The following is a 53,218-nucleotide window of genomic DNA, read 5'->3' as shown; positions in this document are numbered from 1 at the left end:
GCAGTCTATCTAACGAATCGTCGATACGTGGCAGTGGGTACGCGTCCTTTTTAGTTACGTTGTTGAGCTTGTAGTAGTCCACGTAGAAGCGTAGCATTCCATCTTTCTTTTTGACAAGAAGGACCAGAGACGACCATGAGCTCTTAGAAGGTTCAATAACGCCGTGATCAAACATCCCTTTTACTTGCTTACGAATGAATTCGTGTTCTGTCGCCGACACACGGTACGGCTGCTGGCGTATCGGACGTGCGTCGTCACATGTGATGATCCTGTGCCTTGCGATTGAAGTCTGGCGCACCTTAGATGAACTTGCGAAACACGCCCTGAATTCAAGCAAGAGTTCGAGCAGTGCTGCCTGGTTGTCTTTCGATAGCTCTGAATGAATGTCGATGTTACCCAGTGATCTGTCAACCATCCCCACTGCTTCAGAGGCAAAACATTCAGCCACATTTTTTATTGCATAGGCAAACGCACTCGAAGTACCACAGAAAGGTGTCGATGATTCTTACTGAAGTTGGTGACAAGCAGCTGAGAACGGCCATGACTAAGGTGTACCACACTCATAGCCCCACAAACACCATGCGTCAGTACATGTCATAGGATGTGATTGCCACCAACTACTGTAGGTGGCAATATCAATAGCAGATTCCTTCATCGTCTCGTAATATCTCTCTCCCCTTTCCGTTCACCCAGCGCAGAGTAGCCAATCAGGCTCAGTCCTGTTTAGCCTCCCTGCCTTTCATTCACTTTTTTCGTCTCTCTAATTAACTCCAGCTGACTGTGGCGTTTGACTAAAGATTGTGCGCTACACGTATTCCCGGACAACTCACGTGATTTATGAAGCATGCGCATAGTAGCAGGCGATATAAACGCGCCGAAATAGTCTGGAGGGGATCATTCGGTAGTAGTTATAGGGCAGTTGCATTTCACAACTGCTCTCCGGTATTAGACGACGTGACACTTATGCCCAGAGCAAGTGGATATATGAAGGAGATATTCACCAGAAGAATTGACAAAATAGAAACCGATAGGTGCACGTGTTACTTTGCTGTCCCGCAGACCGATAATATGCGCTACCATGCAAAGATACTAAACGGTGGACACGTCGTAATCCGAAAGTAAAAAAAAAAAAACTTGCACATCTCACATGCCATGTGCTGTGTTTGAATTTCCGGTTCTCAAAAAGTAAGCAAGGTTGGTTTACATGGACAGACATCAAGGATGTGTTTTGCCCTTCCTCGAACTTTACCACGCGTATATATATCGCACATAAAACGACGCCAATTAGCAATCATGAAACCTGGGTAGCATTTAGAGATGACTTAATTTGACTTCAACGTTCTCTACCAAGTCTGGGTCTAGCATCTCCACCATTACCGTGCGATCATGAGACAGATGGCTGCACGAGTTTCTTCTTACGGCGCTCGCATGTGATGACCGCAGCGATTGCAGGAATGGAGCGTAGAGTTAGTGTATTCGTTAATTAACTGCAATAGCACGGGAAGATGAAACTATGTCTTTTTGCTCGACCCGACAAAGCAACCCGCAATTCCGCTGCTTGAGCCATTACAAGAGGGCTCACTGTTCAGTGAGCCACTCAAATGTAAAAGCTAAACCTTTTTTTTACGGGGGACAATCCGTGTTTATTAGATAAGTTGTGGACCTTATGCGCAACAGGTAAGGAGTATATGCAGTGACTTTATGAACTAGTCCAACATGTCCCTTAAAATATTTAGACGCACCGCCCCATTTATATCTGCTGTGCATCGAAGCAGATTTAGGGTGCCATTCATGTGTTCCTCAATGCGCGCCATGTGAACCTTCATTGAAAGTGGTCTTGACAATGGCCATTCCCCAAAAACTATGATTTATAGCAGGATTAGTGATCTGGTAGAGGGTTAACTGAATACTGTCAACATGCTCTCTTGTAAAGGACAAAACAGCAGATTTCTCAGGCCAAGAGATCCATGCCACCCTCCACCAGGAAACGTGTCACGTTATCAATTCGTTCTTGAACTATCGTTTGTACTTCAGCAACGTTTCTACCTGATGGACCCATACAAATATTATTTGCGTAAGTAGATGATGCGAAGCAGCGACACACTATAGCTGACCAAATACTATGCGCAGTAAGTCTTGCACTGTTTCGTGTGGCATAGGCTGAGCAAACATACGCAAATGCGCATGAGCAATATTCTTTAGAGTAGAAGAAAAGTTTGTTTAGTGATGACTCAGTTCGAGTCGCCTTCGTTTGACGATGTGGCGCTCGCAGATGGAGGATAAGTGGGCGGACATTCCGAACATGGGCCTAATAAATTATATGTAATTAATTATTTGCAATCGAATACACTTCCTAATAGTTTTGTAATTATTCGATTACTTTTTCTACTCGGTAACGATTACTTTATTCAACTGCTTCTTTTATTAGCTAATTACATGTAACCAGTTCCGGAGTTTAATCAAATAACTGGCTACATGTGGCTTTTTTAACTAAATGCGCATCGTATTTATTTGTATAAGATATAATTATCTGCTTAAACCTTCCTTGATACACACATGCATAATATATACCAGCATGTGCTTTGGTTTAACATTTCTTTCTGCTCGCCTGTGTTACCACGACGTCAACAAAAAACGATGTACCGTCTGCGGCTAGGCGTTGCTTTTTCGAACTCATACGCCATCCGTACTGGAATGGGCAACAGTCCTACGTGCAACCCATGCCGCCATGATGAGACGCTCACACGCATTATCTGTGTCTGCCAACGATATAGGGACCAGAGACAAGTGATGTGCAGAGTGCTGGACCAATTGGACAATCGTCCACTATCAGAACTAAAAGCTTTAGGTTAGTACTCCCAAAGAACATACGCGCTGAAGGCCTTATCCGCGTTACTAAGGTTCCTGCGGTCTACGGGCCTCCACGATTGACTTTAATTTAAGAACGCTGCCCCTTCCGCTCTATAGTTTACGTGGTTTGTTTGTATTCGTCTCTCTTCCTCTCTCCTCTTTCCACTCTCTCTTTTTATCCCTCTATTCCTTACTCCTGTGCAGAGTAGCCAACCAGAACTACCTCTGGTTAAGCTTCCTTCCTTTCTATGCATCCTTTTTCTCTCTCTCTTTCTTTCTCCTCCCTCATTTCCTGCATTTCGCATCTTATGCTTGTTTCGTTAAGCTTCGTCGTTATCATCGTCACATTCTCCCATTTTGTTACACCTTCTTTCCCTCTTCCGCTTTTCCAAGCACAAAGTAGCTGGATGGGGCAGCGTACCTTACACTGATGTCTCTGCTGTTCCTTCTAAATAAACATTTCTCTCTCTTTCTTCTCCCCGGCGCTGGTTAATGGTTAGACTTCAGAGTGTGACGTCAGCCTTTCATAAGGCGTCCGCGAATCATAGCAGCTGACGGCGCGAGCTCACTCTCCGGGAGCAGTGTGCTTCGCTTTTGTATAGCATCTATCTTGTTCATATAGAGAGATAAATAGGATGAGAAAGGCAGGGAGGTTAACCTGATAAGATTCTGGTTTGCTACCCTGCACTGGAGGAAGGGTAAGGGGAAATGAAAGACAGAAAAAACAGCGGAGAGAAATAGCAAAGAAACGAAAAAAAAAGGTAGGGAAGGTTGCGAACGTCCATGAGAATTAATCTCTCCAACAAGCCACTTGAACGTAAAAATTTCAAGAATGCTTTCACTGTCTTGTGGTGTGACGACTGTATATGTCGGCATTCCTGGACTGTCTACTCCAAAAACGGCCGGTTGTGAAGACGTGCCCGCGCGGTCGTGAATGACTGCCTGTGTGCGCTTTATCGGGCACAAGGACAAAGAACGTGTTCAATAGTTTCTTTGCCGCCGCAGTGGTCACACGTAGCACTATCCTCCCATCCGATGACGATAGCAAACGAGATCGTAAATGCGACGCCAAGCACAGAGTAAACTGTTTAACGACAAAACAAGATAGGTTCATTGTGTCGTACTGCTATGCTCCTACGTTGTGTACGTCGCTTGCTGTACAGGACGCGGACGAAGTATCTGCCACTCAAGGCCCACTTGGCTGCGCCATCCTTCCTACACCGACCGCTGCCATGCAGCACTTACACGATACCTACTTGACAAGACGTGCATGCAGTTAACGGTTGTGGTAGGCGCGTTCTTATTATAAATATTGCTTCCGATCCAATTCAACACTGTCAGCATACATTTTCAGCGCTTTCGTGCGTAAATTTTTTTGCCTATCGACGTGTCAAAGCTGCTGTGAATAAATTGTTTTCACCTGAGACTAGAATAGAAAGTTGCAGTCATATGGTTGAGGGGCTCTGGAGTGTATGACAGTGTGCACATCCCATTATGATAAATTTATACAAAATATTACACAAGAAAATTGTATGTACTGCTTGGTGCCTGCTACAAAGCACTTAGAATGAGTATATAAAATACTTACTGCGTGCTATTATGATCGAATAAAGAGGGCGAAGATAAAGCCAATGTTACCATCTGCACATTCTTACCACAGATAACGTTGTCAAGAAGTTTACTTGTACTTGAATGCACAGGCATGCAAGAACGTGTGATCATACAATCGTACAACATACGGTTCAATAAACGTCCTTTTTTTATGCGTGTGAACTTACTTTTGTGACAATACGGGCCACTCCGCCGACGCAAGTGGAATTTTCCTTTGTTTCGTTAAAGCATTTGCCGCCATATTTGTTGCTTTCTTCCAAGTGAGCGTGAATGTCGTTGGTGTGTAGAATTGTCAAATTGAATTCTCCCTTGTAGGCTGTGCAATGACGCCACTGGGAATTGTATGACATAAATATGGCTAAGAATATGTCATTCCCTGCATATATCTGATGGTGCACCATCGCTGCGGACAAGAGAGTTCAAGTTGTTCCAACGGTATGGTTCTGAAATTATTAAGGGGACGAAAAAACACGATAAGAACACAGCGACTGCAATCAGAAATGCACTTATATCGCGTAGAACATTCCATAGTGCTGCACACGTCCATATATCAACAGAGATGTTTCAAAGACCAATCTCTTAAACTATATACATAGCGTACGCAACTTTTAGCGTATAGCGTACGCAACTTATAGCGTATGCTATACGCTATAGTATAGCGTACGCTAAGCAGCACACGTTTTTTACAGTTTTAGTTAGCCGGCGAGATCTTCGGATCTCAGAGGCCATATGCCATTGTTGCGGCTATTTCCCGACTGTAGAGATACGTGGCACTGACATCTCGAATGTTTCTTTCGTTAGGCTTTGACTCGTTCGAAACGAGAAGCGAGCTCATAAACACCACAATGTTATCCATAATACTCTGTCGTCGAAGCGGCCTGAGACTAAGCGAAAGCAGTTTACACATTTATTTGCTACGAACGAAGTGCATTTTACAAAAGCAACGCCAAATTCGGGCAGCCGGGACCACCACCATGTTTCACGCAAACTCCGCATACCACGCAAAGGCGCTAACGCTAAATCTGAGAAATAGCGTGCGTACGCTATACGCTACTGGGCCTATAGCGTTCTGCGCATGCGCAGTGACGACCCGCTATTTTATAGCGTACGCTATGGTATCGCGTACGCAATACTAAAATTGTCTATTATGCAAACTCTCAATGCAGACCATTTTTAAAGCATACAGATCTTTTTATAATGTACGTGGCGGGAGGGACAATTCTTCTCCTGCATGCTCTATTAAATTGGGCCGGTTTCACCCGAAGGGTGAATCACTCAAACTGATAGCGGGATTTAGCGTTGTGCTGCATCTCCTCAGACGGTGTTCTAAGGAAACGCGAGAGCGACTTGTTGGCGCGACGGCAGTGGACAACGAAACTGCTGCTGCAAGGCGCAAACAACAGCCTGCGTAATCTACTAGGCGTCTCACAATGCTCGCCTAATGAGAAGTGCCGCTACCGGCGTTGCAGCCTGCGCCCCACGTCGGTGCAATCACCCTGGCTCTGCTATTCCAGTAGGACCGGTCAGTCTACTACCACCTAATTTACAAGAACTTCCTCCATCGAGTTGCACAAGTTTTATTGCGATAAGGTCAAAATACCTCAATTTATAAGTGTTTTGAGCCCCGCTGTGCTAGCCTTGATTACGAGAAAGCATTCGATTCTGTCGAAACCTCAGCAGTCATGGATGCATTACGGAATCAGGGTGTGGACGAGCCGTATGTAAAAATACTGAAAGATATCTATAGCGGCTCCACAGCCACCGTAGTCCTTCATAAAGAAAGTAACAGAATCCCAATAAAGAAAGGCGTCAGGCAAGGAGATACGATCTCTCCAATGCCATTCACAGCGTGTTTACAGGAGGTATTCAGAGACCTGGATTGGGAAGGATTGGGGATAAAAGTTAATGGAGAATACTTTAGTAACTTGCGATTCGCTGATGATATTGCCTTGCTTAGTAACTCAGGGGACCAACTGCAATGCATGCTCACTGACCTGGAGAGGCAAAGCAGAAGAGTGGGTCTAAAAATTAATCTGCAGAAAACTAAAGTAATGTTTAACAGTCTCGGAAGAGAAGAGCAATTTACAATAGGCAGCGAGGCACTGGAAGTCGTAAGGGAATACATCTACTTAGGGCAGTTAGTGCCTGCGGATCCGGATCATGAGACGCAAATAATCAGAAGAATAAGAATGGGCTGGGGGGCGTTTGGCAGGCATTCTCAGATCATGAACAGTATGTTGCCATTATCCCTCAAGAGAAAAGTGTATAATAGCTGTGTCTTACCAGTACTCACCTACGGAGCAGAAACCTGGAGGCTTACGAAAAGGGTTCTACTTAAATTAAGGACGACGCAACGAGCTATGTAAAGAAGAATGATAGGTGTAACGTTAAGGGATAAGAAAAGAGCAGATTGGGTGAGGGAACAAACGCGAGTTAATGATATCTTAGTTGAAATCAAGAAAAAGAAATGGGCATGGGCAGGACACGTAATGAGGAGGGAAGATAACCGATGGTCATTAAGAGTTACAGAATGGATTCCAAGGGAAGGGAAGCGTAGCAGAGGGCGGCAGAAAGTTAGGTGGGCGGATGAGATTAAGAAGTTTGCAGGGACGGCATGGCCACGATTAGTACATGACCGGGGTGTTGGAGAAATATGGGAGAGGCCTTTGCCTTACAGTGGGCGTAACCAGGCTGATGATGATGATGATGATGATGATGTGCTAGCCATAACGAATAAATTTTGCTCGGATGCGGCCACGGACGCGGAAACTTGCGTGACGAGCTTGGGCAGGAGCCGACGCGTCACTTATGCTATTAGCTTTACTTATTATGTGCTCACTGTGAATGTTCCAGGTTAGTTTTGCGGTTATATGGACTCCTAAGTATTTGTATGAGTTAACGGGTTCTAGAGGAATTTTATTTAGATAGTAAGTAGGAAGAGTACTGGTGTTCCTCTGCACGCGCAAAACTTTACATTTATTAATATTAAGTTCCATAAGCCAAGTGTTACACCAATCAATCACATAGTCCAAGTAAGACTGAAGAGCATTAGTGTCGTCGTTAGTAATTATTTTACGATATATCGCGCAATCGTCAGCAAACAAGTGAATTTGAATTGTCAGTTAAGAAGGTAGGTCATTAATATAAATCAGGAAAAGTAGGGGCCCTAGTACTGATCCCTGAGGCACACCAGAACGAACCTCAGTCAATGATGAATCATAATTATTTGCAGTAACAAATTGATGACAGTTAATAAGAAAACACTCAATCCATTTCAGCAGGTTACTGTCAAGGTTTAAAAGACTCAGCTTGAATAGCAGCAGTTTGTGGCAAACCTTGTCGAATGCTTTGCTAAAGTCTAAAAATACAAAGTCGGCACAGGAGGCGCGGTCTAAAATACAGTGTAATCCATGAGTGAAAGATATTAGTTGGGTTACACATCAGAATGTTTTGCAAAAACCATGTTGAACAGAGGTGAAAAATGAGTTCCAGTCAAGAAAGTTAACGAGATTAGGAAATATAACATGCTTAAGAAGTTTGGAACAGGTGCTGGTAAGCGAAACCGGGCGGCAATTCAGCGATGAGCTTTCGTTACCAGACTTATGCAACGGAACCACCTGCCCTATTTTCCATTGAGCAGGCAGAGTACAAGTGTTTATTGATTGCTGGAAAATATTAGCAAGTATTACAGAACAGTATGTGTTAGTGTTTTTCAAAAATTTACTGTTAATGGTATCATAACCTGGAGCTGAGTTTAAAGGCAGATCATCAATCAGCCTAGCAATACCTTCAAAGTCAAGAGTTATGGGTTGCATAATGAGATAGTTGTAGTGTTCTGTGTGTGGTGGATCAATGTTCGATGAAGTGGAAAATTTATTTCCAAATGATTCACTGAGAATGTTTACGCAAGCTTCACTTAGAATAACTTCACCTGACTCATCTTTCAAGGTGATCGAGCTATCAGAAGGCGGGTTAATGACGCGCCAAAACTTTCGCATATCTGTCGTAAGCATGTCAGGTAATGTCTGGGATAAGTAATTGTCTTTAGCATTGTTTAGTGCAGTTAAGTACAGATGATTGGCAACGTTATAGGTTTTCCAAGTTGTTTTACTTGCAGATGATTTAGCTAAGCGATAAAGACGTTTTTTTTTTCTGTTAGATAGGCGCTTTATATAAGAGTTGTACCAAGGGGATTGAGGATTAAAAGCGATGATGCGATTAGGAATGAACTTTTCAGTTAATAGGCATACTTGATCTAGAAAAATATTCCAATTTGACTGGACTGTACGGTTCTCAAAATCAACAAAAAATGTTTGAATAAATGACGATAGTTCATTGTTAATGGCTTCAAAGTTGGCTTTCTTGTAATCGCGTATTACTTTCTTACCTTTTGTCCTTTTGGGATAGCAGACTTTTAAACCGAATGTCAGTAAGAAATGGTCGCTAACACCAGGTAGGTATGTTATAGAGGAAGCAAGTTCTGGTCGATTAGTTAGGATTAAATCAATCGTATTAGTTGTTCTGATTGATGATCTGGTAGGCTGAGTCACAAGTTGGAAAAATGAAAACAGGGAACACAGTTCACAGAAATCTTTAGCCTGAACAGAAAAAGGCTTTATGGTGGGTGGATGCGTATTCCATATTAAATTTGGAAAATTATAATCGCCGAGTAAGAATAACGATGTTGTAGGAAAACGGGAAAAAATTAGATTAATAGCATCGTGTAGCTGTTCAGTGAACGTGGCAGATGACGAGGGTGAGTGGTAGCAAACGCCGAAGATTATCTTTGTGTGACCGAGAGTTAGGCAAGCCCACGTGGTTTCAAGTTCAGTGTTACTGTCTATATGAAATGATGGAATATCTTTAGAAATTGCGAGAAGGACGCCTCCTCCTCGCCATGCAGGTCGGTCACAGCGGTAGACAGCGAAATTGCTGGCGCCACAGAAAGCATCATAATCGCGCACATGTGCAGGAAGCCAAGTTTCTGTCAAGGCAATAAATTTTGCATCGCACGTGTCGATTGCCGAAGATAAAGAATGAAATTTATTCACAAGACTTCTTATATTTGTAAACAGAATAGGCAAGTAAGGTAAAGCTTTTTGTTTAGAGACTTTCTCGCCAACTTCATGCACCAGAATAATTTTTTTGTTACGAAATGTTTGTGGTCTTTGAAAGTCTTTACATGTCTACGCAAGTACAAGGTGTAAAACTATACCTGTTCATTGCTGGTCAAAAACAGAAAATATTTAACTTCTGCGAAGGGAAAGTTTCTGGTACCTGAATGACTGAATGTAAATTTTAAATACGCAATGAAACCACAACGCAACGACGCCCGATAAATAGAGCTGAAGTAAGTGGACTTACTTATTTAGTAGAGTGTTCGACAGGCGAGCTCCAGAATATGGTGGACTAACACTTAAATATCATCTATGGCGCTTCCCGCAGCTGAGCTCACAGAGAAAGTGAGGACTTTGTCATGAAGAAGCTGCGAGTAGGAAGAAATAGTGTCCGCCGTAGGTGATTTGTGAAAGACTCGTTGAGGACGACAAGTGCGGAGAGCTGTATATTATTCCAAGCTGCCCTTTTCAAGCTTGAAAGCTCAAACATCAAACCAGGACAACGACAGCGCACAAAATGCTACAAGAAGGCAGCACCGACGGAAGCCCATCGCATATGCTAACCTTCTTGAGCTCCTCGGTGTGTTTTTCTATTGATTACTAGTTGGTTAGTACTACATTCATAATTTACGAACGAGAAGAAAGGGGGTTAACCGAGGGGCCGAGGGATGGGAAAACGACGCCGCGGTAGCTCAATTGGTAGAGCATCGCACGTGAAATGCGAAGGTTGTGGGTTCGGTTCCCACCTGCGGCAAGTTGTTTTTTCATCCACTTTAATTTCCATTACTTTATCGTTTCTTTATTTCATTTATTAAGCACAAGTAATTTTCCCTATGCTGTCCTTGGTGTCAGTGTTGGCTTCTTATGATATTCATAATGTATGACGCAGTAGTTCTGCGGAAAACCGCAAGGTGGAGAGAAGTAATTAAAAAGAGAAAATGAGTCATCCACCCATTCCGTAGCAATTGCTACAAAGGAAACCCACACGGGTTCCTCGAAAGAAAAGCTTCAGAGTTGAAGAAAACTTCGTCCTGGTCCGGGACTCGAACCCGGGACCGGCAGCCGCTCTACCATCTGAGCTAACCAGGTGGCTAGCACATAGCAGGGCGAAAATTACTTCTCTCCACCTTGCGGGTTTCCGCAGAACTACTACGTCAAACACATGCCTTTGCTTCGTGTTGTTGACAAATTTGACTTCGCCCTGCCGTGTGCCACCTGGTTAGCTCAGATGTTAGAGTGGCTGCCCCGGAAGGGTGATGGTCCCGGGTTCGAGTCCCGGACCAGAACGAATTTTTCTTCAACTCTGAGACTTTTCTTTCGAGCAACCCGTATGGGTTTCCTTTGTAGCAATTGCTACGGAACGGGTGGATGTCTCATTTTCCCTTAATTCATCATGTATGCACGTCGTTAACTTCGATTAAGCAAAAGATTACTCTCATGTGCAGACAGGAAATTTGCAAGTGCGCACGGAGTTTTTCATTACGTTAGGTACATAGGAAGATATTGGCTACGTTGGGGCTAAACGTTCTTACATGGAAAATTTTTGTAATCGTTTATCGAAGAAATTCTCGTTCGGATTGTAAAACGTTTACAATCCATCTCTCAGTCACCGTGCTCGATCATCGATATAAGAGCAATTTACGGAAATTAAGCGGCACCATGCATAATTCCAACGTGCGACACAATATTGTCGCTGTGCGGAAGCGCAAAGCAGCCCCTTCTTTAGGGGACGTCAACCAATGTTATTTCGCTACCTGGTCTCGAAAAGTTCCATTCGTATTTGATTACTTCATCTTCAATACTACGTCTTCCTTTGCATAAATTAGACAACATTGCATTTCCTCACTGTTAGCTGTTACGCACATAATACAACGTAATGAAATACAAGCTCAATCTCACCATGTTTCACTTTCTACTCGGAAGAACAGTTAATGCAATTTTTATGACAGTCATGGGAGCGAGCACTTGAAGGAGCCATCCTCGATGGCCTGCCCAGTTCGCGCGATAAATCGAGTGAGTTGGTGGGCTTGTATGGCGCCGCGTTTACTGCGCGATAGAAAGCGATGAACAAGAAATACAGTACAGAACAATTGCATACTATCAACCGCGATTTATTCAACGAAACATGTTTCTAAAGATCCCTTCTTATGTCGCGCAGAACAGGTGAAAATGAAAAAGTGAAATAGCAGAAAAATAACCACGAACAAAATGGCTGACATGGCGAAAAAGAAAAAAAAAAACCGCAGTGGCCTTCCACTCTGAGAAGACGGATGTTCAGGGAAGCTGTATCTGTGGGACCCTTAATGGCAAACTGCACTTCCGGCGTGAGTCGGCCCGGCATTGTACTATCTTCGGGGTCGCTGCACCTTTGGGGAGTGCATAACACCTGCTTTACCTACGCCGCGGGTCGGGCCGGTATTGCACTATCTTCGGAATCGGCGCACGTATCTGGAGTGCTTAACGCCTACTGCACTTCCGCCGCGGGTGAGCCCGGCATTGCACTATCTTCGGGATTTTGTGTCTACACACGGACACGATCCTGGGGGAACTAGCCCTTAACAGCATCGCTTTAGAAAAAGAAAGTGCGAGAAAATAGGGCATCAACGAAGACAGTCTAAATGGTTGCACATAAACTATGTATTTCGTAAAGCGAGATAACCTTGATTGTTTATTGAGGGACCTGGTTTTATTACATCTTGTGCTTCGCAAACTGCGGTTACCTGCGCAGCCGGGCCAGTCCACAAACGAGCGGCTAACGGTCCGCCCGCCGAGCCTCGGACGGCTGTCCGAGGCTCATCGGGACTAGGGAACGACTCCGGTGGCTGACTGTTCGCACTAGGGGCCGTGCGTGTGGTCTCGCCTGAGATCCACCGCCGAAACGGAACAGCGCTGCAGTTCGCGTGGGCGCCAGCAGTACTGCCGACCCTGCTAGGCTGGCAGGAGCCAGGAGAGCTCACGGCCAACGGGCCTGTCACACTCCTCGAGCCTAGAGGGGTGAGCGTCTTCTTCCACCTGGCGTGTCAGCTCTACCAGAGGTCACCGGCGCGGACATTCGGAGTACCGTGAGGGCATTGCCAGGGTACTGCGCTTGGGTCATTCGCCTGTCGGGTGAGAGTGGGCGCTTCATGAGAGCGAATTTTACCGCGTAGACACGGAGGACTAGAATAAAACCGCGAAGCCTTCTCTAGACTTGTTTAAGCGTGGTATGTATTTTGTACTTTGGGCGTATGCAAATATCATACGCGCCCTGACATACAAGGGATAAAGATAATCTCAGTTCTCTGTGTCTTTCTCACTGTGTACTGAGCCCCTAGGCGCACAAAAATCAATCACAATGATAAGGTGCTCCTGATAACAATGCGAGGCAAGCAGCACTCCCTGCGTACGTTTCCCGGTAAGGATTACTGTTGTGCTAGTTGCCGCGGTCACGGCAGTTTGCGGCGTATAGGGAGCATGCGACGCTAATGAACTAACCAAAATTGACGAAGTGTCGTTTTTTTGAAATTGCGATGAATACTTTCCTTGAGACATAACGTTGCAGTGGCCTTTCAGTACGTCAGTGTGGAAGTCATGTCTATTTAAGGAATACTGAGCACATTATAAGTTGTGAGGTACCTTTGTGTATGGTGTCGCAGACTACGGGACAGAAGGACACAATGCGCTTTCAGGTAATTTTTTTTTTTGTGGTGTATGAAGAAGGCATTCGGAGATATCTTAAGGGTGAAGGTACAGTGTATATAAGCGATGTATAAAGCTAGAGGGCCTGGACTCTGGCAGCCTTGATACATTCACGCAGCACACGAGAGTTCATTATCCAGTTGCCCGTTTCTAAGTTCACGTACTACGTGACACCAGCGTTTAAAACGATGTCCCACTTGCGCCGCCATGGACACAAATGTGGCTAGCTAACACCACTAGGGACAGATCTTCTACACGTGCGCAAATATTCAGAATAGTGGTCGCAATGACAGCTGCCGCCGCAGTTCAATTTGTAGAACAATGCAGGTGTAATTATGTAGAATGTAGGTTCGACTTCCACAGGCGGCAAGGTGTTTAATTGTACATGCTCATTTTCTATTTCCTTAGTGTTTTAACATTTCAGTTAAAACCGCAGTTAACTTTTCCTTTGCTTTTCTTGGCTTCATTGTGTAACGACTTCATGTTTTTGTGACAAAATCAGTCAAACCCCTTGGTTACTCTTTTTCTTGTTCAAAGAATACAGTACGGTTTGAATTCAACAGTCGTGGTCATTACATTGCAGCAACCATGACTTGACGATCGCGGTGATTCATGTAGTCCCTTCAATCCGATCATGAGAGAGAGAGAGAGAGAGAGAGAGAAAGAAGGGAAGTAAGGACAGGGAGGTTAGCCACTGTAAGTGCTGGTTGGCTACCCTATGCAGGGGAAAGGGGTAAAGGCAATAAAAGGTGATAGAAGACACAAATAAAAAATAAGTGAGAAAAATTCACGCAATAACGCGATGTTATGCGTTACGACATTCTAATTCGGTCGCACAACTTAAAAGCCTTAAGAACTTGAGCACCGCACGTAATGCCTTGAGTGCCGAAACACGTCCTAACCAGTGTCCCAGAACTTTTCGTTTACTGTTCAATCGGAACTTCGAAGAGAATAACTTCACCGTCTGGCTGATGTGCGAAAATAAAAATGTCGGATTTAGACTATACAAAAGACAGCGCTTCGCAGGTCAATCTAGGCAAACACTTCACGACAATGTTAATTACAGTTTACATTTCATATATTTAATGACGCTATAACTACAGATATGCCAGGTTAAAAGTAAAGTATTTCATAAATGCACATCAGGACAGGGAAGCGACGGGTGCAACGTAATTCCGCGACCTTAAGTCTTCCGCATGTGTACCCTACGTACCTGTGGCATTTTAATCTTCTATCCTGTAAATCTTATTAAACCGTCTGAGATAAGAAAATCCTTCTAATGGCATCGCTTTCACGAAAAAATCCCTTTCCAAATCAAAAGGGAGGAAGTGCTGCTTGTGACCACAGCGGTAGCGAGAAAACGATTGAACTCGTTTTTTTTGTCGTCCCCGACGCGGCGCACACAGGCAGCCACTCGCGACCGCTACTCGCGCCACTCGCGCTAGCCCGTTTTGACGACCGCTCGCTATCGTAGGAGACAGTCCTGTAGACGCGACCTATACAGCCGACCCACCAGGAGTAGCTTTCAAGGTTTTAACTTTTGGAGCGACCTATTCATTGGCCTATGAGTGCATAGTTCTCAGAGGCGTTCACCACCTGCACTATAATACTCTCTCACCTTTAATCTATCTCCCGGATATTGTTTCTACCGATAAAATGACATAATACATAGTTATCACATCACACATCGTTTAAATTTCTCACGTGAGGAGTTTTGTTGAAACTGCCACGCATACTTTGTCGACCTCACTGGACCGGCGACTAAGGTCAAGTCAAACGTATTCACTTACGTCATAAACAACCTTTCAAAAGTATTGGAAATGTCAGTGTCTAAGCCGTCTAACACCGTCGCCTGTGTGATAGAAACAAGTGTCCCTGACACACGATTTCTAAGAGACGCTTTGGTAGATTAGAGGAGTAGTTAAGCCTCGAAGTGGGTTTAATCCTTTTTTTTGTAGAATATATTTATTCCTTATTCGTTGTTGATAATAGACATCTGTACTTCTGCGATGCAAACATACGTTATGACATCATCATCATCATCATCATCATCATCATCATCATCACCACCATCATCATCATCATACCATCATCATCATCATCATCAGCAGCAGCATCAGCAGCATCATCATCATCAGTAGATGCAGCACTAGCAGCAGCAGCAGCTGCTGCTGCTGCTATATCTTCGAGATTGCAGATCTTTCAGTGCATACATCTTGGTTTGACCTATGCCAAGTTTCCGCTCGCTAATTTCAGGCTACGTCAATTTTTTCTGGCCTTTTCAATCTTTCTCACGTTATACTTTCGAGTATCACGTTTTTCCGCCTTGTTGATCAGTTTTGACAGTTCCGCGAATTTTATCTTATCTCTTGAGTTGGACACTTTCATTCTTTGTCGTTTCGTTATTGGATCCTTTGTTACATGGGAGAGCCTGCCTACTGGTTGCCATGGTGCGTTGCCTCCCTCTTCTATTGCTGCCTCTGAAGCCAACATAGTAACGGTTTCATTTAGTATCTCTATGTCTTCATCTCTCTCTTCTAAGGCTGCGTATTTGTTTGCGAGTGCCAGCTTGAATTTGTCTGCTTTTTACCCTTACTGTCTCTAGGTTGATCTGGGTGCGATCGGAGATGGTTGTTCGGCGCGTTCGTTCGGTTACCGGCGCGCGCGATTGGCCTACTCCGCGCCGACGTCTCCTGCCGCGGGGCGCCGCCCCGTTTTTGGTGACGTCAAAATGACGACACGCTTCTGTCAATCATCCGCCCACCGAGCATTTCGTCCGAACGCGACGGGAGTTGAGAAGTTTGGAACGATCATACGGCTTCGCATGGCGCGTCTGGTGGATTGGATTGGATCCAACAGGCGGCCTTTTTCGGCTGCGGAATGGCACGAATGGCACGTTTGAATCCGATCCATAGTTTAATTCCAGAAAATGGCGCTTCCGTTGGAAACTTCGGTTGTTTCGCTGGCGTTTCTAGAGGAAGGAGGAGAGTGGGTGGGGGTGCGAAACGCGTTTGAAGAAATGGCAGAAAGTGAATTCCGGCGTCGTTTTTGTTTCTCGAAACAAATAATTCGTTGGTTGTACAGAGAAATCGACAACATCATCGGTGCCAGCGAGCCACTGGGATTATAGTGTACTAGAATATTCTAGCTCACTATACTGGGATGTTGTGGCTGCCTCTTGAAAAGTGTGCCACTCGTCCCGTCGTTTTTTTTTTCTTTTTCCTTCTCGCTGTGCGCGACACCACCTAGGGACGACGCAAAGAACCTAATAGTTATAAATTGCAGTAGTCACACGTACTGCTATTTCAAAACGTGTTTGGCCTTGAGAAGAAAAAATACGTTTTTTTAGACAAAGATTTCATTCAATTGGAAGACGAGAAACATTTGGCTTTGTAGTATACTGTTTGCAAGCAGACGACAAACGACGGAGGTAAACTTCCGGGGAGGTGACCGCTTCCTGATTGGCTGCTCTCTCCACCCCACTGTCAGAAATTTTGCATACTGCAACTTTGTGACGTTGCAGCAACTGAACAGAACGCGTATCGAACAAAATATCTCCGATCGCGCCCCTGTTTCTTCTTGAGCAATTTTACCCTTTCTCTCTTCAAATTGAGATGAATCCTAGCCCTCACTAACCTATGATCACTGCACTTTACCCTACCTATCACTTCTACGTTCTGCACTATGCTGGCATTGGCAGAGAGTATGAAATCAATTTCATTTCTTGTTTCACCATCAGGACTTTTCCACGTCCACTTTCTGTTGTTACGCTTCCTGAAAACCGTGTTCCTTATTCGCAGCTTATTCCTTTCTGCGAATTACTCCAGCATGTCTCCTCTAGCGTTCCTAGAGTCGACGCTGTGGTTGTCATTTGCTTGTTCACTAGCCTGCCTTCTCCCCACTTTTGAAAATGCCCATCACTACAGTATACTGAGTTTGCACCGTGCCCTGTTTGCGTACAAGTCGCAGCGCAAGCAAACGGAAAGTATTTAGCGTTGCAGCCTCGCTGTTGTCATTGCTTGCGAGATAGCTTGAGATATAAAGGGGCCCTGAACCCCCCCCTCGGGCATGGCGAAATAACATAGTCCGCAGGTAGCATACGCTGCTGTGAACATCTCAGCCAAGTTTTGCTGCCGTACGCCATGCTTGAAGCTCGCAAGTGGATCGCGAAGTCTCGTTTCTCTCAAACGCCCTCTTTCCAACAGAAGGCCCTGCCCTCACTCTCTTCTGACCGCTTCATTTCGTCATCGAACAGTTTGTCTCGTCATTCTCTTAGACGGCTGCTATTGGCCGATAGCTGACATCATGTTGCGGTCGGCTACATGGCATAGATACTTCGGCAGCCGCAGCGTGCCAGCACAAGTCCACTGACTAAGGGCACTGCAGCGCGCTGAAGACAACAGCTTTTGGCTTATATTTAGCGCGTCGTAGGTACCAAAGACGGAAGCCGTGGCGTCTATTTTAACATCCAAGGTGAAATTTGCACTGCGCGTCACGGTGACATTTAAAAGGCGGTGCGTTGTGGCCACGCCCCACTGCGCTGTTGCCCTCGCAATGCAAGGCACTGAACAAGGAACAGTAGCGCAGCGGAAGCCGTGTTTGATTGCCAATAACTCTGCTTCTGCTGAACGCATTGAAGTACTTCTTGCGGCAAAGAATTTTCGAAATAGCTTATTTTCACTTCAAATGCCTTTCTCCACTTCGATAAAAAGTGGTTCAGGGCCCCTTTAGAGCGTGGCTGCGTGAGTCAAAGGAGGTGGTGCTCGCTTCGGAAGGATGAAGTCCTCGCCTTGAGCTGTTTGGATCAGTCATTCGAAGCTGCTGCTTGTACTAGCCACAACAAGCATTCAATCATGATGATCTACGCCAAAGAGATCTCCTGCTGCATGCTCCCTCACAGGAGACATGGGATTCCGCACTAAAATTTGCTAGCCTGCAAGTACAAGCCGGGCTGGTGGAGGTAGCGACCCCCTGGGCACCAGCCTAGCCCCCTCCGCATGATCTCGGCTACCACCTCCTCCTCCCCTTGTCTTAAACGAAGTTTATTAATACTCAGGCACGTACCCCTTTTCCCTAATTCTACAGCAATTTTCGGACAAAATTGGTAACTGGAAACAAAAATCGCAAGGAGTTGAGAAATTAAGCGGTCAACTAAGGGAGAGAGCCAAGGCAACAACCAAACTGCAAGGAAAAGCGAATAATAAGAAATTTAACCGTGGTTTATGAAAATATTTATGAATCAACATCTTTTTATTTAAAAAGGAAGTAGAGAAAACGCCGCCGGAAGTGGAGAACAATTACGTGTTTTGAATGACGCTTCTACAGTTATCGGTCGAACCGCCTCACGCAGCCACTTCTCTGCTCTGCTTATGTGGGTGTTTTTCTAACCTTTCACGGTGGGCGCAGTACGTCTAGAATCGCAGTGTCCTGAGCTCTACGTGGTTGTATGGGACTGGCGGCCACACAGCGTTACGCAACTTCCCAAATAACAATACGAGTCGGTTTTCGCACTTGGTAGAGCAGTAAATGAGGAATCCAAAGAAATTGTGATTGTTCCGCAAATACATATTTCGCTTTAATTCTTCAAGAGCTAATACAAAAAACGCTACTTTAGTCGGATAAAACTTAAGTCTGCTGTGAAGCCTTGCCCACGCCCTCATTACAACCAGCCACTGTTCCTCCATGAGGCTGCAAATAATCCGTACTTCAAACTTTTCCTGTTACCTAAATAAGGCGATAACCAAAAAAGTAAAATGGTGGTGCTCAGGTGCTAGCAGGAGGCCACGGAACCGACTCCCGAACGCAGTGACGAGGCGGAAAAAGAAACAAAATCGTGAAACGCTTATGTGCTGCACTTTGAATGTACGCTAAACAAGACCACGGAGGCAAAATCAATACGGGGCAACGGGTGTAATGGTGGGTGTAGCGAGCGTGGGTGGGTGTAGCGAGCGTTTGTTAGTGTTGTGGGCATTATTATGAAATAATGACAAAAGGGCTATGTCACGACGATGACTTAGCAGCGGAAGTGAAAGGTGAAGCTTTATTTGAGGTTTGAGGCTGTTTTACAGTCACAAGTGTGAGATTGAAACTTAATTGCTGAGGTGAGAAAGGTCGCTATATTGATACCTTTAGACGTAATTAACTTTACCCGGTCATGGCTTTAATAGTAGGTATTCCGCGTAGTAGGCTGCATTTTGATTAATCTGGCTTTATCCTCTCTTGATTATAATGCACTTCAAAATCTGCTGCTAGGGGCAAGAAACGTTTATGCCATTTTAATAAAGGTAGTTTAGTTACATATGTATTTTTTCACGACATCTTGGCTTGGCGACAGTGACCTTCTGTTGCTTACCCTACGGATGAAGGGAGATTTCACAGAATGCGCCTGCTTCCCAATGCATCCTCCGCGGTATGGAAACATGGCCTCCTGACATGCGGTTAGGAAGTCGCCCAAGAAAATTAAGGTTTCCGAATTTGGCTATTACTCTCCAACATAGCTATGTAAATCTTGAGTGTGCGTAATTAAGCTCTCTATCAATAGAAATAAAGAAAACGTATATTAAAAAAATAATGAAAACCACCTCATTCAGTACATCAGTACGACCGCTTCGGCAGTGCAGAGTTCCCGCGTTTCTGCATACGATTAGCATTTAAAAGCTCCTACCAGCGATAGCTACTGAAGCGTGCGCGTGTTTTTGTTTGTGTGGATGCGCATTTGCACATTTTTGTTAATATGCGAGTACCTTTTCGGTAGATTAATAATTACAAACGAAGGGCAACCGTATTTGCTGATGCTATGTTAAATGTGACCCGTGAGAGCTATTCCGGGAACGAATAGACTAAAGTTATAACGCCTTGTTTTGCTTTTTTTTGGCGACATCGTGTGCTTGAAGAGTATTAGTGAAGTTGGTGTAATACAACAGCAGTGCGTGTGTGCGTGCATGCAAGTCTCCGTGTATGTGTATGCCTATATACGCGCGCGCACGCGCGTGTGTGTGTGTGTGTGTGTATGTGTGCGTGTATGTGTGCGTGCGCGTGTGCATGTTTGTACCCGGATTTGTACTTTCTTGGGATAACAGGTAATCCAACCATTCATACAGCACTTTGAAAGCTTGTTTTATATTTATATGCCTTCTTATCCACACACTAAGAAAAATATTAAGAAAAAACATTAAGAAAAATGTGTGGGCCTAATAAGCATCGTCTTGAATGTTGGAGTAAAACGTGCTGGTGTGTTTTTCTTATAGCGACAAATATCTAGACATTTCCCTAGTCAATTAGAAAGGTTGCCTTTAGACATCATACTTACTGAATTATTTGTTCGCAAGGAGTGCTTGTTAAAAGGAGGACGCATTATGCTTCTCTTGCGATTTTTTTTCAAGTCGCTTTCATTGTTAGGCTATCTGAAAGGCTAAACTGTCAGAAAATAAGGAGTTGTGTTTTTTTCGGTACGATATATTTATTCGTTATTACAAACAGTTCCGCCACAAATTTTACTTTCACGCGTTGCTTTTGTGTAGTTTCGTACTCGTTCTTCGTCTGTAGAATTCCAGGTGATCTTGATACGATCCTCGTTTGGTGTTTTTATTGGTGACATCTTGGTGACGTACTCCTCCAGTGCTTCGTGTTCGATGGGGCCTGTATTTTGAGTAAAGAAACAGAGCGCACAGAACAAGCGAACATGCATGGTGTTGTAGCAGCAACAAACACGCCGAGTAATTTTCAGTATTCAACACTCGATTAGATTCTTGTCACTCCTGGCACTACTCGATTCATATTCGATTCGGTCTCAGAAAACACTATTCGCGCACGCCTAGTGAGTCACTGACTCTTAGTGATAAGGAGCGGCACCAGCGGCGTTGCAGGCATCTTACTTCGATGGTGCACGACATGACACCGACGGAAAACTATTGGCGTTCGTGAACGTCCGACGAAAGGATTGGACAGCTTTAGGTTGCGGTTTACTGTCCGGTCCACTCGGGCCAGTGTATGCACTACGGTGTTGTGTGCACACAAATGATCTGCAGCAGCGCTAGCGTTTGGGCGCACCACAATCACGTCAGCAGTGGAAGGCAGAACGCTTCCTTGTCTCCCCATCAGAGCCACTGAGGAGAGTGGGACAGTGAGTATGACAGCTTGACTATATATGATCATTTTTACAGCCAAAGGCACTGCGCGTTTTTCGCACAGAATTCTCGATGCAGTGCTGATAGCACGGCAGTGAAGCTGGCGACGACCAAGATACGTTTAGAGCGTCCGTGTAATTGGCAAAAAAAAAAAAGAAAACATATGAAGCCAACAGGCAGTGGGTTCAGTGAAAACATAGAGAAAATTGGCAGTGGGACCCGAAGGGCGATGCACTGGCAGCGATAACAAGCTTTAGCGTTGCGCTCGAGTTCCTCATATGGTGTTCTACCTATACGTGGATGCGGCTATATGTGGACGCGGTGTACGCGGGTGCGCCCAAATTTCTGGCATCTTCAAAAGCTTTAATACGTCGTGTAGGGCCTGTAATTACATCGCAGAGGCGCCACTGCGCTGCCCGTAAGAAGCATCGCCAGTTAAATCACATCGCTTTCTGATGGTACGCAATAATATACTATTACACTTTTTAATAGTCTCGAAATATTTAAGATAAAAGGCATGCGCGGTGAATAATTTTGTTATTAATTTTATTTGCGCAGTGCAATAAGAAATTGTTCGGACTAGTTTAGTTAAAGACGTAACACTTGGCTTGAGCTACTTTGGCATTTGATCTGCCTTGCATACATGGCAGACATAAAGATGTACTACACATATATGTATACAGAATTATAAACGGAATGCCATGGCCACGCCAACACTGATGAAGAAAATGTGTCTGTAGTGTGCATATAAGTGCTATCGAAATAAAACGGCTGTTCTTCGTAGAAATAATTATTATTGCGGGTTAAATGCATGTAAGGCTTGATATATCTCATATTATAGAAGGGATGTGAAAATTGCAAAAAAAAAGAGAAGAAAGGACAACCTGGTGCAGGTGCTCGACGAACCAATAGCTTCTTTATGATGCATGTGATGGTCTACCTATTGAGCTACGGCAGCGGACGCCTCCGCGTCTACTTTCTCGGGCATTCGGGTGCTTGTACTAAGCCTAGCCGGGAGTGTTTGTTAGCATTACTCACATCTACTGTGGCAGATGCGGAACATGTTTTCAACCACCGGGGTCTCGTATGGTATTTCGCATATTTATGGCTCAAGGAAAGAAGCATATAATCTGAGATCTCTGAGATTACAAATGCACAAGATTAGAAAGGTTTACGCGATGGGAGTGCATCGAGCACGAGTAAAGCATCTCTTCAACCAAGAACAATGGGTGAGAGAAATTCGTTAAACAGAACAGTCGTAGCCTTATTCGAGCATAGACTTTCATGTAAAAATATTTCTTACCACCGTCGCTGACATTCACCGATTTCTCGAACTTGAAGCCGTCACCACCTCTTGTAAGAAAGTCTGCAGTAACTATGCCGTAGGTCGCCGAGCAGTTAAGTGGCTCGTAATGCGGCACACTGCAATTTGCGCAAAGGACGCTGATCGAAGTGACACGACTGTAGTTGGGTTTTGTCAAGTTGTATGTCACCCGGAAGCCTATGGAACAAAAAAGGGGGAGGGGGCAGTGATGAGGAGAAGGCGGGACTTGCTTGAAGGTATCGAAGTCACTGACATCATTGTTTCATAGGAATGTCCAGCTCGGGCAATCACGGTTTAAATAAACATGGAATTTAGAAATACTCTCTTAAGGCAACCAGTGAACTGAGTTGAGTAAAATGTGTTTTAACTTAAGGAAGCCTCTGAGCTTAAGTAACTATTAGCGAACCTTTTATTCGCATCACCAGGTGTATATCAGAGAAATCAGAAGCATTTCAGGAAAGTTGAAGTCTGAAGGTATAATAACACTTTAGCTCCTTAATCAAAAACTACTACTGTAAGTCCGTAAGTTGGAGTGTTTAAACCTGACAGTCAAGGTGCTTTCGCTTTGAGCAAAATTCCTATTTCTGTCACAAGAGGTCTTCGAATATCATGTTCATGGCACAGTGGTTTATACAGAATCTTGAATAATATGCTGGACGTTACCTTCATTGTCTGTAGACGTTAAGCGAGTTTACCCTTGCAAAATTGGTGGCGATACCTTTGTGTCGGTAGGTCACAATCAATCAATCAATCAATCAATCAATCAATCAATCAATCAATCAATCAATCAATCAATCAATCAATCAATCAATCAATCAATCAATCAATCAATCAATCAATCAATCAATCAATCAATCAGTGAAATAAACAAACAAATATTCAAAGCTTTCTCGTTCGTAATGGTTGAAATGCCAGTGAGCAAGCATAGCCGCTTCAGGAATTAAATGAGTGTTCTAAGCACGTCTTTGCAGTTACGTTGAATTTGCGCCACTGCAACGTCCGTTAGGTGCTTTCCGCCCCTTGTGCCACCACTCTTAACGACACGCTGTGCAACCACATCGGGCACGGGTTAGCGTAATTTGCGCATCATCTCGCCGATACAGAAAGAAATAAAATCTATCCTAGCGACATCAGCGTCAAAATAAAATGCACAAATTATAACTCTAGTGCCACCTAAATATTATGTTTAACCCATCTGTTCTCGCTATACCACCGAATTTAAGCAGCATCGGCCTCGGTTCACATCGTGGGAAGAACACCCTGGGAACGTCGAGTGCTGTTATCACCTCTACAACACCACGCATAGTTCGGGTTTCCGAAGCGCGTGAAACTGCTGAGGAGTCCGCAGCATACGAACGCCCTTTGTCTACCATTCACAACCATTTAATTAGCGCAGTAACTTCTACAGATCAATTCACGACCCGCTAGAGCGTACGTGTGTGGTTGTGGACATTGCCATAAATGAGGGACCTTGTAATCCCACATCTACGTCAATCTGAGCCTCCTCCTCGACTCCACAAAACTAGAGAAAGCCTTCCAGTGATGGAAGCAGTCGTATTTAGATAACAACCATTATTTCGGTGACGAGCTGATGGAAAGATTTCTCCTTGAAATTTGCTTCTTTTGAAAGTGGGAGTGCTTGATCACGTGAGTGCAACTCTGGAATAACCCAACGTATTGGAGCGCAATTCTTGCTCTAATCTGGGAGCCGTTATGTAGTCACTGGGTAGCCAGTGATTACTAAATGCTAAATTTCAATGATACTTTTTTATTTCATTGCACACTTATTATTGAATTCAGCTGGAGCGGGGACTACCCGCCGTGGTTGCTTAATGGCTATGGTGTTGGGCTGCTAGGCACGAGGTCGCGGGATTGAATGCCGGCAATGGCGGCCGCATTTCGGTGGGGGCGAAATGCGAAAACATCAATGTACGTAGATTTAGATGCACGTTAAAGAACCTCAGGTGGTTTAAATTTCTTGAGTCCCCCGCTACGGCGTGCCTCATAATCAGGTCGTGGTATTTAGAACCGTATAATTATTTTTTTTATCAGGAGAACTTTATATACCGCACCTCTTGTGGGATTTTCCCGGACTGCGCTCATCAAAGCGCCGCTATCTGTCAAATGTGGGGTTACACCCAAGTCTCCCACCTGAATACAATCTGCGGCTCTATGGTTTGCAACATGGATCCCTGTTAGACTTTATAGCTCATAACCAATTATACAGGTACATACAAGGGAAAGATTAGGAGTGAGTATTAACGGCGAATATCTCAACCTTCAGTCTGCAGATCACATTGTCCTGTTCAGCAACTGCGGACGAATTGCAACAGATGATTAAGGACCTTATCGGAGAACGTATAAGAGCAGGGTTGAAGATTAATATGCAGAAGATGTTCAATAAACTGGCAGGGTAACAATAATTCATGATATCCAGTCAGGCTCTAGAGTCTGTACAGGAGTACGTTTATCTGGGTTAGTTACTCACAGGTCACTCTGATCATGAGAACGAAATGCACAGAAGAATAAAAGTGGGTTGGAGTGCATACGGCTGATATTACCAAGTCCTCACTTGGAGCTTACCACTGTCGTCGAAAACAAAATTGTACCATCATTGCATTCTACCGGTGCTAATATATGGACCAGAAACTTGAATGCGAACGTAGAAGCTAGAGAACAAGGAGGACCGCGCAAAGAGCGATGGAACGAAGAATGTTAAACAAAACATTAAGAGACTGGAAGAAGAGAGATGTGTGGACGAGAAGAATAAACGGGGGTAGCCGATATACTAGTCGTTATTAAAAGGAACCTTGAAATTGGGCCCAACTCCGAGGCCGCCTATTCAAATACATGTAAAACGCAGAAACAAATGCCTGAGATAACTACTCGGACGATTTTAGGGAAAGTATACGCATTTGAGAGAGAGAAAGTTAGGTTATAGTGTCTGTTGGAAGCAGAATATTGATTTAGGGTACAACATTTCTAAAAAGAAATTCTAAATAACGGCAACATTAAAAAAATATACATGCACGACGTGTACAAATTTGTAGTTCTGCACTAAGAACATATATCACAGTTCTGTAAAGTACATCCGTTAAGGCATCCAAAACGTACAAATTTGGTATATCAATTTATATCTTACGCTAATAGGTTACATTGTTTAAATGAGTGCTGCAAAAGTCGCAATCACATATTAGCCGTCTGTTAGAGAGTCTTGTACAATATATCAATTCTGGCAGCTTTAGGTGTACTGTTAGATGCAATTCACAGAATTGTGATACTGTTTTTCATTGCTGAGTTACAGACATGTAAACTTGAGAGCATCGCGATCTGAAAGATTGCTATTTTGAGAAGGGGTTTGTTAAAAAATTGAAATCCTTAATAAAAATTTGCTACAAGGAATTACTAGATTTTAACGTTTTCCTGTATATGCAACAAAATGCATCAAATTTCGTGCAGTGGCTGTTGAGAAAAATGAGTTCTCCTTTACCACTTATTTAGATAGGAACCCCGAGCTAAAGCTTCCTTTGAAGAGAAAAAGTCACAGTTTCGCCCGAAAGGCGAAGCACCGATTGCGATAGCAAATTAGTATATAGCTGTACGAAGTAAGGATAGTAGTTTTATAGGCCGTGTAAACTTGTAAGCATTTTCTCACTAACTAGAATAACAATGATAGAATATGTAAGCGTCACTGAACGAGGACGTAGAAGGAAACAGACACACACAGAGAGCGCTGTCTTTGTGTGTCTGCTTCTTTCTACGTCCTTGTTCAGTCGCGCTTACACATTCTATCATAGATTCAAACCAACTAGCCCGTCAGCGTGTAAACACGAATACATAAACATGAATACATGAAGGTAAACATGAATACAACGCGCTCGATGTGCGCGGAAACTCACTGTGAAAATTCTGGATTGGGGAATCGCGGCAGCAGCAAATGAATTGACCTTCATGCATCACTCGCTTCAACACGTAAGAAGCGTCGAAAGCACAGCGCATACGAAGCTACCGGCACTACGGGCACTCTGCAAATATCGCAGATCGCTTTGAAGATGAGGCCCGCGAGGGCGCGCACTTTAGCCACGCGTCCCAGACCGCTTTCAAGACTACACGAGTACCGGCAACGCGTCCCTACGGTGACCGCCAAAGGCGTCTACTACGGTGTCCGCCATTTGCGTGCCCAGTGCCCTAGAAGACGCCGCGGATGTCTCCACTCTGTACGGAGTGGCAGGCGAGGAGGAAATTCAGGCACCCTAGCAGCCACCGGAGAAGAACAACCCCCCTTCACTCGCCTGACTCCCCTGCCTCGCGCGCGACAGGAGGGGCATGCTTTCAGTCCGCGTTCATCGCTCGCGCACGCGAGATCGAACCGCATTCGCCGGTGCGTACCCTCGCAAGCTTTCACTCTCAGGTGCAGGATACTGCGCGCAGCGACGGTTTTATCACCCTTGGACTTCATACAGAACCTCACGGCGACGGCAGAAATGCGCCTGGAGTGTCCTTATAATTGCTATCGTAATAAAGATTAGTGACGTTTCACTTTGTGAAAGCGGGCCACGCGCAAGCGTATCTGTGCCATTCCTATATTATTGCGATATGAATGATACGGACACTCCACGCCCATTTATGCCATCGTGGTTGCTGCCATGTTCCATATAAAGTCCAAGGGCAATAACATCGTGCCCGCACGCCGTATGCTCTATGTACGAGCGAAATCGTGCGACGGAAAGCCGAATCGAGCACAAGGGAGGAAAGCGGGAAGGCAGCGCGGGAGGGAGGTGAGGCGACTTGCACTCTGGCAGGAACTGCGTAATTGCTGCCAGAGTACAAGTCGTCGCATCTGCGATCTGCAGATGCGACGACTTCGGGGTCGGTCGACTCGCAGTAGGCCTGCAGATGCTGGCGTTGCTGCCTCGTCCTTCTCGCACGGCGCTCGGTAACTCAATCGCGACATGAACCCGGTAACCTCCATAGCGCGCGCACAACCCGTAGCAACTGCCAGAGGAGGTCAACACAACGCGCTTCGCCTACCGTCCTCCTCTGCGAAGCTTCGCCTGTTTTCTCCTTCCCCGATTCGCTCAACGCTACCTAGACTTTCCTCTAGGTGACGTTGGTTTGTTGCGCGCTTCTCCGTACTATCTCAGGGCTTCACACGTCGCGAGTTCACGCTACACTTTGGCAGCCGTCGGTGCACCTAGCCATTTACGCTTGCGTGTAAAAAATGGAGATGGGCGGGCCTTGTAATGCGTAGGACAGATAACCGGAGGATCACTATAGCCCCAGAATTGGTGCCAAGGGAAGGGAAGCGCAGTCGAGGATGGTAGAAAATAAGGTGGTCTGATAAAATTAGGAAATTTGCAGCTGCAAGCTGGAATGATCTAGCGCAAGACAGGGGTAAGATCGCTGGTAGAGGCATTCATCCTAAAGTGGACATAAAAAATTGTGATGCTTCTGCTGCTACTGATGATACAAAATGCATGCTTCACACGTTTTGTGGGTCAGGGCGAGCTTTCATGTGTAAGAAAAGTGTCGGTCCTGCATATCCTCATCCACTCGCCACTAACAGCATTATGGCTTCACCGACAAACGGAAACTATACAGTAGCCTGTGCGTTAACGGATTGGTGACATGTACATGCACTTCAGCACTCATATATTTCCAGAAAGGTTGTGCATCTCCATCATCATTACAAGCTGTTTATAGTAAAATGATAACAAAGCAAAGTTTTTTCTTAACGTGAGGCTTCTTTTACAACGAGCAGGACACAATACCGTGAAATAAATGCCAGAAACAGCCGATGAACAATGACTTGTTTTACCAACAGTATGGCTTAGGTAAGAAAATCAAAAATACCGATCTCCCTGAATCTTCGGAAAGCTTACCTGATACCTGAAGGAAGCGTCCTTTTTGTTGATTTTTCTCTGTCGTGTAATCCGTGACAGAATGCTCGAACATGTTCCATATGTCAGTGCCGGTGAGTGTGACCGTGACTAGCGAATTCCCATATGGTAAAGTTGTCACAACGTCTCCCCTTGTGACATTATCTGTAGAGATAAATAAAAGCGAACAGAAAAAAAATATTAGCTTTCTTTTTTCGTGTGCTTCGCTGAAAATAACTCCCAGAGTCCACCGGCTGTTGCACAGCAGTAGCGAGCAATGCAAACTTTAAGCGCTGCCTATATGATGGCACTCGACGATGGCACCAAGTGCTATGTGCGCTAATGTCACACGAGATACTACCCCGCACGATCTTTTGTTTGATATTGATATCGTTTTTTAGAGCTCACGGTTTTTTCAAAGTGAGAGAGAGAGAGAGAGAGAGAGAGAAAAGGGAGGCTTTTTTAATGAATCGTGGCGAAGTAAACTTGCCTGGCGGCATGCCTAGCATGCTATTCTATATGGGTATAATAAAAAATGAAATAATACGCATGGTGCACGTCACACAACACGCACGCACACACGCACAACATAAATAAAACACATCACAAAACTCAACAAATGACGAAATCTTATTAAGACCATTGTCTCCGAGGAAGTTTAAAAGTGCTTTCCTGCACGAGATGCAGAGGCAGCATTAGTTCATGGGCCAAGGACGTGTCTTTGCTAACAAGAGACTTTGTTGAATGTCCAGTGCGGACACAGTAGGGCTCCTGAAACGCTTTTCAAACTAATCATAGAATGATATCACTATTAAAGGGCGTCATCTCACGAATCTCATGCCAGTATGGGATATATATTTTCTTCGAATCCTTCAACTATAAGCAGAGTTATCGTACCGATACCCGACTTTCTTTCTCTCTTCGTCTCCGCTAGCGCGGTGGAAGCTGCACAGCGAAGAAGCCAAGAGAGTATTCCTACCTCCATACAAGAGATACAAGGCCACAAGTTGATTGACGGGGTGGTACATGGGGTGGCAAAATAAAGCCCCTTAAACTTCGTAAAGTCCCGACACTCTCCTCCTCCGCCTTCAATCCTCCTCGTTTCTCCTCTCTTTCATGCTCCCTTCTCGATCGTGGCGCCGCCTGCACTGCTCGAGCATAGAAACGGCGCCAACATGCGCTCCTCGCCACTCCGCAGACGCTTCTCGAGAAAAAGGTTTGATTTATTTAACCGATAAATAGCAATGATTGATTACTGAGAATGATATCGCGATCACGAAATCAGCCAATAGGGGCCCGAACCTCAAGTTGGCCGACAGACGCCAGCGCCATTCATTCCCCTGGCGGAGATCTGCGTCGCCACATATCATGTCGGCGGCCCCGTGAGGCCATGTGAGGCGCTCAGGGGCCTCAAGATACCCGCGATATTTGCGAAATTGCTCCTCACGGTGGTGTTGCATTGCGATTGTTGAGTGATCGGGTAACCAAGGAGCCCGATCATGCTGCGGGGTAAACTGCCACGACAGGGACCAAAACACCTGGGGCGCCTGCAGCCACCTGCAAAATTCTAGTTTCCCGGTCAAATGATACGAAAAGAAACGCAGACAGACATGGATAACCGTGCTCTGCAGAATCGAGTAAGTCGGAATTCAAAAGTTTCCCGTTGCTTGCCATTATTCGCGGTGGTGTTGTTGGTTCGCTTTGTAGCTCAGTCATGATAGATGATAGTTTGCACGTGACCACGAGAATATCGCTGCAGCTCCAGTTCGACGTGCTTTGAGTGACGCATGGAGCGTCGGCTAATTTACGGGTGCGACGCAAATTGTACATTCTCGCACTTGATGGGTAACATTTCTGTAGTAGCAAGTTGCAAGCAGTTGAGTGCTTTGGCAAAGCTGGGTGATTAGTTAGCCCACTCCTAAAAATAATGCGGACTGTACTATGTGGCACGAATTAACCATGCAATAAAACTTCTTTTGGACCTGCAACCCCTAAGGTGCGATTTCATGGCGTGATTTTTGCAGCCCGAAGCACTGAAGTGCGGAAAGAAAAGAAAAAGACCGATATGTTAGCGAAAGAAGGACGAACACGAGCGTCGACTACCAACTGGATGTAGTGACTAGGAACACAAATATGCACAAGGCGACAGGGTAATCGAACACTGTATCAGAGACACTAGTAACACTAGTAGGTCAATTCACCAGCCATAAATACTTGTAAAAGCTTATGTATTAAAAAAGAAAATGTTTGATAGATCATAAACTAAAAAAAAATAAATAAATTATGGGGTTTTACGTGCCAAAACCACTTTCTGATTATTAGGCATGCCGTAGTGGAGGACTCCGGAAATTTTGACCACCTGGGGTTCTTTAACGTGCACCTAAATCTAAGTACACAGGTGTACTTAGATTTAGAAAAAAACAATACAAAGAAAACTACAAGGTGCCTTATACATGCGTAACCACAAACTTTCCCAGTAAAAAAGAAATAATAACGCGCTAGAAATATGGTACCAAGGATGTAGACTTAACTTTCCGAATACAAGTTCAGTCGCTACATGACTGATGTTGAAAATGTCCTTTCCAAGGAAATATAAAGTTGTGTGCAAAGTTACTTTTGAGGAGAATGGAGTTAAAAATTTTAGCACCAATGGGTTGAATTAAGCTTTTGCCATATGCGTTACTGCACGTAAGGAGATTAAAGTTGTCGTTGGATGCGTGCCTGTGTTACGGGTTGGTAAACAATGCGAACTCAAGGGTAGAGGAAAATTGATGTTGATTATAGCTTCACCAAAACTGTAGTTTTATAATTTCGTTGTCACATGAACAGTAGTATTCAAGTATTCGCGAATAGTTGTGTGCTTGCGCAATGAGAAGACGAAAATATTATAATTTTGAAAGCGCGTTTTTTGCAACCGTGCAACCAGTGCTATGTACAGTCAACCGCAAAAGTTTACGGGACGCAGGATCTGCCAAGAAGCCGAATTCTTGCGAAGCGTGGTCACACAGCCTCGAGTTAAATGTTCCAGCATGTAGTAGCCTTCGCCACCTACACAGTGATTCATTGAATACGAAGTGTCATGACTTAACAGTGCAGTAATTCCCATTTCAAGAAAAAACCGCATCCCGTAAACTTTTGCTGTTGACTGTACGTTATGCAAGCGAAGCCCCCATGTTTCGCTACAATAACACAGTTGTGAGGGAAATAGGGAGAAAAGCACGTTATATTGAAAGAAACATCTGGCTTTAATGAGCCTAAAACGTGCAAAAGCGAGATTTTCAAATATAATAATAACCTGTTCTTTCCAATGCAAGTTTTCATCTATTCCTACACCCAAGTACGTAAACGTGGACACGCGCTTAATGTGTTTGTTGTTAACGTGAAAGTTCACAAGACTTGCATGGTAATATGCAGTGAACCAGTGAACCATCAGTGGCTTTGCAGGATAAGGAGTTCGAGCTTTCGTGCCTATGCCAATGCTAAACTTATCTAGTTTTTAATCTATCGAAAATTCTTGCCATGCATTAGTTTCTTAGAAGGTTTTTTACTGCTGGTTCTCTGACATACCGATGTCACTAGTGTCTCTGATACAGTCCTTGAAAGGCGGTATCACCTTGTCCATATATTTGTGTGTTCTTGATCAGTAAATCCAGCTGATAGGCAGCATTCGTGTCGCTCTTCTTTCGCTAACCCTTCGTTTTTTTTCTTTTCTTTCCGCACTTCAAAGCTTCGCGCAGCAAGAATCACGCCATGAACTTGGACCAACTCGCTCGAATTGTTCTTCTTATCCCTGGCGTCTCCTAAAAATCAATACTGCCTTCTTGTCACAGTTGCAGTGATGCAATATGATGGCGTATTTCACCAAAATAATTTCTTGAATTTACCGAGCGAGAAATCTCGCCCTGCTGTAGGAATACCAGTCATGGGAATTTTAGAAAATGGAGACTGCCTTCGGTTAGGCATCTTTCCCTAAGAGAGCACGTCTTCGAACTAGTATTGCGAATGTTATGATAGTTCAGCTACTGTACTGAAAGAGCGTGTACAATGCTGTCTTTTTATGCTGGTACAGGCCGTTATTATCGCAGAGTAAGTATAACCATGCTAGCGCACACAGTTATGTGAATGTGAAACACTAAAAGAGGGCAATTTCAAGTCACTCATTCTGGGGGAAACAACGATGTCTTCGCCCACTGTGAGCCAGTAACAGATGCACTTTTCATGTTCGACATTCGCTTGTAATACTATTCGTGAAAAAGAAATTATTAACCTAATACCTTTATGGCGCTTTATATGCGCAGCTAGGACCATGTTTCCACGTCCACAGCGAATCGAGCCTTCTGCATCACGGTATTTCCCTTTGGTCTCACTGCTGTTCAAGAAACTCGCATAGAGGCTGGCACCAGGTTTTCCTTTCGGAAGTGTTGTAAAGAACAGTATGTTTACATCCCTCCGAAGGAAGAAATGTGGCGTTAAGGTGGCCAAAATAGAAGCGTATACGAAAAACCACGGGAGGTAGCGTTGTTGTTTCTAAAATACACGGTGTTGTCTTGATTAAAAGGCTCGTTCTTCGGATGCTTGTGGCTCTGAGTGAGGCATAACGCCATCATAGCGCGTGTGTAATCGGAACGTACGTTCGATTGTGAGGTGAGCACGTTACGTTTGATGAGACTCGCCTTAGTGTTCAATTATGTGCACAAAAAGAACGTCCACTTGTACTTACAGAAGCTCGGGAGAGCTGTTCTAATGCTCCCAGCATTAACGACGGCACCGTTGAGTGCCGACCATGCCGGAGGCTTTGTTGTTTCTCGGTTAACGTAGTAGTCGTAGTAGGCGTCGGCAACCAGGTTACCGATATTGCACTCTTTCATTCTGCAGATGTCGTCTCTGTGCTCCATGAGGACCTTAGTCCTGCCAATCACCTGCCCCATCTCTCTTGTGAGGTTTTTCTTATATGGCTCTAGGACTTCAGTCATACAAGGGTCTGAAAAACAAATTAATCGACTTACAATCTCGAAATGAAAAAGCTCGCCAAGGTATTAGTGGTTTGGGCGAATTGGTGATACATGATCTCCTACCTACGGTGCACAGAATGACGAGACACAAAGAAAGAATGGCACAGGTACGCAGTGCTGTGCGGGTGTGCCAGCATGTGTGAATACCTAAAGAGGAGTCATATTAAAGAAGAAGAGCTGTACCAGCGCTGAACAAAAACTATGTGTTCAAGTTACACTAACCTCAAGGAAACGCGAAAGAGCACGGAAATGTTTTCCATACACATATTCCACTCCGATCCTTCATAGAAAATTTCACAGAACATGAGGCACAAATTTTAGGTTTGTATTGATATGTCAAAGTGACTCTTCTGCATTCTCGTTCAATCTCGGCTAATTTTGTATCTGCAACGACAGATCTCACAGATCCCCCCCCCCCCCCCCCCCAGTATCAGGTCCCCAGTTGCAAAAGCAAATTTTAAAAACCTCCCCCCCCCCCAACTCCTATCTCCACACTCCCGCCATAAAACGTAGGAAACGCTGTACCGACATACTATTGTACTTTGCAGCACACGACTACAATTCAAATTTTTCTTCACGAGCTCGATCATAGTCTTTGAATGTTTACTCTTTTTTGTAAGTACAAGCTTGCCATTTGCATGTACTTGAAAATATTTAATCTGCGTGAATTTGTGTGAGAAATTTCTGCTTCAAAATAATAACTTTAGAGCTATCATTTGATGCATTTGACAGTTTTTCTATGACAGCATATGTTAGAATGACCTGAGTTGCGGCCTAACGAGATAATATCCATTCAACGTCAGCTTGAATGCGAAAATAGGGGTTGGCTCCATGTTAGGTTGTCTTTCTATTCGTATTGCTGCGCTGCGGTGCAACACTCTACCTTAGTTTCTACCACAACGCTGAACTTACCTTGAAGTGCCATGCAATGAAACATACATGGGTGTTTTAGCTAACTTGTGGCAAGCCTTAAAGAATCCCCGTGGGCGCTACGAGAATGAAACCAATGTGGTATTGGTCACTCTCCTCCTGAGCAACTAGGAATATTTTATTGCGGACTTTGGATCATTAATTACCAATATTCAGTTAACTAATAATTTAGGTATTGCCTTAAGAAGTTGTATGGTACGTATTGAGGAATGTTCAAACAACATCTCTTCGTAAAGTAACTGCTGCCATTAAAATTTTTTCCTGGCCGCAAAGAAAGCGCGCGAGATTCGAAAAAAGTACGACGTGACGAGGCGCTTGTCTGCAGCGACACCGGTGGTCTCAGACATGCCTCAAACGAATGATCGATGCCGCTTGCAGACCGATAGGCCTGCAGCGACGGAGAAAGACAGTGGTCTTTGGCTTCCTCTTTTGCCGAGATATCTTGTCTGCTAAAGCAATAAAGCAGATTGAGCCATGGGATATGCGAAAAACAGTGCATCACAGTGCTGTTTGCTGTAGGACTGCTTAACAGGCGAGGAGATTTCGGCGGCGGATGGCGATACGTCGAAGACGATAGATGTTTCCTTGCCTCTCAGTTTTGCTTTCGTCATATTCATGACTTCAGTCCATACAGCAGTGCTCATTCAATTGTAACATGTCATGGGGCACTAATTCGCTGTCCGCAAGTGCCTAACCGCGTGGTACTTTGTCAAATCTCGATCACATTTTTATCATGTATTTTTCAGCCCGGAAAAATGAAAACCACAGCAGCTAACTTCAAGGAAAGAAATTATTTGGATGTTCCTTATTTCGGGGTACTAGAACTTCTTCATTTGAGATTTGGCATTTAGGGCATTAGGTAAAAAGTTGGTTAACTTGTTATTCCTTGTAATAATCTGTAGCGCACACGTGAATTTTGAAACGTTTGGCACAAATCAGCAGAACTACGGGCGCTATAACGTAAAGCTATTCCAAACTTTTCTATTCCAGTTCTGCAATCAGCCCTCCATGACTGGTCAAAAAATTTCCGGGCCACCCCCACTTCGCCTGTCTCTCACGTGACGCCACGAAAACCGCCAACTGACTATGCATGATTAGACCTAACTAAAGAAAAATAATTTTTTCTCATTCGGTGCCATTTTCGCCATAATACTCTGCCATAGATCAAATGTTTTCGGTCTGCGCCTACTTTGCCTGTTTGTCGTGCGACGTCACAAAACCGCGAATACTGATAGCGCCAAAGTGATGTGTATACTTTAAAGACGCATTAATCTACCTCCCGAACCTGAATTTTTTTTCCGAATAGCAGGAGGCTGCCCCATTCTTAAAGGAATAGAAGATGGCTGCCCACCGACGGCTCTGGCACTTACTACTGGGAACGGCCACGGAGCATGGATTAATTTTCGTATAACAAACATTTTTCCATGGCACTATAACACTACGAGCCGTTTCAGCACGTATGTGAAATCACTTTGCCGACTATTCTTTGCCGAGGATCCGTTCTGGCGGCATTTTGAGCATTGCGTTGCACGCCGCCGCGATTTTCGACCATCCACCGCAAGCTAAGTAAGGAGAAGCGGATGAATCACAGACGCCGGCACCGCCCTCTTCAGCGGGTTATCTACTTTCACTATTCTGGCTCGGCCACATTGAATCTCTCTTCACTTAAGCGTGCGTCGCGCCTCTTGTCAGCCCAATTGCAAAGAAATCTGCTAAATGTAGGCAATGCTATTCGCTTCGAAAGCAAAAAAAAAAAATGTGACATTGAACTCTTCAAACAACGCTGCGGGTTGCCGCCTGTTCTTGCGTCAGTGGTTACGTAAATGCGATGCCAGGAGCTTGGAATAAAAACAGATTAGAATGGATTTACATTATAGATCCCACATGTTCTAACAGCTAAGAGCCTGACCTTCACTGACAGCAGCGTTGAGTAGAATAGGGTTTCCTCCCCACTCCACAATGTGACCCGTGCTGTTAAATGTCACGTCAAGCCGGCCAAGGAATTTCCCAAACCAGAAGTCCTGCACCACGAGGGCTCTGCTGCCGTCAGTTCTGTTAACAACGTATGGGTATAGGCCATCGGGCTTATTCTCCTTCGGATGGTCATCACCTATTGACAGAAAAAAGAAAAAAAATGCAGTTATATGAAGTGACTGCGAGCACACACACACACACACACACACACACACACACACACACACACACACACACACACACACACACACACACACACACACACACACACACACACACACACACACACGCACGCACACGCACGCACACACACGCACACACACACACACACACACACACACACACACACACACACACACACACGCATGCATGCATGCATGCATGCAGGCATACTATTGTCCTCGAAGCATTCTTACCCGTGTAAAGGAAAGTGTTAGTGTGTCCGCCAACGAGGACATCTATTTCTGGCACTTTATCAACAATCTCAATTTCTCGCTGGAAGCCGCTATGTGTAATTGCGATAATTATGTTCACGCCTTCGCTGACAAGTTTACTAGTTACCGTTTTAAAACTATCGGCTTCATTGTAAAATTCCACGTTTGGTCCTGCAAAAGGAAAAAAAAAATGTTAGAAGGTTTAGAAATGTACACTGAAAATACACTGCAAATGCTACATAGAAGTAGAAGTTTATTTCCTGTGCAATACAGATCACGAGGAGTGAGAGAAGTTGCTTTTAAGCAGCTAGACGAAACCCTGACTCCCTGCACCTGCAACGTGCAACAGATCCCTAAGCGAAAAGACCAACTGCTATAGCTTACTTCGGAGTTTATTTTAGGCTCTGTGGGTTAGAGGAAGCTTAAGCTCGGAAGGTCCTATATAAATATACGTGGGGAAAGGAGAAATTGTTTTTCTCAACAGTCTGTGCACAGATTTTCATGAAGTTTGTTGCATTTCGATGAAAAGATTAATATCTAGTGACTGCAAGCAGCAACTTTTTAGTGAAATTGTGATATTTTTCACCCATAGGTGACAAATTCAAATAAAAAGAAGACGTGTACCATGTTTTCAACCTTATAACTCAGCAATAAATAAAGATATTACAATTCTGTACACTGCAAGTATGAAAACATCCAAAGCAAACAAAACTTATCTATAATACAGAACCCTGAAATATACCACCAATTTGTGAGTATGACTCTTGTAAGATTCTTAAAAATGTCCTAACAATCTCACGTAAGCGATAAATGCACATATCAAGTTGGTCTCGTTTAGATGCTATGACAGGTTGAGTGCACATAATTGTGATAGCGCGTTTTGAGGGAGAGTTACACATTTGTAAACTTGCTGCTTCAGGTTTTCTTGAAATTTACCACATTTTTAGAGTTTTCGTAAAACCATTTAGACATTAAATCTAAATTCTGTTTTCAAAGTCACAAGAATTTAGCTTTATCTCTCAAGTACAAAAATTTCATTCAAATAAGGTGAATGGCTGTTTGACGAGAGTACATGTGCGTTTTGTATGCGCTTAAATATATAAGTTGGAGTTGGCCCCTGAGATAACGCTCGCCCTTAAGAAACGTTCCTTGGCTTAAAATTAGAATTGTACTACAAAAAGTCGCAGTTTCGCCCGAAAATCGAAGCCTCGATTGCGATAGCAAATTAGGCTGCTATACAAAGTAAGGATAGCATTTTTGTAGGTTATACAAAATTGTAAACATTCGCTTACTAGCTAACTTAAGCATGTTGCCACGCACGCACAAGCAAGCATAAACACGTCTCACTCGATGAGCGCTGTAATTTCCTGTCAAAACACCTAAGTGAGGAAGCGTGGCAGCAGCAGTGAGCGAATTGACCTTTGTGCTGCCTCTCGCTTCAACGTTAACTAAGCGACGAAAACAAAGCGCACAGGAAGCTATCAGCCCTCGGCGCACCCTGTCCCCATTGCCGATCGCTTTCAAGATAAGGCCTGTGCGGCCGCGCCATATGAAGCAGCTTGTGCGGTTGTGCAAAACTTTCGCATTTGTGTTGCACAGAATTATTCGTGCTTTAAGATTTGTGTTCTCGTTGTGTCCATCGCAAAGAGAAGGTCATTCTGAAAAAAGATTACTGTGCAAGCTGTACAATTCCGCGACTGTCGCAGTAAACGAGCTCAGAGCCGAAGAAATCGCTGATCTCTGCTGATTTGTTCCGATGATTATTTGCGTGCTTGAAATGTTGATTGTTATTTCTTCTTTAGTATACTCACTTGTGGCTTGCATAAAGTAGCTATATGGTATTCGACTTGTGTCAAAGGTAAAAACGTTTAAAACATTTGCTTCCTGCTTTTCTATTTCATTTCTACCTGGGCTATATTGTTATGAATAACGAACATTTGTAGAAAAAATGTGATGACGGACGACGAGAAAATAAAACAAGAACTAGCAGCGGACGAACTGCCACCCTTAAGCTGGGAGTTGAAAAACAAAGCTGAAGTTAAAACGCATGCATGCATACTGTCAGCACTTCGAGGGTGCGTCGCACGTAAACAGGAAATTCCGCAGGCCACATAGTGCCATCCTTGCAATGTCTGGAAAAGTCAACGATCTGATAGTAGTTCATAAAGAAGTTATTTCTTGATCAGCGATGTGTGTACGTGTTTAGAGGGTTATTCTGAAAAAGATGACTGTGCAAGCTGTAAAACTCCGCGGCTGTCGCAGTAAACTAGTTCAGAGCCGAATAAATCGCTGACCTCTGCTGATTTTTTCGATTATTAGTTGCGTGAGTGAAGTATTCGTTTCTATTTCTTTAGTATACCCACTTGTGGCTTACATAATGTCGCTAGATGATATCCGACTAGTGTGACAGGTAAAAATGTTTAAAACATTTGCTTCCTGCTTTTCTATTTCACTTCTACCTGCGCTATCGTTTTATGAATAGTGAAAATTTGTAGAAGAATTATGATGACGAACGACGAGAAAATAAATTAAGAACTAGTAGGGGACAATATGCCACACAAAGCTTAAGTTCAAACGCATGCATGCACACTGTCAGCACTTCGAGGGTGCGTCACCGGTAACCAGGAAATTCCGCACACCACATAGTGCGCTCCTTGAAATGTCTGAAAAAGGCTACGATCCGATAATAGCTTCTAAAGAAGTTATTTCTTGATTAGCGATGTCTGTACGTGTTTGTAGTCGGTATCTGCAATGAGCCCTGTCCATCGTAAAAATCAGTACGCAGAAAACTGCCACCTCTCTCGCATAAGTAAGGATACCCGTCCACACCAAGAAAACTTTTTAGAGCGCGAGCGTCGGCGTGCACATGACGTCATACCTCGGCGTCATACCTCGGCGTCGTACCTCGGCGTAACCGAGCGAACGAGCACAGCGAAAGATGAAAGTGAACGCGGAGCGTAGCGGAGGATAAAAGACGTCAGACGAAAAGCGGAGAGGAGGATGTAGCTGAACCATGAAGCGTAAATCAGTTTAGGTAATGTCAGAAGCGTGAGAAGAAAATCGTAGTGCGGCGACGATGTCTACGAGATGGCGCCACACTAGCGCGTGTCGTCTGGGAGGTCTGTCGGCGGCGGCTGCTGTGAATCGCGCCCACGCGTCACTCACGCACTAACGCTCGCGATCTCCAGATTAGCGAGACCGTCAAGCCACACTTCGCTCCATTTGCAACGTGCCGCACGAGGCATATTGTCCGCGCCAGCCAGTATATCACAAAATGAAAACACGCATAGAGCTGCGCTCAAATTTTGTATTAGGTAGTATCGTAACCGTCGCTGAATTTTTTTTTCGTGAGAAATGGTTGTCGTTGTCTGGTCGCTTTCGCTATCAATATGTTCGCCATCGACATTGCGCAGCATCTTTTTTGAGACCCACCTAGCGTACTGGTGGTTTTTCTAAATATCAGCCCGAATATTTTTGCATTATTTTGAATCCCATCTTACTAATGCCGGTAAGCAGGAACCTTTACAGTACAATAAATTTATAGACAACACCTGAGCAGCCATCGGCTGCACGTATATTCAGCGTCTTTTGAAAGCTCAGTCATGGCTTTTTACTGAAAAAGGTGGTCATGAAGGCTTCATTGCTGGTCCTGCAGCAACATAAATCAAGAAATATAAAGCTAGAATAGCAAGGGGCAACTGCACATATTGAAAACTGCTGCCTGGTAACTGTTTTTTTTATCGCAGCGTTATTTTCTGTCACACACTTCACTTTATTTCTCAACGCTACTTCCAGTTCAGACGGAATGAGCCCACGCATGCACAGACACAAGAACGGCTAATCAAACACAAAGGAAGACTTCCCTCAGTATGGGCGCTGAAGTCTATGTGTTCAATTCATTACATCAGGGCCAATGTGAAGCACTGACCTGTGTATATTCATCATTTTTAACGTGCACCGAGTGGCACTTACAATTAACGCATGAAAAAAAAAAACGTTGCAAATCTGATAATTTTATTTCAATCACTTGCTTGTCAATGCATTACCCGCCGTGGTTGCTCAGTGGCTATGGTGTTGGGCTGCTGAGCACGAGGTCGCGGGATCGAATCCCGGCCACGGCGGCCGCATTTCGATGGGGGCGAAATGCGAAAACACCCGTGTGCTTAGATTTAGGTGCACGTTAAAGAACCCCAGGTGGTCAAAATTTCCGGAGTCCTCCACTACGGCGTGCCTCATAATCAGAAAGTGGTTTTGGCACGTAAAACCCCAAATATTATTATTATTATGTCAATGCATTAAATGTAATTGTTTTAAGATTTTAATTGGTAAATGTGATAAACCTAATTCAATGGTGAAGCTAAATTAATGATGAAGCTTGTGTACATTACCTGGGCTTGAAGTATATTGCGTGCTAGGAATTACCGCGCCTAGAATTCCGATCTTCGTCCCGTCAATATCTAGTATTGCATGATTCTCAAGCTCGTTTCCTGCAAGCCGGGGCTCCTTTGAAAAATTTGTGTTTGTGCCGACAATCGTCACATTAGCTTCTCTCATTTTCTGAAGAAAACGGGCAAGGTTGTCCGGTCCATCGTCGAATTCGTGATTTCCAAGGCACTGAAAATAATTCGTAATTACATACATAATTATTTTAAATTTTCGTGTTTATAACGTAATTCACAAGGCAACAAATTCGTTTAAGGACAAAAGGACAGAACTTGGGTAATCTATGTGCTGTCCATCATTCGCATGCTGCCTGAACTGTCATCTTGCAATTGCCGTACACTCTAGCGCTACATTCCGCTCTGGTAATATTTTCCGCAAGCTCTATGGCTGGCATCTTCTTTACTAACATCTCTAACGTAAGAATGCTTTGTAATGATGGACCATGGTTTGCGTATTCGTGCTGCAGCACGGCTCAGAGCTGTACTGCTGCACAAGGAGCTTGACTTCTTTTCTCTCTATGTACTGAACAGTCAGTGCAATAGTCACAGAAAAGCACCAGAAATATGAAGCATTTTCTCCTCAAAACTTCTAATAGCCTCCTATTGTATGCACGGTTACTATAATTTTTTGATGCGAAAGCATCAAATGGCCGATTGAGCGAGAAGGCCGGTGTCTGTAGCAGCGAAACGGCACCTAAATTCCAATTGTCTGCGACGCACGTCACGTGCGTTCCTCGACGGAGCAGAGCGGGCGAATGGGCGCGCCAGTTTCGTGAGGGGAAAGGGTTTTGCTGCGACGCCTAAAGCCCCTTAAACTTCGTAAAGTAGTGCCACGCTTTGAAGAATGCCGCCTCCTCCTCGAGCGCTCTGGCCGAGGTCGCCGCCGCGTCGCTATTGGCCCAATAGCATCACGTGGGCCCTCGCGCCTTGCTTCATCGCCATTTCTGCTCGAAAAGCGTCAACGGAGTGGCGAGGAGCGAGCGCATGTTAGCGCCGTTGCTACGCTCGAGCAGTGTATGTGGCGCCACGGTTGAGGAGGGAGCGTGAAAGAGAGAAGAAACGAGGAGGAGAGAAGGCGGAGGAGGAGAGTGTCACTACTTTACGAAGTTTAAGGGGCTTTAGTGACGCCGCGTCACCCTCGCTCTCGGAAGCCCGCACTATCCGCGCAAGCTCTCGCCTGCGTTCTGACTTCGCCTCGGCAATAGCTATAAAGAAAATTATGCATAAAAACAGAATAAACTCTAAAAAAAACGTTGGCGGCAGTGAGTTTCGAACCTACGACCCCACGCTCGAGTGTCTTCCCACTGGGCTAAACCAGCGAATCCCAGATAGCAAGCCTCTCCACTCTCTAACATCATGCTACTTGGCCCGAAATTTCCGTTGCCAAGCCTGGCGTGACAAAAGCTGTGACGTCAAAATCACCGCGGCTAACTCGGAAGCGTCCCCATTAGATTCTATGGCAGTCGGGCAAGATACCATGATGTCAGGATCGAACTGCACCGGCCTTGTAGTATAAGGATGCGTTGGCCAAATGTTTCAACGTACTCATTTGCCTGCGGGGAGTTCGTAACTCGAAGAACCGTTCAGCGACGTTCAATTGGGCATTAATGCTTTCACATCTTTCGCATTCACAACCAATAAGAAGTGCTTTGGTGCCCTCAGATTTTTTTCAGTACGAATAAGCCTTTAAGAAGTCATACTGGTTTTAATGCGTTAGTATTCTTAGGGTACTTCACGCACTTTCTGGGATCCATCCATCCATCCATCCATCCATCCATCCATCCATCCATCCATCCATCCATCCATCCATCCATCCATCCATCCATCCATCCATCCGTCAATCAATCAATCAATCAATCAATCAATCAATCAATCAATCAATCAATCAATCAATCAATCAATCAATCAATCAATCAATCAATCAATCAATCAATCAATCAATCAATCAGTCCGTCCGTCCGTCCGTCCGTCCGTCCGTCCGTCCGTCCGTCCGTCCGTCCGTCCGTCCATCCATCCATCCATCCATCCATCCATCCATCCATCCATCCATCCATCCATCCCACTTGAAGTACTGGGTATCTGTCACTCGGTGCTGGTCTTCAATGAAACTTTCCTGCGCCAACTTGAGTCACTGGGTATGTGCCAATAGGTGCCAGTAGACGTTCAATGAACATCTTGAACGCAAAGTTTGGTAAATATGTATGCGCCACTGGGAATATGCCGCTCTACAATGACAAAAAAGATCTCTTCAAATTCTCCGATGCCAGTCGGAACTGAACCCACGTCAGAAATGTTCCTCAAGGGAACAAATGTTCTCAAACATTTGTTTGTTTGAACAAATGTTTCTCAAATGTTCCACAAATGTTCCTCAACCCGACGAACTTAGCAGCCTGTGGCCCGACTGCAGTGGGTAGATCCCGCTTTTGAGTGAAGCCCTTTGACTCCGAAGCTTTACAAAGCTGTGCCATGAACGTACTGGGAATGTGCAGCTCTTCAGTGAACGTCTTGCCAACCTGGGTCACTGAGTACATGCCACTGACTGCGCCGCAAGCGACGGAATAATTATAAGCGTTCGCAATAATTACCAGCGCCACGCTTCTTGTCTCGCGGCCACGCGCAGGCTTTTCGGAAGTGCCCCTACATGGTGCAGCGTGTCCAGAAAAAAGTTTGCACATGACGTTTCTCAGCATTCTCTAGCGCTAGTGCGCCATGGTTTCGGATGCATTTCGGCGGTAGCACTAGATGGCACCAAGTGTTTTCAGGGAAGCATGAAAGAGGAGTTCTGCTGCAGTAGACACCTCACACGTAATCCATCACACGTAATCGTGAGATGGCTTCTGCCGATTTTTTTACTAACTAGCTAACTGATCTGTCGGGTGTGAAACAGCTACAAGTCCTCTTTTTCTCGGTTTATGTTGTATATCTTTGGTATATTTACAAAGTGCAAAGGAACTTCTTGTCGGTCGCATTGCATACTTGCACTGGAAAGGTGTTCTAACACTCACGAGTATGCTATCATAATGTACATGTAAGCAAAAGTGTGTTTGTACATCTTAACTGAAGAAACAATCTCGAACACTAAAAGGGCAAGAAATGAGGAAGAAATAGAATGTGCAGGAGCATTCCTTCAAGAAAAAGGGATCAACTGACCGCATAGTTGTAGCCCATCTTTGACATGACTGCACTTATGACGCTTTCCTTGAAGATGGTGTAATAAGGCGTGCCTTGGAAGAAGTCTCCGGCGTTCATAAACAACGCATTCGGCACCTTTTGCCTAATTTCCTTTACCTGTAAAATAAGTATATTTTGACAGACTGTTTAAAGGTACGTCGTGTCATCAGCCAATAACAGAATAAAAACGGGAACAGCGCACTACAGGACCAGCAAGTGAAAAGCACAAGACAGAGCGCTGTCCTGTGCTCTTTACTCGCTCGTCCTCTGTTGCGCCGTTCCTGTTTTTATTCTAAAGATGAACCAACCAGCCCCATTGAACACACTGCTAGCCACTAATAGTGTTTCTACAAGATCAGACGGTTGAAAATAGATTGGTCAGACAGTTCCCTGCAGCTGTTCGCGCAACAGAACAGACCATCAAATCTCTGTCATCGCAGTGCGCTTGTTCGCTTCACATTGCTGCTTTTCCGTACTAAGCGCACAGATAGAATTTACCTAAAAATTTGGAGGCCGCTTAAGCTTCGCCTTTAAGAATGAAACGCGATAGTATTCAAAGATACATGACTGCTTCCTACGCTTCCCGGCAACTGCAGCTTATGTAACTGTAGTGTTTACCGGGAAACGCTGGCGGCGAACGCTATGCACGAAGCCGAGAATTCTGGTAGGAACGCGGCCTTTTTCGTTGGCCACGGTGCGGCGAAGGCGAGCTCCATCTGGAGGTGCCGCAAGGAATTGGGCGCGCCGCTCCGTGGCCTCCAAGATATTCACGAACCGGCGCGCGCAAATGTCGGATGCCGTGGCCGGTCTATCAATGGTAGAAACGGTGGAAAAGGGGTTTGTTTAAGTTTTCGCTTAACAGAATTATGATTATATTGCACTTAGTGTTACACTAACGAACATAAGGGACTAGACACGGACGTACGTAGCGCAAACAACCAACTGTTTAATCTAGTCTTGGCTGTTATGTTCATCAGTATAACACTAAGCGCAATATAATCATGAATGTCCACCAACTAGCCCTGTTCATTGCTTTACTTAACAGAATTATGTTTTCTCGTACATTCAAACTACAATCCGACGCTATCATGTCTGTAGGTTGTGTGTAAGTGGTACTTTACTATTTTTCGACGTATTTTAGCTTGAGAAATTCAGTTAGTTCAGCAACGTCCTTGTGCCACATGGAGGGCCTGGGTATGGGTGGTTCGAAAATCTTTTGCGGAAACGATGTCCAACGCTGGATGTCGGACGCGGGATGCCAACGCCGGATTTTCTGCGGCGCGGGGCCCTTAACGCTGTCGCGTTAATATTCCTGTACGCTGTCACAACGACAACTGCATCACCGAAACGCTTAAAGGGACGCTGAAGAGAAATAAATTGAGCTACACCGGGAGATTTGCACCATGGAATGCCAAATAATTCGTCACGTAATCACCTTACGATTGTTAAGCTACAGGCATGCGAAAACAAGGCTGATGCTGACGCCATAGTGTCAATTCCGTACCATCAACCTGCGATGTCATAAATTTTGAGAGTGTTTGTTAAGAAATAGCTGTTAATCGAAAAGGATCGAATTGTATTTGAAAATGAGCAAAGTGATAACCTGAGTTTTCCCTGCACAAGAACACATCAAACTAACGTAATATTTCCTGAAATGACACGTGGTGCCCACACGTTCGGCAGTGTGGACGCCAAAATCAAAACTTCAGTTATTGCGCTAGTACTCGACTATTGATAAAGGCAAGCAGAGTTTTGAAATGATGCCCTGCTGATGTGAACTAATCTAATAGATCCGTGCATAGGGGGGGGGGGGTACTTAAGCCTTAAATATTTGCGCCGCATAGTAGTTGGACGTGGAATTGCAATGTTTCTTTCTTTGTTGCTTTGTTAAGGCTGCTGTAGGTTTAATGAGAGCGTTAAAGGCGGCGAATATACCTTATATGAACGTTAAAATTAAACGCGTTTCATGCATGAGATATAGCGAAGCTTCATACAAAGACCAAATAATGCAGACAGAGATGCTCACCTGAAAAGAAGTTTCACTAACGGAAACTATTTATTATTAAGATATGAATGATTTATGAATGGTAAGTGCGATTCCGTGTGCGCCCAAGAAGACCAGTTACGAAGTCAGTTCGATGCCACAATAGTTAATATCGTGTTACGTTGCTTGAACTCTGCTGGTGGTTCATTTTTACAACTGTAAGGCTGTTTGCTACGCCATTAGGTAATTAGTAGGTCTGGCTTTGTGATTAGAAAAAGCAGCGTGCGACCCACGTCGGGAGCGCATGAATACCGGAGTTTTTGCACAACAGCTGTAACTAAAGCGGAGCAGATGCGATATATGGAATAAACAAGTAAAGCCCTGACGATGCTTTCTTAGTAACCCAATGGCGTCCACCACAAGGCGACAACTTAAACGTTAGGGATTTTTCACTGTAGGCCCGAATAATATTTTTGCATGCCAGTGTAGTTTAGAGGACTACGGCGACATAATAATTATGACAAATATTCAGTCAGACGTACTTGTTGCACAACACAATAGTAGCATGAAGTAACCTAACCCGAAGAGGAAAGGACTGAACATTTGTAGATCAAGGAATGTCTTCTGTAGAAACACTGACTGAGGGATGTTAGAAATGGCCCGGTTGCAGACCGAAACCAGAGCATCAGAATAATTCCGCTCATTGATGTTTTTCCATTGCGCGCCTCAACATAGGCGGGTTGAGTTTCTGGAAGCCGGCAAACGTTCAGTGAGTATGGTATCAATTGCGCATGTTGTAACGTACTTGCAACTACAATTTTTGTATGCAGAAATGAAACAAACGTATCTATACAAGCAGCATGTGTACTACAAAGAACCAACATTACAAAAAGTTTTGAGCAGCGAAGAATTACACACCTATTGCGTTGAATTCCCATGTAGCAGGGGGAAATCTACGCAGAATGTACATGACTGAGCATCATATTTGCGAGTTTGATTCATTCAAGGTTTACTTCTGAGAGTTCAACCACAAAATTTCAGTGTAGTACATGTTTGCAACCATGGACGGTGGCGGGAAATAACAATGATTGACTAAGAACGAACACTCGCACGAGGTGTTTAGAACTGTCACCAAGTTCACAAAGTCAGTCACGTCACCAAGTTCACAAAGTCAGTCACGTGCGCGTGCAATTTCAATGCAGGAACCAATTTTTGTGCCTTTGCACTCACCTTAGTCACAATCCGGGCAACTCCCCCGACGCATGTAGAATTAGGACCCTTTTTAAAGCATTCGCCACCATATTTGTTGCTTTCTTCCAAGTGAGCATGAATGTCGTTCGTGTGAAGAATAGTAAGGTTCAGCTCTTTATCTTGAGCGAGGGCGTGACACCAACACCATATTATTGACATTAAAATGAATACACGTGTCTGACGCTCGTCGTAGATCAAGTGGTGAGCCATTTTACTGATGATAAATCGTGACCCACGTTGGTGTTAGGGCTTCTCAACGTAGTGCCTGAGTAAATGGGAAAGCTATGCAAGAGAAAAACGTTGGTACAAATAAGTGGAACAATATACAAAAAATATTTCGTGTCATGTACACCCTAACAACGTGTAAAACTGCACTTCTCAGACATTAAGGTACATTCTCCTGCATTCCGGCCGGATCAAGATACGGGCCAATTTCCTGTGTATAAATGGGCTGAAAAACATTGTGACATTTTACTTATGCACATTCCACACAGTCTTTTCATGCCTACTTCTACGTTGATGGCCACTTTGCATTTGAGGAAGACCTTTCAGCAAGAATAGTTGTGGTTTTGTACTGTAAGCTTAATGGCTAAATAACCCGCGAGGCATGGTTATCACAGAATGTTCCCAATGTGTCCGGTGTCTTGGGGATTTGTGATATCTCTCCAACATACGATCATTTGTCTTATTATCGCTTGTGTCTGTTAGCAGCTCTTTCATCTGTGCGAAATACCCATGATAGGTCACGTTCTAACAACTACTACCAAGCTAAGAGATAAGGTGCTACCACACCATAAGACCACTACCACACTTAGGCCAAACTACTACACTTAAGTGGTTTTTGTTTTGTTTTATGTTAGGGATTGATTTTAAGGGTACTGGAGGTGCAAACGTCTACGAACGGACCTTTTTCTTTGTTGCCGGGGTGCGGAGCTCAGGCATGGGTAAGCTTATGCACTGGTGCTATTATCGGGGCCTCTTGACATTTGTTTTCCTGATCGCGCTATCGTCAACACGTGTATGAAGCTATTGAGTGCGTAGGCTGTGTTCTGTCATATATCGTGCCAGAAACGCAACACGTGTTATTGTTGTAGTACTGAGAGTGCGTAGCTTTGTCAGCCCATGCTTTTGTTAGGAGCTGCAAATATATTTTGCGAGGTTAAGCTGTGCACTACCAGTGCAAATGATTTTGACTTTTGTGAGTAGGCATTCTCTAGTTAGCCGTATCGGCCCAATAAAGTGGTGCACGAGTTTGTTGGCTCACATTGACGTGGAACTGCGCAAAGGGAGAAAGTGCCCATTGATGGAAACATTGATTTTTATGTGTAACTTTCGTCTTTGCCTAGGCTCTGTTCACAAATGAAGTACTGGTCCCACCGTGATGCTTGCGTATGAGAGCCAACGGCACCAGTTTGTCATAAACGCGTAGGACCAGACTGCATAAAGAGATGCCAGCGTCTTGACGGAACTACGAGAATAGCTGAGATGCTCCGCATTGATCGCGCACGTTTCTACACTGCGCTCGCGTTATTCGGGTGAATATGTCACGGGCCTTGCGTTCGGTCATCATGGCACTAATGTGGCTAAATTATGAAGCTGCACAAGCTGGATAGACGGCAATCGATTGGGTAGACGCAAGTACACACGTACGCACTTCGAGCAGCACAAATGAATCCGAGTTGTTGAATCGGCAGGTATACACAGTACCGCACACACGCAAGCCCATCGCCTTTGGCGTGTACCGGCGAAACCTTCATCGCAGCCCTTTCACGCCAGGCAAGTGTCTTTAGAAAGCCAAATAAAGAATGTAATCAATGCAATAGAAATAACTTGCGAAGCGGGTTGATCTGTGCAAGCCGTGACAGCGTATTTGCCTACGAGTACAATGCATGGCCATGGACGACATGACCGGCAAACAAAGCTCTTGCATGTACATAAACCATCGTGTACACCACGTAAACATTATTGGCGAGACAAGGAATTCAGATTTTTGTGCTAGCACTCGACACTAAAAGGAATTTGACCTTTCACCTTCTAACTGGAAGCAGGCAGCGAGCCCGAAGCCATAAAACAAGCGCGCAGTTAGGCGCCCAAAAAGCACAAAAACATCTGATTCTGCCAGTTTCATAGCATTCCGTCATCGGTCCTAGCAAAGTACACAATAATCAAGCCTTAAGTACGGTAAAAATTTATGCGGAAAGACCAAAAACTATTTTTAATGTCTCACCTTGTGTAACTTTATGGACGGCTTCCGAGCGAGCGACCAAACTGCGAAGGCGAACTACCACAGAAAGAGTGAGCTGCGAGAATTCCATGAAAAGGAGCTACTTTTATTCAGTAACCTTAACTGCTGCACTAACTGCTGCGTTCGCCGCAGCTGTCCGCGTGAATTGAAGGCTGCAGCGTGCGCTTGCTCACCTTTCGGACGCGTGCATGTTCGCATTATTTGCAACTGCCATGTACAAGCTTTTTTACCTTTATTCCTCTAAAAACCACTGTGAAGTCATCGGCTTACCTGCTAATGGGTCTGAGTCAGCAAATAAATTTCCAGGCAACGTGCAGTGTTTGCACGAAAGGAAACACCCGACTTGGATTTGCGTAATAGCTCTGAAACTGAAGTGCTGGCATTTTTGTTTTCGCAACATTGGCATTAAAAACATTTAAGGGAAGGTTTTTTTACAATGAACATAAAAACTGCATGGGGCGCGTTAGTCTGCGCCCACTTGAATATGTACAACTTTAAAAACTCATGTGACTGAATACTATATATTGAACAGCTGTACACTGCAACTGCTGCGTCACAGAATGTCTTATACAGATCTTTTATTTTGTTCGTGTTGTTAAATAAGAATTTGGTATTAACGGGTACGTTGCATCCAATGGAATTAAGGAAATTTCCTAAAAATAAAAGCTGAGCATTTCCTTCACTTATGCCGCATTAACTGAAAACTGTCATGTTGACTACATCCTTTTTTTTTCTGAAGTCACTCCTACCTAGAACACAAATTCAAAGCCTAAAGTGCTTCCTGGGTGGCTTATGCGCATAAGTTGTTGACTTGTCGTTCTTGTCAGTTACCATGCGGATGTAGTTGATCAGAAGTGCTCTGACAAACTTCTCGGAAAACAAGCTAGCATGCCTTATCGCGTGGCTGTTGTTGATGCCTTCCGGACGACATAGCAGGGGTGACTTTTCGAGATATGGTTGAATGACGATTTGCAGTGCTTCTAGCACATCTGCGCGTGGAAGGTGCACGACAGCTCTCTCAAGAAAAGCACACAATTTTGTCCAACAGTGCCGCAAACTCTGCTTTTGAATAGTGCAGCCTGCTGAAATCTTGGATTTGTAGAAGCACGCACATAGAATCACTTCTTTCAGTCGTTTCAAGTAAAATGGAACAAGCATCACGCCCAAATTCTATTATTAGCTTGGCGATGTATCCAGGGACATAAGCCAACCAGAGTCCGTGACATAAGGTGATGGGATGACTGGGTATTCTATAAGTTGATTCAACTCGTCAGTCAGAGATTGTGGTAGAGCTGCAGCCAGCTCTTCAGCATCAGTGCAAGGTATTGCAACCTCCTTGCCAATTGAGGCCTCAGACTTGATGTGATCAAGTGCAGTTATCACTGCTTTTGCGTCAAACATGTCAATGCCTTCGAACATGAACTTTATTTTCCCAAAGATGGCCTCAATAGGGTCACTATTTAGCTTCCGCGTAAGACGCTGTTGACACCATTGCACAGAAGAAAACGTGCGGTTTCGACTGTAGACTTCGTCGTAAAATGCAAGGCTTCAACTTTCTCACAAGGGGAACCATCTTTTCTTCGTGCTTTTGAGGTTTTCTGGGAGCTGAACTCATTTGCAAGCCACGGCACCCGAGGATTGTCTGTCTTCCGTATCGTGCTCTTTTGGCCGCTTCCGGCATACGTGGTGTCATGGATATCGAACCATCGTTTGATTGTCTTCATAAAGCGGATGGTAGAATTTGCTTTGCTGAACACGTAGAGGGTAGAGTCACCACCAGCGCTTTCTTCGAGGTGCTCAATTGCTGCAATTACTTGTGGAGAGAATATCTGCACTGCCCGAAGGACATTCATCTTCTTCAAGTTCGTATGGTAGACATGCGTCTCCGTTAAGTTTCTTGATAGTTTGACTGTGTATCCTTGTGGTGCTCGTAGAGCTTTTGGACAAATATGCCAGAGATGTGGATGCTCCATCTGGATGCTCCACCGTAGTCGATAGGCAGCCACTTCCCATAAGCCTAAACATTGTAGTATTGGAGGAATAATTGTCCATCACAACGCGCACAATAAAAAATCCGCACCGCTCAACAGCGCTGACCACTTCCTTAATCCATGCAAACAGGTATCTCCCGCTAAATCACTTAGTGAAATAGTATGAGCGGGGAATTCCGTAAGAACTAGTGATGCCGTGAAGCACAAAACACAGGACCCTGTTTGCAAGGGTTTCCTTCGAGCCACCTGGTGTGTCACTGCTAGGATTGTCTCTCAATCCAAAGACTGCGTCCGATTTCCTGTCCTATATACACTTCGGCTTACTGCTAGCCTCATCAATGATTAATTTAACCATGTGCTGCTTAGAGCTGAGTAGGGAAGCTTCAAAATCTAGTCTCCCTCTTAGCAGCACTCATACCTGTCGTTGTTGAGCTTGGTCCCATGTACCGTGGCAGCGTACCCTTTGCTGGCAGCGTCAGCAGCTGGGATGCCCGAGCGTGATCGTATCCTTTAGGCGAAAGAAAGCACCACACGACGCCCTCTCTGATTATATCCTCTGGGTAGCACGGTCACTTCTGCCCCCAACTGTTTAGTTGATGAAGGAGAAAGATATCTTTCTATGACCTTTTTTGACCTTTTCAGAGTCAGCAACAATTCTCTTTGACAGAAGCATGCCTCTTGTTCTCGCGATAGAAAGCGATTGCTTTCCTTTCAGCGTCCAACTGCTGTAGAAATTCGCTAAGCTTTGAGCCGTGGTACCCAGCTTGTTTACGAAGCCTGCCGATAAGCGAAACATACGCACTTGCTCGCTGGACGTCATAATTCGCCATTTGAGCGCAGACCTTAAGTTTTTTGTCAGCGATGTCGAGCGGCGATTCAGAAATGTCAATCGCACTTTCTGGCTCCGCTGTTCGTTTGCTTCGAATTGGAGAATGCGCAGAAAATCGGGATGCTGATTCCTAATTACGAGGCTTTTTGGCACTCGGCACAAGATAACTTGGCTACGCTTCGAACATGGCTGGCAAAACACCAGGTAAAAGTTTCCTGATCCGGCACCTAGGCACGCAGTAAACGACAGTTGACGCCGACTTGTCGTTTACAACCAAAGCAGCCAGTTCCTACTGACCGAAAAAGAAAACGTACTATCGCGAACGAAACAAGCGCGCTAGCGGACGTTCAGCTGGATTGTGACTGACAAC

The 53,218-nt window shown here is 44.6% G+C and overlaps 1 protein-coding gene and 1 non-coding gene across 2 annotated transcripts; one reads left to right on the top strand and one right to left on the bottom strand.

Moving 5' to 3' along the window:
* Positions 1 to 10,259: 10,259 nt before the first annotated feature.
* On the top strand, positions 10,260 to 10,332 carry TRNAS-UGA (transfer RNA serine (anticodon UGA)). The gene has a single exon. It is a non-coding gene; the product is annotated as a tRNA-Ser (tRNA).
* A 10,358-nt stretch (positions 10,333 to 20,690) lies between these two features.
* LOC135911305 (protein 5NUC-like) lies at positions 20,691 to 50,157 on the bottom strand. Its single transcript, XM_065443513.2, has 10 exons — positions 50,011 to 50,157; positions 47,763 to 48,065; positions 44,528 to 44,665; positions 41,324 to 41,549; positions 36,918 to 37,106; positions 36,437 to 36,637; positions 33,306 to 33,566; positions 28,589 to 28,750; positions 22,686 to 22,883; positions 20,691 to 20,894 (listed from the first exon to the last, which is right to left on the bottom strand). The coding sequence occupies exons 2-10, from the start codon at positions 47,991 to 47,993 to the stop codon at positions 20,716 to 20,718; spliced, it is 1,785 nt and encodes a 594-aa protein (XP_065299585.1). The 5' UTR covers positions 47,994 to 48,065; positions 50,011 to 50,157; the 3' UTR covers positions 20,691 to 20,715.
* Between the last annotated feature and the right edge of the window lie 3,061 nt (positions 50,158 to 53,218).

Source organism: Dermacentor albipictus, chromosome 1 (assembly GCF_038994185.2).
Source record: "Dermacentor albipictus isolate Rhodes 1998 colony chromosome 1, USDA_Dalb.pri_finalv2, whole genome shotgun sequence".
NCBI lineage: Eukaryota > Metazoa > Arthropoda > Arachnida > Ixodida > Ixodidae > Dermacentor > Dermacentor albipictus.
Note: the sequence above shows the minus strand (reverse complement) of the source record. Positions and strands in the feature narration are given on the sequence as shown.

Excerpts from the sequence above, each read along its gene's own strand:
- LOC135911305 (XM_065443513.2), bottom strand. The coding sequence starts at position 47,993 with ATGGCTCACCACTTGATCTACGACGAGCGTCAGACACGTGTATTCATT. Across the intron at positions 33,567-36,436 it reads CAACGCTGCTGTCAGTGAAG|ACCCTTGTATGACTGAAGTC; the intron begins GTCAGGCTCTTA and ends TTTGTTTTTCAG. Across the intron at positions 20,895-22,685 it reads GGTGAATGTCAGCGACGGTG|GCCCCATCGAACACGAAGCA; the intron begins GTAAGAAATATT and ends CTCAAAATACAG.